The sequence below is a fragment of the Rhinocladiella mackenziei genome, assembly GCF_000835555.1.
Source record: "Rhinocladiella mackenziei CBS 650.93 unplaced genomic scaffold supercont1.9, whole genome shotgun sequence".
Taxonomy (NCBI): Eukaryota; Fungi; Ascomycota; class Eurotiomycetes; order Chaetothyriales; family Herpotrichiellaceae; genus Rhinocladiella; species Rhinocladiella mackenziei.
In genome coordinates this window covers 517,435-584,433 of record NW_013550596.1, presented here as the reverse complement: position 1 = coordinate 584,433, position 66,999 = coordinate 517,435, and the positions used below count along the sequence as shown (strand labels likewise).

General features: G+C 50.2%; 24 protein-coding genes across 24 annotated transcripts in view; 10 read left to right on the top strand and 14 right to left on the bottom strand.

Moving 5' to 3' along the window:
• Z518_10417 (uncharacterized protein) overlaps positions 1–1,268 on the bottom strand; it is a gene marked incomplete at both ends in the record, with an annotated part of 1,902 nt that extends 634 nt beyond the window's left edge. The window contains 6 exons of the mRNA XM_013411960.1: positions 1–137; positions 185–430; positions 487–617; positions 676–790; positions 848–1,089; positions 1,147–1,268. The exon at positions 1–137 is cut by the window's left edge and continues 167 nt beyond it. Coding sequence (XP_013267414.1) covers positions 1–137; positions 185–430; positions 487–617; positions 676–790; positions 848–1,089; positions 1,147–1,268 — 993 coding nt within the window. The remainder of the gene's footprint in view (positions 138–184; positions 431–486; positions 618–675; positions 791–847; positions 1,090–1,146) is intronic.
• Positions 1,269–2,680: 1,412 nt separating this feature from the next.
• On the top strand, positions 2,681–3,548 carry Z518_10416 (uncharacterized protein; the record flags this gene model as incomplete). Its single annotated transcript, XM_013411959.1, has 3 exons — positions 2,681–2,808; positions 2,870–3,212; positions 3,297–3,548. The coding sequence occupies 3 exons, from the start codon at positions 2,681–2,683 to the stop codon at positions 3,546–3,548; spliced, it is 723 nt and encodes a 240-aa protein (XP_013267413.1).
• Positions 3,549–4,430: 882 nt separating this feature from the next.
• Z518_10415 (uncharacterized protein) lies at positions 4,431–4,705 on the top strand (the record flags this gene model as incomplete). Its single annotated transcript, XM_013411958.1, has 3 exons — positions 4,431–4,515; positions 4,567–4,673; positions 4,700–4,705. 3 exons carry the CDS (start codon positions 4,431–4,433, stop codon positions 4,703–4,705), a joined length of 198 nt encoding a protein of 65 aa, XP_013267412.1.
• Positions 4,706–5,134: 429 nt separating this feature from the next.
• On the top strand, positions 5,135–5,406 carry Z518_10414 (uncharacterized protein; the record flags this gene model as incomplete). Its single annotated transcript, XM_013411957.1, has 2 exons — positions 5,135–5,211; positions 5,301–5,406. The coding sequence occupies 2 exons, from the start codon at positions 5,135–5,137 to the stop codon at positions 5,404–5,406; spliced, it is 183 nt and encodes a 60-aa protein (XP_013267411.1).
• A 659-nt stretch (positions 5,407–6,065) lies between these two features.
• Positions 6,066–6,971, top strand: Z518_10413 (uncharacterized protein; the record flags this gene model as incomplete). The annotated part of the gene is made up of 1 exon (XM_013411956.1): positions 6,066–6,971. One exon carries the CDS (start codon positions 6,066–6,068, stop codon positions 6,969–6,971), a length of 906 nt encoding a protein of 301 aa, XP_013267410.1.
• Positions 6,972–7,041: 70 nt separating this feature from the next.
• Z518_10412 (uncharacterized protein) lies at positions 7,042–8,753 on the bottom strand (the record flags this gene model as incomplete). Its single annotated transcript, XM_013411955.1, has 2 exons — positions 7,042–8,181; positions 8,610–8,753. 2 exons carry the CDS (start codon positions 8,751–8,753, stop codon positions 7,042–7,044), a joined length of 1,284 nt encoding a protein of 427 aa, XP_013267409.1.
• A 1,806-nt stretch (positions 8,754–10,559) lies between these two features.
• Positions 10,560–11,309, bottom strand: Z518_10411 (phosphoribosylglycinamide formyltransferase; the record flags this gene model as incomplete). Its single annotated transcript, XM_013411954.1, has 1 exon — positions 10,560–11,309. One exon carries the CDS (start codon positions 11,307–11,309, stop codon positions 10,560–10,562), a length of 750 nt encoding a protein of 249 aa, XP_013267408.1.
• Positions 11,310–12,100: 791 nt separating this feature from the next.
• Z518_10410 (uncharacterized protein) lies at positions 12,101–12,448 on the top strand (the record flags this gene model as incomplete). The annotated part of the gene is made up of 1 exon (XM_013411953.1): positions 12,101–12,448. The coding sequence occupies one exon, from the start codon at positions 12,101–12,103 to the stop codon at positions 12,446–12,448; it is 348 nt and encodes a 115-aa protein (XP_013267407.1).
• Positions 12,449–13,478: 1,030 nt separating this feature from the next.
• Z518_10409 (uncharacterized protein) lies at positions 13,479–17,525 on the bottom strand (the record flags this gene model as incomplete). The annotated part of the gene is made up of 3 exons (XM_013411952.1): positions 13,479–16,851; positions 16,885–17,116; positions 17,165–17,525. 3 exons carry the CDS (start codon positions 17,523–17,525, stop codon positions 13,479–13,481), a joined length of 3,966 nt encoding a protein of 1,321 aa, XP_013267406.1.
• Positions 17,526–18,611: 1,086 nt separating this feature from the next.
• Positions 18,612–20,968, bottom strand: Z518_10408 (uncharacterized protein; the record flags this gene model as incomplete). Its single annotated transcript, XM_013411951.1, has 2 exons — positions 18,612–19,106; positions 19,157–20,968. The coding sequence occupies 2 exons, from the start codon at positions 20,966–20,968 to the stop codon at positions 18,612–18,614; spliced, it is 2,307 nt and encodes a 768-aa protein (XP_013267405.1).
• Positions 20,969–23,121: 2,153 nt separating this feature from the next.
• Z518_10407 (uncharacterized protein) lies at positions 23,122–24,060 on the bottom strand (the record flags this gene model as incomplete). Its single annotated transcript, XM_013411950.1, has 1 exon — positions 23,122–24,060. The coding sequence occupies one exon, from the start codon at positions 24,058–24,060 to the stop codon at positions 23,122–23,124; it is 939 nt and encodes a 312-aa protein (XP_013267404.1).
• A 3,017-nt stretch (positions 24,061–27,077) lies between these two features.
• Z518_10406 (uncharacterized protein) lies at positions 27,078–30,176 on the top strand (the record flags this gene model as incomplete). The annotated part of the gene is made up of 1 exon (XM_013411949.1): positions 27,078–30,176. The coding sequence occupies one exon, from the start codon at positions 27,078–27,080 to the stop codon at positions 30,174–30,176; it is 3,099 nt and encodes a 1,032-aa protein (XP_013267403.1).
• A 5,381-nt stretch (positions 30,177–35,557) lies between these two features.
• Positions 35,558–37,961, bottom strand: Z518_10405 (uncharacterized protein; the record flags this gene model as incomplete). The annotated part of the gene is made up of 4 exons (XM_013411948.1): positions 35,558–36,876; positions 36,929–37,043; positions 37,112–37,461; positions 37,520–37,961. The coding sequence occupies 4 exons, from the start codon at positions 37,959–37,961 to the stop codon at positions 35,558–35,560; spliced, it is 2,226 nt and encodes a 741-aa protein (XP_013267402.1).
• Positions 37,962–39,397: 1,436 nt separating this feature from the next.
• Z518_10404 (uncharacterized protein) lies at positions 39,398–40,178 on the bottom strand (the record flags this gene model as incomplete). The annotated part of the gene is made up of 3 exons (XM_013411947.1): positions 39,398–39,832; positions 39,882–39,977; positions 40,029–40,178. The coding sequence occupies 3 exons, from the start codon at positions 40,176–40,178 to the stop codon at positions 39,398–39,400; spliced, it is 681 nt and encodes a 226-aa protein (XP_013267401.1).
• A 511-nt stretch (positions 40,179–40,689) lies between these two features.
• On the bottom strand, positions 40,690–41,359 carry Z518_10403 (uncharacterized protein; the record flags this gene model as incomplete). The annotated part of the gene is made up of 4 exons (XM_013411946.1): positions 40,690–41,036; positions 41,087–41,192; positions 41,238–41,292; positions 41,349–41,359. 4 exons carry the CDS (start codon positions 41,357–41,359, stop codon positions 40,690–40,692), a joined length of 519 nt encoding a protein of 172 aa, XP_013267400.1.
• A 425-nt stretch (positions 41,360–41,784) lies between these two features.
• Positions 41,785–42,687, top strand: Z518_10402 (40S ribosomal protein S2; the record flags this gene model as incomplete). The annotated part of the gene is made up of 2 exons (XM_013411945.1): positions 41,785–42,054; positions 42,172–42,687. The coding sequence occupies 2 exons, from the start codon at positions 41,785–41,787 to the stop codon at positions 42,685–42,687; spliced, it is 786 nt and encodes a 261-aa protein (XP_013267399.1).
• Positions 42,688–43,130: 443 nt separating this feature from the next.
• On the bottom strand, positions 43,131–43,616 carry Z518_10401 (uncharacterized protein; the record flags this gene model as incomplete). Its single annotated transcript, XM_013411944.1, has 1 exon — positions 43,131–43,616. One exon carries the CDS (start codon positions 43,614–43,616, stop codon positions 43,131–43,133), a length of 486 nt encoding a protein of 161 aa, XP_013267398.1.
• A 593-nt stretch (positions 43,617–44,209) lies between these two features.
• On the top strand, positions 44,210–45,259 carry Z518_10400 (uncharacterized protein; the record flags this gene model as incomplete). Its single annotated transcript, XM_013411943.1, has 1 exon — positions 44,210–45,259. The coding sequence occupies one exon, from the start codon at positions 44,210–44,212 to the stop codon at positions 45,257–45,259; it is 1,050 nt and encodes a 349-aa protein (XP_013267397.1).
• Positions 45,260–47,561: 2,302 nt separating this feature from the next.
• Z518_10399 (uncharacterized protein) lies at positions 47,562–49,685 on the top strand (the record flags this gene model as incomplete). Its single annotated transcript, XM_013411942.1, has 1 exon — positions 47,562–49,685. One exon carries the CDS (start codon positions 47,562–47,564, stop codon positions 49,683–49,685), a length of 2,124 nt encoding a protein of 707 aa, XP_013267396.1.
• Positions 49,686–51,650: 1,965 nt separating this feature from the next.
• Positions 51,651–53,364, top strand: Z518_10398 (uncharacterized protein; the record flags this gene model as incomplete). Its single annotated transcript, XM_013411941.1, has 3 exons — positions 51,651–52,360; positions 52,414–53,176; positions 53,230–53,364. 3 exons carry the CDS (start codon positions 51,651–51,653, stop codon positions 53,362–53,364), a joined length of 1,608 nt encoding a protein of 535 aa, XP_013267395.1.
• Positions 53,365–56,309: 2,945 nt separating this feature from the next.
• Z518_10397 (uncharacterized protein) lies at positions 56,310–57,146 on the bottom strand (the record flags this gene model as incomplete). Its single annotated transcript, XM_013411940.1, has 1 exon — positions 56,310–57,146. The coding sequence occupies one exon, from the start codon at positions 57,144–57,146 to the stop codon at positions 56,310–56,312; it is 837 nt and encodes a 278-aa protein (XP_013267394.1).
• Positions 57,147–58,843: 1,697 nt separating this feature from the next.
• On the bottom strand, positions 58,844–59,952 carry Z518_10396 (uncharacterized protein; the record flags this gene model as incomplete). The annotated part of the gene is made up of 4 exons (XM_013411939.1): positions 58,844–59,005; positions 59,059–59,146; positions 59,211–59,765; positions 59,834–59,952. The coding sequence occupies 4 exons, from the start codon at positions 59,950–59,952 to the stop codon at positions 58,844–58,846; spliced, it is 924 nt and encodes a 307-aa protein (XP_013267393.1).
• A 1,727-nt stretch (positions 59,953–61,679) lies between these two features.
• On the bottom strand, positions 61,680–62,992 carry Z518_10395 (uncharacterized protein; the record flags this gene model as incomplete). Its single annotated transcript, XM_013411938.1, has 2 exons — positions 61,680–62,818; positions 62,875–62,992. The coding sequence occupies 2 exons, from the start codon at positions 62,990–62,992 to the stop codon at positions 61,680–61,682; spliced, it is 1,257 nt and encodes a 418-aa protein (XP_013267392.1).
• Positions 62,993–63,633: 641 nt separating this feature from the next.
• On the bottom strand, positions 63,634–65,225 carry Z518_10394 (uncharacterized protein; the record flags this gene model as incomplete). The annotated part of the gene is made up of 2 exons (XM_013411937.1): positions 63,634–65,114; positions 65,162–65,225. 2 exons carry the CDS (start codon positions 65,223–65,225, stop codon positions 63,634–63,636), a joined length of 1,545 nt encoding a protein of 514 aa, XP_013267391.1.
• Positions 65,226–66,999: the final 1,774 nt, after the last annotated feature.

Below are 66,999 nucleotides of genomic sequence, written 5' to 3'. Positions count from 1 at the left end.
AACTCTTCCCATCCGATCAACCGTAAGCGCATTGATAGTATTGCCAATAACTGTGATGTTGGCCCAGATCCCGGTGAAAAGGAGCTGCTTAACAGTGCCGTAGCCGAGACCCGCATAGAGGACAGGGTTGTAAACGACTCATCGTTAGCATAGTATCAGAGAGGTACAGTCTCGTAGGACGTACTGGAAACAATCAAGGTGGCGGTCATTTGACTGGCAAACATAATGAAGAATCCGACTACGGTCCGTCGACGGTAGGATGGGACGGTCCACATTTGTGCCCATGTGACTTTGTTTCTCTCGTCTTCGTCGTGCTGCTCCCTGATTTGGAGATACTCTCTGTGGGCGAAAGTGTTGTCCGAGCCGTTCTTACCGTGGTGAAGTCTCGTCAGGACCCGCAACGCGTCATCGTGTCGATCTTGATTGATCACTGGCGACGTGAATTAGACTTGATCACGTATTACGATCCTATGGCGATATACGCACACCAACGAGGAGATTCAGGCACGAACCAAACGCCAGTGGCGAGGACCAACGTTGGCACACACTGAAGGGCTAGAGGAACTCGCCACTGCGATCCGCTAGCATTCACGAAGTAGAAGCCAAAGCCTATCCAACTGTATGATTCCGTCAATCCCCGCCTATATCGTCTCGTGGTGTCGGAATAGGACTTACTTACTCAAGATAGTGCCCAAAGAGATGAAAATGCCATGGAGGCCGACGATCAGCCCACGAACTTTGGGTGGAGACACCTCACTCTGGTAGAGAGGAACTGCGGCAAATAATGATCCTGTATAGCTTCAGTCCTATTCTCTGGACGGTAAATCAATGGCAACGGGTCACTAACCAATGCCGAGGCCTGCCAGCAGCCGAGCAACGATGAACATGCCAATGTGGATAGATCCAGCTTGTAGAGCGCCGCCCAGAACAGCCAAGGCAGCCGAGAGAAACACCGACTTTCGACGACCCAAGGCATCAGAAGTCTGTGATGATAGAAGAGATCCAATCAAGGCGCCAGCGATGTACACTCCATTGACAGCGCCAATAAGTTGAGTGGCGTTGGGAGCCGTATCGAGACTCATGTAACCACTAGCAAAAGAGGTCAGTCCGCCCCGTTGGGAAGTCCGTGCAAACTGAGATGCATACATGAATGACGGCTGGGCAAGAGTGGTTGCTGTGATGACTGTTGCGTAAGCACATGCAATTGAGCCTAGGGACAAGAACAGCGCAACCCAGGTACTGAACAAATTTCGGGAATGATCACCCATCTTGACGGCTGGCAGAGAAGGGAAAATCGAAGTGAAAGATATTCTGCGTCGATATAAACAAGGGCGCAAGATATATATGTCAGGACCTCCTGATCATGTTCATTGATGCGGGTCACCGCTGGTACACCAATCTCCTCTCATAATTGCGGAGTATTCGCACTGTCGAGCCGGGGTTTACGGAGAAATTGGTGTCAGTGCCCTGCTCCGCGGCGCCAGCACAAGTTTGGTCCTGTCATTCAGAACATAGGGTCGTGGCAAAGCCTAGATGCTCGATCATCTGACCAGTGGTAGGGAAGTGACCAGCTCGATTGTATTTTTGGAAATGGGAACGATGAGACTGAAGAAGCTATGGGAATTTATGGCAGGAAAGAACTCGTATAGACTTTGTTCGACACTACCGAGAGCTGTTCCAGTTCGCTGTCCGCACGTCTCTGACTGGACTGAGCGGCTGGTTCGTTTGTCCGAACTGGCTCGACAACTCCTTTTTCAGTACCTTTGACCGATGATATCGCCTGAAATGTGTCGAATAACCCGACAAGGTGCAAGCTCTTCAAGGAAGCAGGTGGTCCAACACAAGATAGCCCTGTGTCTCGCGCGGAACAGGCCTGAGAGTCAACTTGAAGCACCTGAACCGTTGGGATAGCCAGTAGGGTCCCATGGCCAGTGCCCGAGATGTCCGGACTGCCAACGGGCTTACCGGGCAAGCATGAAAAATTGTAGACCGTTCAAAGGGGATCCAAACAGGCCCGCTAGCTGTCTTCATCAATTCAAACTCGAAGACAAAAGAATAATGACAGACCATGGATCCATCCTCAACGTACCTTACCCTAGCTCTGACCACTCTTACTAGAATTGTCAGGAAAACATGGCTAAGTTTACGTGGTCATAGTAAAATATTCGTTCCATGCTGCCCGGTAAATCCGCTGCCAAAACATGTCGCCCGCGACACCACTCGGAGATCCCGGAGAGATCATGAAAATTGACAGGCATGAGAGGAATCGTTCCAGAAAGGCAAGTCGAAGCCAGGCGCTCTGAGATCCTCTTTATCGATCTTTGTATATGTTTTGCCCAATGCGTAAGTCTGCATTCGACTTTGGAAATGCTTGATTGCAAATGAGAGTATTCTGGTCACACAGGTCTGTTGGGCGGAAACTCCCACAGCAAACCTGAAATGCCATATTACACTAGGCCTGAATAAGACTCTCTAACGTGGAGCGTTAGGACCAGGAGGTCAAATTCATTTTCTGCCGAATCCAACATCCGATCCTCGGAGATTGCGCGACTGACACGCCAACAAATTGTAACCGTTAATATTTCCCACAGCTTCAGTGGCAAGGCCAGGTGCAGATTCAGATTCGGGATATTCATTACAAGCAGGAGCAGAATAATAGCATCCTATCCAAGATTGCAACATGGTTGACCTCCATTCCCTCCCTGCCGGCTCCAGGCCCGAACAAGCACATCGGAACAACGGGCCCGACAATCTCGCCCTAGAACGATACAAGTTACGAGAGTTAGCAGAGGGCTGGCCCCTTTATCGGTCTGTGTCTTGACAAAGTCTCCTCGTAATATTTTTCTGTCGCTAATCAGCAATTCTACAGAGATGCATGCGAATGGAAAAACCTGAAATCTATCTTCCACCCAGACGCTTATATCTACACGACCTGGACCGGGCGAACGCATCATTTAGACTTCATCGCCGCGTCGCAGGCAGGCATGGACAAAGGCGCTTTCATTATGCACCGCTGCCATGGGATCAGCACAGACATCAACGCCGAAGCTACACGGGCCGTCACCAAGATGAAGGCCACTATCACGCAGCGCTTCAGCATTGATGGATGTGAGGTCGACGCCGAGAGTGATTGTCGCTTCTGCTTTTTCTGGATGAAAATGCCCGAGTCCGGTGAGTGGCGCGCAAGGTATGTGAGGCATTGGTATGAGAAGGTAAGACCTAGATCTTCTCTATCTTGTCTCCGTTGTCGAGCCAGATCAAAGGCCTCGTCCGGGATAATAAGCGAGTCTGATTAGGATAAACTGATCCCCGTAAATCCGACCAAGGCGCCCGCCCTGGATGAAGCCAAGTTGAATGAATTTCCCAGCGGATACCGGTATCTAGCTTATTGTCAGGAGAAGACTATGGGTGTCAAGGTCCTCCGCGATATGCCTGGACATCGACGTGAGAGCGGCGTTGAAGGAGGAAGTAAGGCCTGTGGAGAGAAACACGATCTTCTCTACTGGCAGTGCAAGAAATGGGTGGAAGGCGAAGATGTCGATATCTGAATTATACCTTTTGAGACGAAAGTAGAAATGACAAGGGAATGACCCCACACAATACATTGACACAACTTATCTCCAAGTCTGCCGCGAAAATTTTTGCGGGACACAGGAAAATTCCCAGCCTCGTCAACATTTATGGGTGCTTGTGCGGGACGCTAAAGCCCCACAGTCAAGCCGTCAAACCCCACTAAAATACTGTATGCTCGACCCCCCAAAAATGGGGCGCCAATTCGTACCTCTTAGGAAAATGTCAGGGTATGCAAAGGGATTGGAATATGGCGGGGCCCCAGAGTCGATAGCCGTCTCTTGCCCGTCCTTTCGATGACCGCATGATATTGGGCGCACTCACGGACGAGAAAGTTTGAATTTGGGTTGTTATAAGGAGAGCCGGTACAGCCAAATAGGCAGATAGGCAGTCAAAAATTTCGATCGATTCATATTCGTTGTTGCGGTGGCAATTCAATTCTCAATATCTTCTCCGGGTCATCTGGGAACAAAGACACAATGCTCTTCTACTCTGTTCGAAGGCACTTTAACATCAGGCTAGCACTCAGCTGCCTCCTGATCATGATATCGATATTCAACTATGGCAAGGGTATTCGACCACGCAGGCCATGGAGCCGTTTGCAAAGCAATTCGGCGTGTTCAATCCGATGACCGGAAAATATTATCTGGAAACATACTGGTTGTCGTTGTTCAATAGTATCATGTTGGCGGGATATGTTGTTGGTAAAACTCCCGATTCCGCTTCCGTTTCCGTTTCCTCAAAGATATGAAATATTTGTCATTGCGAAAGCTGTGCCTGACCATTTTTTCCTGGGCGCAGGCATCTTTCTCGGAAGTGCCATTAGTGCTCGATTCGGGAGACGCATATGCATGTTCACCATGAGCTGTTATGCATTGGTCACAGCCACGATTGCCATTACCTCGAAGACGAAAGAACAGATTCTATGTGCACGAATCCTCAATTGTGAGTGATTCACAGAGTCTCTCACAGGATTGTAACTCATTCGTTTGCCAGATGTGTACATTGGCATGGAACTTTCGGTTATGCCCATTTTTCAATCTGAATTCGCTCCGGCCCAGGTCCGAGGATTCATTGTTGGGACCTACCAGTTCAGTTTGATCGTAAGTCAAAGTTTTCATTCGGTAAGAGTTGAAATCGGACTTTCTCGCATCCATGTGGTTATTATGAGTGGGATTTGGTTTATTCCAGAAGTCAGAAAACCCCTTGGTCCCTCCCTTCTCCATTCTTCCCTCTACCTGAGAAGCTAATCTTGATCTTACCATAGTCTCCTCGATGGCTCCTGATGCGCGGCCGACCGGACGTCGCCCACAAAAATCTAGCCCAGTTGAGAAAAAGGAGTATTGAACGAGGAGGAAATTTCCCACGAATCGAACACCCTCAAAGTCGGCCTGGAGCTGGGACAAGAGAAAGGGCGCTTTGTGGAACTCTGGCAGGGCGTCAATCTTAAACGCACCATGATCTCGGTCGGCGCCAACTTTTTCCATCAAGCAACAGGCCAGGCATTGCTCAACATTATGGCGCCATCTTTATCAAATCTTTGGGGACGGTGAATCCGTTCAATATGACTGCCATCAATGCCGCGTGCAACTTGGTGATGATCATGGTCTGTATTCATCTTGCAGATCGCATTGGGAGAAGGTAAGGCCCCACTGTATGTTGCATCGTTCGAGAGGCATCACTGATGAAGAAATTATAGACCTCTGATCATAACCGGTACCATTGGACAGAATTGCTGCCTTGTTCGCCATGGCAGCACTGGGGGTGGGCGAGACCATCTCTGAATCTCGAAAGCTCGGCATTTTCTTTTCGGATCGGTCTCCATTCTCGCGTTGATGTTTGCTTACTTCTGCATCCCCGAATGCAAAGGGAAATCCCTGGAACAAATAGATCTATTATTCCAGGAGAGAGTATCGGTGAGGAGGTTCGGGAGGTGGGATGCTGGAGAAAATCCGGACAGGGAACTGGAAAGTTGGACAGGAGACAAAAGCCCTGTCGAAGTCGTCGATGAGGATAAAATTCCCTTTTCTGACATGATGTTCATCACAATAAGCCCAAAGGCGGCGCAGTTGAGCTTTTAGTCTTGGCGGGTAAAATGGATATCGCATAGAAATGCGGGAACAATCCCCGCTCTCCCGCGATATCCCGCGAGACGAGGCTGGGATGTCGCCTGCGACGAGATCGAATGTGGGAGTCCTTGCGATGGCATTATATATATAAGGTGCTTAGGACTCCGACTTTGCCCAACGTCTGAAATACGTCCCACGGTATTCAAAAATGGAGAGAATTGACGTTCATGCCCATGCCATCCCTTCAGGATGGAGGAAATACTGCATGGAACACGGTTATGGTCGTCCAGATGGAATGCCATTTATTCCGGTATATATATCTCAAACAATCACAAATTGTTTCTGGCAGAAACTTGTCAAACAGGAAGCTGACCGGGAAGCCCACAGCCATGGACTGCCGAATCACATATAGAATTCATGAATAAGATGAACATCAGCAAATCTATTCTCAGCATTACTTCCCCAGGTACATACCTAGTTCCCAACGACACGGATCTCAACATCAAAATCACCACCGAGACCAATGACGAACTCGCAGCTATCTGCCAACAACATCCTGATCGATTTAAATTCTTTGCCTCACTACCTCTTCCCGGGCTTGACGAGTCCGTGGCAGAAATCGATCGAGCATTGGACCAAATCGGTGCCGTGGGATTTACAATCATGTCTAACTCGGCCGGCGTGTATCCTGGAGACAAGAAATTCAAGTCGGTCTGGGACAAATTGAATGAAAGAAACGCCATTGTCTTGTTGCATCCGACCTCGTGCCATCTTTGCGATGGGCATGGCCACGCAGAAAGCTCAAAGCCACCGTCCGCAAGACCCACTCCAGCAATTCTCGAACACAGTCCTATCCCTGGCTTTCCAAACCCTATGCTGGAATTCCCTTTCGAGACGACCAGGGCAATGGTATCGTTGATTCTCTCCGGCACACTTCAACGATGCTCCAATGTGAAAGTGATCATCCCACACGCCGGGGCCGTGATACCGCCTCTGATTGCGCGCTTCGCAACATTCTCAACTTTGATGGCGCGATTCCCTGGCTCGAGCGTGGTCGCAGTGTCCATCCCCGAAGTTAAAGCCATTCTCAACAGACAGTGTTTCTTTGATCTGGCGGGCATGCCGTTTCCTGATCAAATTGGAGGGTTGTTGGGAGTGGTGCCGAACAAAGAACGGATATTATTCGGGACCGATTTTCCCTATACCCCGCCGGATAGCTTGTTGGCTGCACAGAAGATGGTTGATGGAGCGATGATGGCGTTGTTTGGGGAAAATACAGGCAAGATTTTGATGACGAATATTGCACAGGTCATTCCAATCAGCAAGTTGTAAGAGACACGGCTGAATTGAAGAACAAAGAAAGAAGTATGCGAGGTTCTGACCATGGATGAATTTCAAAAATTCAACTGCCGATAGCAGCAGACTTCTTTGCGGCCCTGACATCAAAATCACCGCAAAAGCTCCACTTGACCGCTTCTTTCTTCTCCTGTTTCTTCCAATCGTTCAATTTCTTGGGATAGAAGTCCACGTTCCCAAGCAGCGCCGGGTCATGGGCAATACACACTAGGATATCTTCATTGGCGTCAAATTCTTCCATGGCCGAGACACTATGGTCGGCTTGCTCTGGGTGTTCATTCACTCCTGCGTTCGGTCCCAAGAAAGGCTCGGTGGCACTTTTCTTCGGATGTACGTATTCTTGAATCCACATTCCAGGACAAGGGGCGACTCCAAAACGTGATCCGGGCGCGGCTGGTACCTCTTTGGGGAGTGGGAGGTATTCTGTCGGTCTGAAGATGCCCGGGTAATGGGCACAGTCCCCTCCTATGAATACGAACGAGGGAATGGGTGTATTCGACACACGAGCTAACGCGCAAAGATGGCCAATGGTATGTCCCGGTGCTGATAGAATATAGAACGACCCGTCGCCAAATAAGTCGTGAGCGGGCAATTGACCAATCTTGAGAGTGAATGAAGCATCGTCCAGTTCGCGTATTGGGCGTCCTTGAAGCTCGGTCTCGAGAATACTGCTTTCTGGATTGGTGGGATATGCTGGAACGTATTCATTGGTGAAGCCCGGGCCGACGACCAGCTCTGTCGTTGAAGGGAATGCCGTTATGTCACCTCGATGGTCAAAATGGTGATGGGACCAAATCACAGTAGAAATTGATTGAGATGTGATCCCTAGATGTCCTGCATCTTCGTCGAGGGTCTCGTGGAGATTTGCCTCAATGGTAAATGGCATGTATTGCTTTACGAAACCGACGGTCTTGGGAGGAAGGGCGGTTTCCCAATCTTTTCGCATGCCCAAGTCAAACAAGACATGTTTATTACTGTTGCTGTTGCTGATGAGGAATGAATAAGATGGGAAGGTGAACATATCATAGCCTGGTAGAGCAGGAGTGAAGACAAGTGAAGCTGGAACCTTTCCATATGTAGTGGTGTCGATAAGGCGGACATCTACGCAGGATGATGAGGCTGGAATGTGCAGCTCAGGAGCCTTCTTAGGAGACACCAGATATACTTGGTCGCTCATGATGATGACCTGTGGTTTTGTAGAGGTCGTACCGGAAGAGGAGCCATCTCTAGGTTATGTATTCTCTTTCAGCCTAGAGTTCGCAGAGGCCCACGTATTCGGACTCCGGTGAGCCACAGAGGGTTAGAAGCAAACGTATGTCTTCGGATAGCTCCTAACATGAGGGGGCGTTGCTTACAGTAACACAGTCCTGGGCGGGCGGATATTCAGTTATCGGGGATCCGGTATATTCATTAAATTTAAAATCCATCCAAAGAAACATGCATTCCATTCTTCATCGGTGTTATTTCACCGCAATAGGCGAATCCCCTCCTTGCAACATCCACCAGGTTCCCATGTTTCAGTGTACTCGTTAGTGGCCGAGCGTTGATCAGATGAAGGAGAAACCGTGAGAATCATGTCGGAAGAGCTGTCTTCAGCGTCCAGCAAATGCTTACCCAATGCCATGGTGAGAGGGCAGACGGGAAGAGGATTCGTGTCTGGTCTAGTGCACGGGCACGAATGACCTCTTCCACGGGAAATAGATCCGAATTGATCTGTCTAGCCTTCGGTCGTTCTTGTGGAGTTTGTTGAGCTTTCATCGCAACGGATCCTGTTGCTCGATCAAAGTATTCAAATCCGGCCAAATCCACGAAGACGAACTTTCCCCCTAGATACGGATATGGGCTAGATACAAACACTTGGGCAACGACCTCCTCTGCCCTTGTCAGGTATGCTTCAGACTCTTTTTTCTTTCCCTCTGCTTCGTCAATGCGTACCTAGTTGGGCGGACAATCTGGATTTGGGATATATTTGCCGTCAGAAGTTTTGATCCAAGGACTTGGCCATTTCTTCCAGGTAGATGCCGGTGGCTCGCTTTCAAACTGGTACAAGCTCCAATTGCCGTTCGATGACAGCGTCACGCGCGTCAAGCAATGCTTTTGCTTACTGCCTCAAGTTCCATGAGTGCGGGAACTTTGCTCATGCACAGAAGACGACCCGGTCGCGCGGAGTTTGGGGCCAGCAAGTATGATGATCGTAGCCGTAACCGATGATTGTGTGTTTTTTTCCACTTCCAGAATGACCGTAGGCGAAGAAGTTGCAGATAAGCTCCCTTCAAGACCTAAGGCAAGGTAGCAGCTATAACGGCATCGTACACATCTGCATTTGCGGCCTCGGCTTCGAAAACGGTTGTGAAGGAATCAGCACTTTCCGGGTCTTGAGACGATTTGACGGTGGCTTTGAAGCAAGTGATATCGACGTATATGAATGGTCCTGTTGGAGCGAACTGCGTTCAATCTCCGCCCCAGCCGTTTCAGGACGGTCAATGGGTGCCATCGAACATGAACCTTGAGCTTGCGTCTTGGGGATTCTGAAGGGGCCATTGGGTCCCATCACAAGAAGTACATCTGGCGGCTACGACTGCTTTCAATCGATATCCGCAATGTTGACTGTGATGATGGAATGATTCTTCTGAAGAGAGACTACAAAGTAGAGATGAGGAGAGGGTCCCGAATAGGCAGACACTGCCAAAGAAAATCAAAACGAACAAATTCCAATACATGATGAAACGAGTCTCCTGCTTAGGCAGCCTTACCTGGGGTCGTACTCGGTACTAAAATGTTGATCTGCAACAAGCGACATTTTTATACAGCAACTGAGACCGGATAGTACACACTCTGTCCGAACAGTTCTGTGTTAGGAACAAGAGACAAAAGCCGCGGCCTCGAAGCTAGATAAGCAGGGAGTTCAATTGTCTCACCTTGTTCTATATCATATTTTGACCACCTTTGTGGTTGCTAGGGTCTCCGTTGTTGAAAGGATATTCAATTGTCCGAACATGTATTTCATCTCCTTTACAAAGGGAATCGAATAGAAGCTAAGTATTGTCATCAAGATACCGAAATTTTCCCTTGACCAAATGTCAGCCTTCCTCAGCCTTCCTTAGCCTTACCGGGATCCGTAAACTAAGCACACCCAGAATACCAGCAGGAGAGAAACAAAAGAAAGCCTATGTATATATCTTGATACGTCCCAATCTCCACCCCGAGGCCGTTGAGAATTCATCTCACCCATCAACCCCATTCCCTTTCATCAGAATCCGGCCGTTCAGTAACATTCATCTACCATTTGCTTTGCTTCGTTCTTATTTTCCTTCTTTTCATCCTCAAAGTCGAAGAAGACCAATCCTTGACCGCAAACAGACTGGAACATTGCTAGTCTTTTGGAATTCCAACTCTCCTTCCTCACGCCGTTCCCAAAAATCCAAAAACACCGCGCTCATTCAACGTACTGACTTTTTTTCTTTTTTTTTTTTTCCCCCCTTCCCTGTGGGAATATTTCTTCCCCCCCCCACAATTTTGCAACTTCAAATTTCCGTCGTCGAATTTAGTCCAAATGTTAAGGACTCAACTCTCTGATCGTCTCTTCTCCTCCAACTCCGCCAGGACTTTGCCTGTAGCCTCAACAATGAGTTTCCACTCGACTTGATGTATCCTTTCTTCGAGGTCTTCCTGAGTATCTTCTGATTTGATCTCTACTTCCTTTACCAAAACAGGTTGACCCATATCCACCTCGTCCACGACATAATGAACCATGACGCCCGTATTGGAGATCTCTCCGCGTTGGAACGCTTCATATGCACGTCCGATCGCGTCTGCGCCATTGAATTTTCCGGGCAATGCGGGATGTAGGTTTATGATGGGCACATTGGCCGAGGAGAGAGCATTGATGAAAGTCGGAGACAAGATATGCATCCAGCCTGCGCAAATGACCAGATCAGGACAAGGAATATGGGTGAGGATTTTCTGGGCTAGATCGGCGTCATAATGGCTCCGCGCAGCCCGAATGCCTTCCTCTGTGTCAGGATGCTTTTTCTTGTATGACATGAGGTTATGATATGTCACAGGAATGTGTGCATCCTGGGCGCGAGCCAGTCCATAGGCTTCACGACGATTGGATATGACATGATTGATCTCAGCATGGGGGAGAGTACGTCGGGGAGGGGGTTTGTTTTTGGACGGAGGTGCCTGGCCGCAGGCGTCGATAAGGGCTTGGAGGTTGGTTCCTGAGCCCGAGATGAGGACAGTGAGGTTGAAGGAGGAAGATGTACTATATGCCCGAGTTTTATCGGTGGGAATGGATTTGACGGAAGCCATGTCGACAAAGATAAGAGCATAGAAGGTCTTCGAATCAACAGGGAGGTTGATAGAAGAGGGGTAGAGAAGAGAAAATATGACAGGGTAAGGACTGATAGGAGAAGGAAAAAGTCGGCCAGGGGGAGCAAACGCAAGAGCTGGAATGAGTAACAGTGTGACTCAGGTATTTGTTATTACATGGTCCTGAAGAGCAGGAAAAGAAAAGTTGGGAGTCGTTACATCGACCTGAATTACATTCAATAAAGTCGCGGCGCCAGGACATGCAATTGACTCGAGAAGAGCAAATGGAATGATAGCTGCAGGAGGTCCTGCTAGGGAATCCGGAAAGGGAGCAGCCGCAGTTCCTCGAGCACTAGCCCCTCCAAAACTGTACGGAGGAGGTACCTGGCAAGCCCCTTGTCAGTGCCTGGCTGGTGCCTAAACCCAGGGTTGGTACCCAGTAGAAGCACATCTTGCTACCGAAGTACCTCTCATAGTGCCGTCTGTAGGTACATTAGACCCGCATATGCTATTGCTTCCGATAAAATGCCCAGGAGGTTGGTCACGGTGCTAAATCCTGTTCGGTTGCTTAGCATCTGCAAAAGCACAGCTGCCTTTATGGCTCGCCATGCAATAGCTAGCTGCTAGTAGTTCATCAGGTTACCACTATCACACCCAGAGCCGATCACAGTCACGTGCGTGACAACGCTCTCAGAAATTGCGTAGAGCTTCTCTTGTCTATGCACCAGATGAACTGAGGGCTTCGGGATGTGACTTGACGCAGCCCGGGCAACTCCAGGAACACAACAACAATGAAGCCTTTCCGAATATCCACACTGCTGCGCCCAACGCAACCCTTAACCTATACCGTTCCCTTCCGCAGTACCAGCCGAAGCCTCAACACCACCCCTCCCCTCCGCCAACCCAAATCCGCATCCAATACCTCCCCCGAGCAACCCGTGAACTTCTACAAAGTGTACGGCCGTGCCCTTTTTAAATCGCTGACGCTCGCCTTCCTCAGCTACCAGATCGCCTATTGGACATGGCTGACGCTTGAGACGGAAGACATCAAGGACCAGAAAAATCGGGAGATCAAATCTTTAGAGCGTGAAGTCAGATTACTGGATGAGAGTCGAAAAGCTCATCGGCCTGGTGAATGAGAGGCGATGGACCATGACATGGATGAAAAATATGGAAAGGACATACGGATGCCGGCGAAAATGAAAAGCGAGGCTCAAGTAGAAGCCTGAAAAGCACCTGGTCCCCGAGCACCGCGGTGCAACACGCTCCACCTGTGAGGGTCTTTACTCAAGTTGGGACCAGGATGTGAACTCGGGTACGCTTAAGAAAATTGATCATCGATTCATCATTTATATTTAATGCCTCAACGACCCATTTTACCAGTATGAACTGAGGGAATTGAAGAAAAGTGAAGACCAGGCATAAGGACCAGGAACTATTCTATATTTTCGAAGAGCAAACTATTTTCTTCGCTCACGCTGCCCGTTTTGCTCATTCCACGATCTTCCCTTCCACACCACCCTTCCTGATCTCAAAGCACAAGACCATACTATCCTCGCTAGGTTCTGGTCATATCATATTTCTTAACCCAAGATACACCTGACCAGCATCTCTCCTCGCACTCATCCTCTTCTCTACCTTCAGGACGCACGCTCTCGGCGTCTTCGGTGACTCCGATGATGACCTGACTTGGCTAGAGAAGTCGTGGAACTGGAGGAAGAGATATCCATACAGGGTTGGCGAGCTGTTGACTGCAGTGGGTGGTTCTTCAGACAGTCAGATTCGGGAAACGAGGAGAAAAAGCATGGCAGAGGGGGAGAGGGAGAGGGAAAGGAGAGACCGAGACCGAGATCGAGACCAACCCCTGAGGATTATTGAATAGATGAGGCTAGTTGCTGCGGAGTGGACTGGACCATACTGATGAATATGATTAAGCCGGGAGAAGCACAGGTTGAATTCGCATGGTTTTCCTTCCGGGACGTTAGGAAGGGGGACGACAAGGCTGATAGATACACGGTGTATCTTACATAGCTATCCGCATGACGCTGAATTGTCATAAGTACTTTCGTAACCGAATCGAGTTACTTTTTTATCATTTACCATTTCCTCAATTTTCATCATCACTGGTCCAGTGCGTAGTCGACGAGATCACCGAGAGAACTCTGAGATTCAATCCGGCAGAAGAGGCTTGTACCTAGCTAGCTCGCCCCTGCTGGCGCTGTCATCTTCATCCATCAGCCCTCCATTTGTTTTCGATACGGCATTACCGTTCGTATTCGTCCTAGGGGGCAAAGGAGGTCCGGCTTCAGGATCGAAGGTCTGCCTTAATAAGGTCGGCTGGGATGACACGCTACCTCCACTGCCGTCACGCAGTCTCTGATGAAGCTGCGAAACTCGTGACGGAGGCGGCGTTGGAGGTGGACCTTTGCCTATACCACCGGAGATCGACGCGGGTACAACGGAGTCGGACGCACTGACGAAGGAAGCAGTTGAGCTGGCTGTTCCTGTACGTTTGGGCAGTGGCGGGGGTACATCGTCAGGAGATGCTACGACATCACAGCGCGAAATACTCGCCGGGCGTGGGAGGGCCGGGCCAGGAAGAGGGCTGACTGGTGGGACATCCACTTGACGTGACGAAGTGCTAAGAGTTGATGGCTTCACTGGTTTTGGTGGTGGTTGCTTCTTTGTGGCTGTTGACGAAGAGCGGATAGGTAATGATGTCACACTTGTCGAACGAGCTTGAGATCGCGGTATCGGTGGTGTTGGTCGTCGCATGGATTTCATCTCCGTGGCAGCTTCGGGCCTCGTCTGCGTTGATGGCACGGCTCTGTCCCCTTCCCATGCGGGAGGAACCATCCGTCTCCGGCCTCTTGCAGGAGGCGGTTCAGGCTTCCTGCTCGGAGCTCCGCTGCCAGGTTTATTGTTGTCCATGATGGGAGGCCTCTCGACTTCCACCCAGTCGTCCTCCCCACCTTCTTTCCAGGGATTTCCTTGACGATTTTTCCTCAACATCATACCCTCCTTAGGAGGTCGGATGGTACTTCGAGCTCCCTTATTGCCATCCAACCACCATTTTCTCTTGTCGCTGCTTGCCGGGGGCAGACCTTCTTGGATGCTTTGATATCCCATGAGACTTTCAGTCTCCTCGTCGTCACTTCCAATATCCTCAAAATCCTCGGTTGAATCGCTTGCTTTGATTTTCATCTCCTTGGCTTTCTTCATGTATAGTTTCTTCGTCAAGGCGTCCTTCTTCTCCTCATCCACTACCCGAATTCCCATTTCAAATATCGCGTAAACAGGCCTGTGGTCGCTAAACCTCATGCTCATGACACTGTCATACTCCAGCTGCCTCATTTGAGTGCCAAATACCTCACTGCCGTCCACAATGTTACTTTGGTGATTGACCTTCCACAGTATTCGATCCGTCCAAGCCGGTATGCGTTGTTTGTCGCTTGAATCGAACTCGTCCTTGCCGATGTCGTATTTGTAAGTGGGAAGAAATTTCACACGTCCTTCTCGATAGTAGTTGAAACAATTTCCCACCACCATTTGGATGTTCAACTGATCATTCTCGTAGAGCTTTCCCAAAGCTTCTTCCCGGATCTTCTCTGGGCCAATGATTGCCTCGTTAATCAGAGCTTTGACCCTCTCGTAACCCAGGCCAATTCGGTAGTTGAAGTCTCCCGCCCAAACAACGATTTCATGGTCTTCAATGCTCCGATTTCGTTGAAATCTCAGTCCAGAGGTAATTGTATTGTAATCGCGATTTCGTTCTTCGTAGTTGGCGAACCCCGCAGCCAAATGTGCCGTAACGAAACAGACGGAAGTGCTTTCAATATCCATTCGGATGGCAACAGCACCTTTGTTTCCGGCAATACCACTCATACCAGTCTTCTTGACCGCCCCTTCAACATTTTTGATTCGGCCGAGAATGCTTGAACGAACGAAAACCATCAGCGCAGCTCCGACCAGTTGTCCGCTTCGGAGAAGAACATATTCGTCATCCTTTGTAGGTGGTGCGTCGGATTTCTCATTGCCAAAATATCCGTTGAGTGAATTTCTGACCGTCGTCTCCCATAACATTCGGCGATTCGGGTCTGTACTCATGATCTGTTGTGGGCTCAGTTCGACGAGCTCCTGGAATCCCACGACCACAATATCCAGGTCCACGCCGCGGATCTTCAGCCAAGGGCTTAGATCTTCTTGGGATCCCGAGGTCCTGCCGTTCAGGTTGTATGTGCCCATGCCAACCCGGATTTGATCTCTTGTTTCAAATTCAGCTCTTCGTCTCCCCACTTCCGCAACAACCCAGTCATTGACAGGATCAAATAGATCCACACCGTTCTGGCCAACCAGCCGGCCTAACAAAAGATCAACCGTATTCTGTCGATTTTTGTCTTCAAAGTGATTGACGTAAAGACGGGTGGCACTCTTCCTGGCATCGGCAATAGCGCCAGCGAGACTCATCTTGCCGTGTCGAGTAAAGGAGCTCTTCAGGGCTCCTGTGCCAGCATAAATTTTGGACAGCGCATCACCATTATCCGCCCAAAGGGCTGAATGGCGCATCCAGAAGTCGGAATTTCCTCGTTCGTCCCGATGTGACAAGAAGAGCTCGAGAGCCATTTGACTGAGAATTCCTTGTACGAGATTCGTTCTGTCGAGGCAGTCCAGACAATTGACGCGAAACACTCCGTTTTGCTGCATGATCACAATCGGTCTCCTTGAACGCAACCTCCTGCCGTGAATGACAGTTTCCTCTTCAATCTCTTCAGAGAGAAAATAGACGAACGATTCTGCGCTCGATTTCAGATATGGCCGGATGGCTTTCGCCCCTTCATAGCCGCTAGCTCCCTTGGTGCGTTCATGGAAGTCGAATTCTGTCTCGCGAAGTAAGTGGTGTTCTTCCATTTCGCCTTCCTCGTGACGGCGGAGGGGACTCCTGTTCACGTGGTACCGGTATCGCTCTGTGAGCTCAACCTCCCCCGGCTTGAACGCGCTGAGGAGATTGATGATGTGCACGGCTCCATACGTCCTTTCCAAGGTCGCAAAATGTTTATTAAAACTGGGCTGGGTAGCTTCCGGAGACCGTGTGATTTGAATTTTCTGTTGTCCAGGTATCAAACTGCTCGAACTTTCCCAGAAAATTGGTATGCTCCCACGGATCTGGGTATAAGAGAAACACAGGCCAATCGATGACCAGAACACAGTTTCCGTCTCGACGAAATTTGCAGTATTTCCATCGTCATCAATGCCGCGAGAATTGAAGCGTGTCCCCGCTCGTCTAGATGAAAGCCTAGAGATGACGGTCAAAGTGGTGGGTGGGCCCGGAGCACAACTCCGGATTGGCGACGTAGATGGAGGAATGGTCAGAGTTTTAACAAATCCTCGAATCGCAGAAGTGAGGAGGCGAGAGTGATCCAAGGCATTCCGCTCATGATCCGCCAGCCTACTGCGGAATTTGAGGAGAGGATCAATCATGTATGAGTTCCAGAGAAGACCTTCATCAAGGCCGGATATGTCCACAGCGGCATCGGCTTCGGCCCTGCGCCTTTTGTTAGTCTTCCGTCTCGCAGACCAGGAATCAACGAACCGGTCTTGGAGTCGACGAGTTAGGTCGAAATCGACGCTATAGTAAAAGTTTCCATTGCTGAGAAGTTTCCTTAATGCATGGAATGGATGCTCCGCGGTTGAGTCGACTTGATCATAGCCTCCACCATAATCAACATCATCCGAATAAAACATTTGACCAGGATACGGATTTGGGTAGGTGCCGTGAGTGTGATCGTAATCAACACGATTGAGACAGTCTGAAAATCAGTGAGGGAAGATTGGTCTTAGAAGGAGGAGTCTCTTACAGAATTCCACAGCATAAATCTTTTGAACTGTCTCACCCGGCCTCACTGTCGCTACCTCTTCTGAGCCCGTAATGACACAAACAAAGACATCATTGTTGAGAGTGATGAGGCCCAAAGTGCCCTTAGCAGTAGTCACGGAATGGAAATGAGTTAGGTCGATTGCTGACTTCTCGCCAAATTCAACCATGCATCGAGGAGTCACACCGGACCGATTCGCATTTGGCAAGGGCAAACTGGTCGAGCTTGATGACCGGCCATTATCTGGCTGAGTGTGAGAGTGTCGAAAGACAAGGACGTGCTTGTCGGTTGCTAATGCCAGAGTCCGGTGAGGATAGTCGCGGATCAAGACTCGGGTCGACATGGCGTCCAGAACTACCGGATGCAACGCAATCTGCGCTGCATTTCCAGGTCAAGACGCAGCATATGTCTCTGGAGTGTTCAAGTAATCATAGGTTGGTAAGTGGACAGATGATATTGACTTGACTGGAACCGGGGTCGCGTGCTGCAAGCCCAACTCTTCCCTCAGCCTCAGTTTGGTCTGCGATCGCGACTTCGGAATCCCAACAGCCGGAGCCTTGAGAGAAGCAAAATGAAAACGAAAAGAAAAAGCTCAGGATCGTGACCGTGAATAGGCTCTAGCTTGGGATTCGAATAAATATCTTTTTGCTGAGGATGAAGCGTCCAGCCGATCAGGTGACCTGCTTAGTGAGATCTCAACCGAGTGGAGGAAAACAAATATACCGTTGGGCAATCACTATTTGGGAAGGGCCTATTCAGAGAAGTTTGATGGATTTTGATACAAATTCCTCTTTTTATCCATTTCATTGCTACATCTCCTCGTTCTACCGAGGAAGCCGTAGCCTGGCCAACCATTTCACTGACCTGAATGTGGGTATCTCGCAAAGTCAAGCCGCAACAAACGCCCGGGCATGATATGATCCCAATGGCCTCGAAATTAAGTGACATTCACATTCCAAAGAATGTCATTGAAACATACGCTCACTCCCGTTGCAAGCTTTGTTTGTCATCAACATCGCTAATTCCCACATTGTTGTCGAAAACTCCCGCTAAATCCATCTTTTTTCAGGTTCGTAAAATCGTCACAACATATGAGAAAGATTCATCCGCTGCATCTCGTCCCCTTGAAGCATGAAAAACCAATCCCGAATGATTCGAGAGGATAAAGCCATGCCTCCTGAAAGTAGCCTATGCGAGAGGCTCCCCTTTGGTTCATGTCGTAAATCGCCGTCAATTGGTTCGTAGATGGGGAAGGAGATTCGAGAGAGAGAGAGACGTAACCGTTATCCAGGTGTCTGGTGCTGCAATGGATGAAAAAAGAACAAGGCCACCCAAGCTTCCACCTCTTTTTGTCACTTCTCCTCAAGCCCCAATAACCCATAATTCGCCAATCTATCCGACTCACATCGTCAACCTCCAGGAAGACCACTCACATAACGGCGCATGCACTCTGGTCAGTGGCGCCGTGCTGGGATCTAGCGGCTACATCAGGCTTTTTTTCACCTTTTAAAGACCGCCCAGACCGACTGGGGGCCCCTCCCAGCATCCACGACGCTAGCCCTCCAGGCTTTTTCTTTTTGGTGGTTCCTAAAGCAGAATTCGGGGTGAGATATGGAAAATAGACCCTCAGGGGAGATGGAGACACACCCTTTTTCTTCTCTTTGGGGTTGAGAATTTCGTCCAGATTCAAGATCGCATCGGGATCGACAATTTCAGAAGGCGCCGGAACCTCCTCCTCCTTCTTGGGCTCAGGAATTGGCCATAACATCATTGTTATCTGCATATCGGGCTCGATGGTGGACTCCCAGTACCCGGGCATGATGATCTCTTTGTCAGGCCCAATCAGATCATAGCGTCCATTCATAACGTGCTCCGCAAGGCCATCAATATGGGCAAAAGCCTGGTTGATCAGACTTTCCATGTCCTACGAAATGTCAGTTTCGGCGTTTCAGGAAAATGATCCGAGTTGCTTACCCTCCATCGACAGCATCGTTCCCACGGGAAATTATAGTTGCGTCCAATCGCGTCTTTGAACCTGACTGGAGGTTTTTTCTCGGGAGGCGCTGCGGCGGCCGCTTTCTTCTCTGCTTCTTCTGCCTCAGCCTTTGCCTTGGCCGCCGCCTCTTCGGCTTCTTTAAGCTTAGCCTCAGCTTCCTCTTTGACCTTTTTGGCCTCTTCTTGCGCAGCAGCGGCCGCATCGGCGGCTTCCTTTTCCGCTGCGGATTTAGCAGCTGCAGCGGCCTCGTCGGCGATCTTTTTCTCTGCGGCTGCTTTTTCTGCTTTGGCGGCAGCCTCTTCAGCAGCTGCTTTCAACGCTGCTTCGGCCGCCTCCTTGCGGATCTGCTGCTCCCTCGCGGCTTGCTCCGCAGCTTGCCGGACCTTTTCTTCATAGGCGCGGATCGCTTCTTGTCGGGCTTCCTCTCGAATTCTTTGCTCGGCTGCCATGCGTTCGGCAAGAGCGGCGGCATCAGCCCGAGCCTTAGCTTCTGCGGCCAATACTGCCTCCTCTCGAATTCGTCGCTCTTCGGCCGCTCGTGCGGCTGCGGCTTCGGCTTCAGCCCGGGCTTTCTCAGCCGCCTGGATCAGAGCCTGATCTCGAATTCGTTTTTCTTCTTCGGCCCGCAACGCATCTTGTCGAGCCTTTTCCTCTGCTTGACGAAGAGCTTGTTCCCGAATGCGACTTTCTTGTTCGGCCCGTTCTGCTTCAATCTTGGCTTTTTCAGCAGCCTGCGCTTCTTTGCTCAATTCGGCTTGAGCGCGTTCTTCTTTCATCAGGTCCGCAAAGCGTTTGAACATATCTTCCGGATCAGTCTTCTTTTCTGCTTCAAGTTTGTCGGCAGAGGCATTGGCAGAGCCCGGCTGTGGTGAAGGCGCCATGGGCATGCGGTAATCCACGAAAGGTAAAGGCATTTGCTGGGGATATTGCAGGTACTGTGGTGGATACTGTTGCCCACCGAATTGAGGGGCATATTGTGGTGTGAAATAGCCCCCTGGAGGTGGTGGACCACCATAGTTGACGATGGTAGGCGCCCCATATGGAGACGACGTATATGGCGAGCTCACTTGAGACGGAGCATGATGACTATAGCCTCCGGAAAACCCTGCGTATGGCATCGGTTGACCTCCCGCCACGTGGGGATAATGTGGTGGATAAGGCACGGCCATTGGCTGTGGTTGAAGAGGAATCACCTGATTTGAGGGTGGCACAGCGGGATATGCATATGATCCAGAAGAACTGCTGTGGGTGTACCCGTTGTGCCCATAGTAGGATTGAGGCCGAGGCATACCAGACCCCAAATCCCGCCTGGCAAGAAACTCCTCGGTTGAGTCACCGCTCTCGGTCGGGGATGTTTCCTGTAGTTCCCTGGGTCGACTGCGAGTTTGTTCACGGAGAGCTTGTCGACGGTGAGATGGCTGTCGCCGTGTAGAATTGGATCTCGAATCGTATTGTTGAGCCCTTTCACGAGGATCTACTCTTGACGCAGAGTCTGAGCCATCGCCTTCGGGAAGTTCGTTGGGAAAGACCACCTGGAAGTCACCAGGCAGGGATGAGGAACCACTCTGGCTCTGGGTTGGTTGAATGACAGAATATTGAGGGGAGATTTCAGCCGGAGAAACTTGGACACCGTTTTCGTGGAGCTCGTCGTCTTGAGAGGCTGGAGAGGGGGTTCGGGAAGGAGAGCGAACGTGAGTAATGTCGATGTGGGTGTGGCTATGACGGCTGGACGACCTAGGAAAAGGAGAGTCAGCATTGACAGAAGAATTGAGGTAGACGACGCACCCCATTAGAAACTGAGTGAGGTCAAGGAATTACCGCGTTCAACCTACCCCAGAGGGAGGCTGAACGAGATAGCCTTGGAAGGTTTGTTAGTTTCAAGGGATGCTAACCGGACCAACAAAAGGGCTGACTTGAGGCTGTAGGAACCGTCCAAATGGCCAGGTCCAGTGTATATGTGAAGCAAAGAGGCCCTTCAGATCAAATGGTGGTTGAGAGAAATTTGCTTCTGGCGTGAGGACCGCTCGCGAGTTGCGAAAGCGATGTTCCGAACAGGTGGATCCGCGGGGAAAGAAGGAAACGGCCAGAGGCAGAGACAGAGGTTGCATATGCGACAAGCCGAGTAGAGCAGGCCGGTGGCAACAACAATGAATCCGACGTATGTGGTAAGGAGGACAGCGGTTTGGTAACGAGGATGATTTGTCGACCCAGGCTGAGGTTTGAATAGGAGAAGAAATTTGTTGACAGTGGGAGGGAAGCGTGAAGCGGAGGAGGTGAGGTGAGTCGAACAACAAACTGACAACCGCCAGCGGTGGTGACAATCACGAGTGGAATGTCTTAGGCAAGAAACGGGGGGAAACCAAAATGCTGCCCAATGAAGCCCACCACTGGCGCTGCAAATAATAGCAGAGGGTGCAGTGCTGTGAAATGCTCCCGTGTTTGCGGCCAACAGGTGCAGGTATTGGAATGGCGGCAGGTGACTGCAGTGACTGCGGGCGGTGGAAACCCCCCTTCGCTCAAGATCCAAAGTCGGGGTCCAGGTCAAATCCAGCAGATTCAGGCTGCAAAATTCAAGGTGGGGCAGTTAGACCCCCGATGACAATAACAAGCGCGCTCAGCCTTCGGACTGTGTGCCCAACTCTGTCTCCTTGCACTCCTGCGACGATGATGAAAACGACAACGCTCCGTTGAGCAATACCCACAGGATCGACTCCGATGTGCTCTCAACCACCGCCTTGCAGCAATAAGAGATGTGTTCCAGGTGCAACCCTGAATGCCTATATCAATGCTTTTGTTTTGCCTGTTGGTTGGGAATCTCAATAAACTCTCTTTTTTCCCTTTTTGTCTATACTCGTCTCACAAATCTGGGTCAAGATCAAGCCTCTAGCACAGCGTTTAGAACATAAACGTCCGATGCCATCCAAGTGTCGATCTCGGGATTTGAAAACAACGCAAAAAGAGAGTAAAAAGAGTTGCAGCCACCCTCAACAGTTGAAAAGAGAAGAAGAAGCAAGATGTGTTGGCGACAGGAGATCGTCACCACAACAAACTCGCAGGGTCTTTTTGGCGTAACTCAGGTGACGCACTGTGACACAGAAATTCCTGCCCAGGATGCAGAGGATCTGTAAGGGGTTGGATCTAGTAAGCGCTTCTTGCGCGCTGCCTTTCTCTGGTTGTGATATACTCGGAAATTATGAGACATTGAGGGCTCCTTCAAGGCAAGGAGACTTGAAGTGCAATGGAAGATGGTCGCGTCGAGAACAGAAACAATTCCAGCCGGAGGAGATAAGATCTACATTGAGCTGTCGTCGAGGAGAAAATTTGTTTTGACCTCCTCGATTCGTATGCCATTCTCGATTCTATATAGCGGGAAACCCAGACAACTGCATCGTCCCAGTTGCCAGCCGGCTCCCCATTCTTCGTGACTCACGGCCACTAAATTAATCATCTCAAGCCGGCTTCACCCATGGTGAGGTGATGCTCCCAACAAAAACCTCGGATTCAACCACTGGATAATCGTCGGTGGGCTGGCCGCGTGGTTCGTAGTGCGGCACAAGGGCGAGGCTCCAAGGGCTCTAAAATAGAGACAACAATGAGCGAGACCCACACGTGATGAACCGACAGTGTAATTCGTTATGGGTTGGGTGCTGCGACAATTGAGGCACCCTCAGAAAATCTGCCACGTCGGTCGGTCTTCGACTGCTGCCCAACTTTTTGCCTCTTGTTACATCACGCTAGTGGAAAGGCCCGCATCTTACATGATCTCCTACGAACCATGATTTTCATCGTGGACGTCCGGCCCTCTGCAGGAACCTTTCGCATTGTCGGGCCTTCGATGAAGGAGAAAGGGTATGTTCGGACGTAGGTGGCGTTTTCGCTGTCTTCTTATTCGGAGAAAGCCTGCTGACCGGTTATCGTTGTGTTCGCTATCCTGGTAGCTGGTTCAATTTTCTGACTTGCTCAGTAGTTCCTGAGCAGCGAGGACTTCTGACTGGTCACCTCCAGGTGATCTTCGCGAGCTGCGTTCCTCGACGATGGCGTCCAGTTTCGATGTAGCCAACCGGTTTAACCTCTGCAACTTCTCGGGGGGGATGACCAAGTTACTGTTCCCTTTTGGCGTCATGCTCGTCTGTAGCAGCTTGTCCGTAGCGAGCCTGAGTCCATAGAATCCCCGAAGATAATCGTCGCATAGTTCAATGCTTCGGCTAAATCGTTGTACCGCCTGCGTCAGGTGCTTCTGGCCCTCAGTAGTCTCCGTGGATGATAGCCCAGCCATATATTCGAGCTCACCAAGTCTTGCATGAAGGTTCCATGCATTGGGAGTGATGATGATGGCCTCTTCCAGGCAGAAGATTGCCTGTGAACTGCACCCCTGAGAGTAGTATAGGTCACTCAGTTCACACCAGGCCTCCATGTCAGTAGGGAAAGAATCCACAAATTCCACCAGATCCGTGATAGCATCTTGATGCCTTCCCAGACTTTTGATCAGAGCAATTCGTCTTTTATGAATTGGAACATTCATGGGGTTGTCCATTAGGATCTTGTTGTAATCTTGTAATATTGTCTTCAATGCTGCTTCGTCCGTCGCCACAGCTTCCTGATACAACCCTTTCAAAGCCATGACTTTTTCATTTGTCGCTCCGAATCTTTCGCTTAGCTTTTTCACGCATAAGAAGGCGGACTTGTCGTCACCAGTGCGCAGGCACGCGTAGAGGAGCTGTTCGAGATCGTTCCATAGTTCAGTGGAGTCTGCATAATTGAACATCGACGCAGGAAAGGTCGTGCTAACAGAAGATGATTTCGCCAGTATCGAAGGAGCTCGCCGTGCTGCTTGGAGAGCCGTAGCCGGATTGGAAAGGTGTTGATTTAGAGTAAAGGACATGGTTTCCAACCGAGTTGACTCCTTTGAAGACGAGATATGTAGTAGAGAAGCCGAGGATTTGGGTTATTTGGGGGGTGAAGTTATGATCCTCAGCTTCGATAGACGAGTCAACAAGATAAATTGTTGCACAAGCGGTGGCACAGAGTCGAAGAATGAAATGGTCCCGATACACATAGGATTGGTCTTGGCGAGTTTGTCCTAAATCAACGGGCCGCGCTCACTTGCCGCCCGCCGCTTTTAATCACGGAACCTCAAATGATGGCAGCTGAAGGCTTCTTTGCCCTAAATTCCCGGTCTTTCGACATCAATCTTTACTGAATAGAGGATTCTCCTCTCGACTCTATTAATCGAAAAGAACTGCATCCAGCGGCGTCTTTCCTCCGAACGGGCCGACGGAGCCGTCGGAAAGTACCTACACCCTCAGCTACAATGTCTCGGACCTCTAAGGCTCGGACCGACCGACAATGGTCGAACTCGAAAGGTAAGGGCTGCAATATATCTTGTCGTTTCTTAAGTCCGATATTCTTGAGACGAGGTGTCATAGCACGCAGTGAAGTCTATAATGATGAGTGTCGTTATGAGAAGCCTCCGCCTGTGTCTCAAATTATTGCCATGTCCAAGAAGCTGCAAGAATTCTTTGTCTGCCCACAGGGGAACAGTTTCAAATGTGTATGACGAGGCTCCTGAAGCGACGTCAGAGCATTGGGACATATCAAAATACACCTCCTGCCGCTGATGCAATTGCTTCTTCTGGACTCGAACACCCACCCAAAAAATCCATACCGGGGACCCTACTATTGGATTTGAGTTTTGACGAGAATGGAAAGGTTGCCACCTGAGACTCTCCCTTGTTGGGCTGATGAGCTTGCCGCTTTGTTATTATGACCCAACATCAGTGGTTCATGTTCCTTCTGCACCGAACGCTCAGCCTAGCGCAAATCGACAATACGGAAGTCCCACATTCGAGGTAGAAATACGAACTATGCTAGCATCGAATGCGATGGAATCTAGAGCATGAGAAGACTTCGCATTGGGAAATGCGGCGCGTTAAACCGATATTCCTGAAGCAGCGTTTTCCAAGCTGCTCCGGTTACATTGGGCACGGATTGGCACAATGTTTATGTGGGTTTACAGGTCTGCTCACATGCATGGGTCTTTCTTCTATCATCAATTCGTATTGCTTGTGACTGTTTAGGCGATATGACGACCGGGGCCAGTATTGCTCACAGTTCCTCCTCACTGTTCTGTGCGCCTACCCAGCACGCTTCCAAGACGGCCGCATCGGAGAAATGTTGATATCTCGTGCCTGTCTTCCCCAGGGGACTGAGATCCAGAAGCCCAGTGCTATACTGACAGCACAAGCACTCCATCAGCTGACCGCACGAAACCTTGCTTTTGGTTCAATTTCTCAAGCCTGGCTTTACAGCGGAATGGCATTTAGAATGGTCAGCGATCTGGGCTACATCATAGATAGCAGTGTAAGTTATTAGATCTGGAACCTCTCACTACCGAAGGTTTGGAAATTTCGAAAATATCTCTTGTGGTCTTGTTACTTTCGGGACAGGTACCTGCCCCTCAACTTTGAAGTCTAGTTCAGCTAACACGAAATCTAACAGAACCATGAGCCTTCGGTAACGTTCACTGCTGATTCCAGGGAGTTGATAACTATACTGAACAAGACCCATGGGCCCCATACTATGGCCATTCCGGGAACTTGGAGTCCATTTCGGCAAATTAGTATCCAGCTATGAAATCACATGCCATCTCGTGCTTTGAGAATTCCTGCGAGCTCGCAGTGATCATCAATGGCACTGTGGTCCTAACTCTATCCTCGACGCGTCCCAACTAACATTGATCGCACATTAGGGACAATAGAAGCTCGAGTGGATGACTGACAAGCAAAATATCTTCCACACTTGACATATGACCCTGAAAATTTGCCAGAAGTCTGTCTCTTCCTAGAAGGAGGCCATACCACATGCCCAGCCGTACAACGGAGTCCCGACATAATCGACGGAGGCTCACGGAATCCGCAACTCAAACAGTCACAGTTATTCGACAACGATAATGATGAGACCCAACCACAACCACCCGCCGGCTTTTCCGCATCATGATCATCAGGCTGACGCAATGAGTGAAACTGGCTGTGGGACAATGGACTTGGATGCATTTTTCCTGGCTAGATTGCTTTCCAGAGAATTACGTTGATGCAGGCACTGGCGAGTGACACGAAGAAAGCGATCAAGCAAATTCGTACAATGCCGTAGGACTTACCGATTCTCAAAGTTGCCGGATTTAGAGCAATTCGCACGGGAGACCACCTGAATTGCACAGGCCACATTCAGATGGAGGGAGAAGAATGTCAGTGGAGATCATTTTTGTGCCGGGAATATCGTCCCGTGGGACGATGTCGGGTTTGTGCGACAGTGCATGAAATGGTGTGACAGGGATCAGGAACTGATTCAGCTGATCTTTCCCGATAACCCTCACAGGCTCTGGAAGTGCAGCAAATGCAGGGGCAAGCGAGACCGTGATGGATCAATTCTGTCCCCGAAAAAGGAGATGAGAGAACGGGTTCTCTTTCTCCGTGATATAGTGATACATCTCTATTAGGGCCTTATAAGTTGGCTAAGTAAAAGAGCCTTAGCTCTTTACCTCTACAGGTATAGCGATGCCATCTGGGTAGGGAGGGTTTACAGCGCTGCTTTAGAGCTCGCCGCGGATTAAACCGGTTCTTGGCATTTGGGTGATGCACATCCTTCGCCTCTTGACACCTCAAACCCACACCACCACTTCCACCGCCGTCCATCAAATCATTCCGGCCAGCGAAAAGAATGTTGAGAACAGGAGAGGGGAGCTTTGTTGTTGTATTCAATCGATAGATCGGACTTGACGTTCCCGTGATGAGGATTCCTTCAATCTATTCACTTTCGCGTACGAAATCATGACCGGCGGGATATGTAAGGTGGTATCAACAGCGGACCACGTATGACACCTCCCCTTCGAAGTTGTTCAACATGTTCGAGAAATCCCTTGTCGACCTCATTCGAGGCCTTCGTGGCCACAAAGGAAATGAAGCAGAATACATTCAAGGCGCTCTCAAAGAGTGCCGGAGTGAGATTCGATCGCAGGATCTTGACGTCAAGGCAACAGCACTCCTGAAACTGATATATCTGGAAATGTTTGGCTACGATATGACGTGGGCAGCTTTCAACGTCTTGGAAGTTATGGCCTCGGCCAAACAGATGCAGAAGCGAGTAGGCTATCTCGCCGCCGTCCAGAGCTTTCGACCGGAGACCGAGGTCCTCATGCTGGCTGAGAATTTGCTGAAGAAGGATCTCACCTCTCCTTCCATCCCTATTCTCTCTCTGCCTTTAGTGACTCTACCACACATTGTAACGCCTTCTCTGGCTCTGTCCATTCTCACGGACCTTCTTCCACGATTATCGCATTCCCAGCCCGCTGTGCGCAAAAAGACCATTGTCACACTTTACAGACTGGCTTTGGTATACCCGGAAACTTTGAGAGCGGCATGGCCAAAAATAAAAGAACGACTCTTAGACGAGCAAGAAGACGGCAGCGTCACGGCCGCCACTGTCAATGTTGTTTGCGAATTAGGATGGCGAAGACCACACGATTTTTTACCCCTGGCACCGAGGTTATTCGATCTCCTCCTGGCGCAAAAGAATAACTGGATGGGAATCAAAATCATCAAACTGTTTGCCGTTCTCACTCCTCTCGAACCAAGATTGGTCAAGAAACTCGTTCGCCCCCTCACGAAATTGATCCAGGAAACGACAGCAATGTCCTTGCTTTACGAGTGTATCAGTGGGATCATTCAAGGAGGCATCCTGGATGGAGCAGAAAGTGGAGTTGACGTTGAAGAAGTGGCCGATCTCTGCATTTCTAAACTAAGAGGCATGATTGTGTTGGATGGCGACCCAAATTTGAAATATGTTGCACTGCTAGCTTTCAACAAGATTGTCGGGTCTCATCCGACCCTTGTCTCTATGCAGCAAGACGTCATCATGGGCTGTCTAGACGACCCGGATATTTCAATCAAAATGCAAGCACTAGAGTTGGTGCCAGGCATGGTGAACAGCGGCAATTTACAAAGCGTCGTTGATCGACTTATCAAGCAACTTGCAAGTTCACCATCGGCCACCGACGTTGCCAATGGACATTTGGATGAAGGACAAACAGACATGGAGCAGAGACTGATACTGGATAAACGAGGATCAGAGAACGTACCACTGCCGGATGAGTATCGTCATGAAATGATTTCACGGATTCTGGACATGGGTTCACAAAATACCTACGCCCACATCACGGACTTCGAATGGTATCTCGAGATTCTCGTCCACCTGGTCCGGCACCTTCCCGCAGACAAGAACGTTCAGTCATTGAGAACCTCAACCGACGACAATACTTCCCTGGGGTCTCGAATCGGAGGTCAACTTCGTGACATTGCAGTTCGAGTCAAAGAGCTCCGTCCAGAAGCAATCAAAGCGGCTGAAACGCTTGTCCTATTGTCCAATCGCACAATCGCGTACCCCAAACATGGTTCTGGACAAGATCAAGTCATGAAATCAGCGGCATGGATATGCGGAGAGTTTGCCAATTTTCTATCCAATCCTTACGAAGTCCTCAACTCTTTAATTCACGAATCGTCAGAAAACTTTTCGCCGGCAACACTGGCAATATTCGTCCAAGCCATTCCGAAGATCATGGCCAACATTGCTATGACCGCCAACCGGGAATGGAATGTCTCAAGAGGGACCACGATGTCGCTTTTGCTTGCACGCACCACTGAATTCCTGGACCAACTGTCTTCTCACCCCAACCTTGACGTTCAAGAGAGAAGCGTGGAGTTCCTCGAGCTCCTGCGACTTGTTTCAGAAGCACTGTCCGCACAATCCCGCGATAGTATCCAGGCACCACTTCTTCTCACATCTGCCATGCCTTCGCTCTTCTCTGGGATCGAACTGAACCCCGTTTCATCGGCCGCGCAGAAGAAAGTCCCGGTACCTCCGGACTTGGACCTTGACGTTCCGATCAACCCTGATCTATCATCCATCCTGCAAGCCTCGCAGATGGCCGACGAGGATGAATCTGCCGATGGCGCCTTCCGCGCCTTCTACTATGATCGCGAACCTGTTCAGGCCATGTCGTCCTTGCAGCCTCACTCGGCCGCCGCCCTCCTCGGATCGCCTTCGGAACACGAACCGATGTCATATCAATCCGTCCCCGAGTCTCCAGATACTCGGGCAAGACGTAAAGCTGAACGACTAGCCCGACACAAGGACGACCCATTTTATATTGCGCCTTCTGGAGAATCAAGCCCTCGTCTCCACGACGTTATCAGCAAATCAAATGGAGATGACGAATTGGATGTCGATTCCATCCCGATTATTGACCTCCAGATTGACCAGGTGCGAACGACAGCGGCAAACACAGGATTAGAGGAATTTCAGCACGACCACCAACGCCCGGCAAGAAAGAAGAGGCCAATGCGGAAGTTTGTGGTCGCCGCAGATGAAACTCTCGACCTGGGTGCGGACGGGACACTCTTTTCGCGGTCTTTGTCACAGTCAGCATCCAACTCAACCTCTCTATCTACCACCCCGGTGACCAATCGACCTCGCTCGCTCAGCCCCCATCCAAAATCCCGTACCCAAGCTCCGACTCGGCCAACACGAAGCCTCCTCACCGTTGACTCGTCAAATCTCAAAAATCTCAGCCTCGAAGGAGCGGGGGAAATCGAATCAGAGATTCTCCGACGCGAAGCAGAGGAATTGGAGATGGCCATCGCCCTTCGCGAGGTGGAGAAAAAGAGACTTGAAATGCAACGAGAGGCTGAACGAGAGAGGACGGTGATGGGCGAAGGGGTTGATGTGGAAGGGACCGTGGTCCGAAAGAAGCAGAAGAAGAAGCAGATACGGGCCCAAGTCGGGGATGCGAATGCAGCACCTCAAATTGAAAGTGAAGATCGCGGCGACGAAGAGGTTGTCAAGAAGAAAAGGAAAAAGAAGAAGAAGGCGAAGGCCGTGGAAAGAGTGGAGGCTGGAGAAGGGAATGGACATGGAATGGCGGAAAAGGATTTGGCAATTGAATAAGCAGGTCGAACACAGGCCTGCACGAGGTCGGCATGGAGCATTTCCGCATGGGAACATGAGATCGGCGCAAATGATGATCAATGATGAAGTGCAGACAGACGAAAGTACAACGGGCGCCCAAAGGGCCGGTGGGGTAGTCCTCGAGTTCAGCCTCAACAGACATCCCAACATCGAAATGCATGTCCTTTTATCTTCGTATGTGTTGATGCCCAAGCCTGCAGGGCACGCAATGTCAGGCCAGAAGAACAGACAGAAGATCGCACTTGTGCACTTGCACATTTCCTCCTCTTCTGGTACCAAGGAATCTCGTGGTGTAAGGAACCTATCGCATAGTATGTGGTAGTCACGTGGCAGGTCTTGCCACCCAGGTACCAGGTACCCAGGCACTTACGAACAACTTTAGCACCAGAAGAAGCAACGTCTGACATCACCGCTTGGAAGGAAAATTTCGGGCATGCGGGGGGCAGAGGGCCAGGCAGTCATGTGCCCTAGCGCCACGCCTCATCGTGCGCCACCAGCCAACTCCAAGTAACGACACGAAGCACGGAGCACGCATAATTCCAATAAGGCTCGCTTGTTTGCCCTGCTAGGCTCACTCGGAACCGTACTGTAAGTTTAGGGCGGACTCAACCTCAAAAGTTGGCCGCACTGGGCATCTTTTGAGGCTAGAATCCTTCGCTCCACACATGCCCAACTAACGGAAGTGTTGAGGCTCGACACCCACTCCGATGCAGCATCGCCAGTGCTCTTAGCCCATATCTCTTTGATTCAAAGCCTGAGTCCAACCAGCTGGTGGCTGAAACCGAAACCGCCCATCCAGTCCACGAGCACGAGCACCGATGCGTCAGTGTCAGTTCAGGTAGATGACTCGTATTCTTGCTCGAGGAGTTCGTCAGCATCCAGCACCACTTCCGCTTCCGCCTTGAGTCCATATTTTTGCCGCATCTATCCACGCCGAACCAGCCTTATCCGTGGGAGCAGGAACTTTGTAACCGTCAAATCTTCAGCGGGAAGACGTACGTCATGTCTGGACTCTTGGTGAAGAGCGTCTGGATCGCAAACTACAATCTGACTCCTCGGGCCTGTCCACCCGAAAGGCATCTCCAGAGTCAAATTTAACTAGGGGCCATTCTATCCCTTATCGGGTACAATCACCAAAATGAATCTTCACACCTGACCTGGAACGAAAAAACCCCCTGGAAATAGAGATCCATAAAGCTGCTTGGCCAAAAAGTCACATTCCATCTATGGATCCCATGGCCTGGTTTTGCACTGGCGGAACAGGTCACCTGGGTGCTAATGTTTCGAGCGAGGTTCGCTTGGTATAGTACGCAGAATGATGCGTGCCCCATTTAACCCAGAAAGCCCCGGTCGATAACCCTGGAGAACAAAGGCAGCACCGGATTGCAAAGTTCCATCCCGAGTTCCGTCCCGCAATGAAATCTTCCATTTGCAATATTCTACTTTCCTCTTTTACCATGATAAACAGAATCATCCGAGCCACCCAAACCACGTAGCCACAATTGTTGATCTATTCGTTCTCACTTCGCACTCGGCCCCTAGCGTGAGAGATGAGTTGAACGTTCCATTTTCCTGTTCCCCGACCACGTCATGCTGTGCATCTCTGAAGCCGTCCTCTCCATTTCGACCGGTTCATGTGTCGTATCCTTCGACTTCTGTGATCAGTGTGCCTATCCTATGGGGAAACAAGGTCCCATCTCCATTTAAGTTCCCATTCATAGATAGGCCCGTAAGTTATGACAATTACATTCATGGATACAGGCACCAGCGACCAGAAAGATCGCGTAGGTACGTAGGCAGTCTCGATTCACCTTCTCACCCTCGACAGAGTATCGGCCGCGGATTTCCTGGGCTTCCTCCTTGTCCATTGCCCTCGTCACCTGCGCGACGCAACTTATCACGTGGGGCACCTGATTTCGCGCCTCTGGCTAAGGCACCTCTTAGTTTCTCCGACTTCACAAACCATCCCTCCTCAATTCGCCAATAAAAGGCATCAAATGACGTACACACTGGCCAGCAGAGGGGAAAAGTGCACCATCCCACCTCAAACCTAGGCTCCACGGTCACATAGGGCGAGTTGATCTGTACAAGCGAGTAAGAAGTGGGATGGAAGTGTGAGAGGTGTGTCCTAGATTCAAAAATCTCAGATACTCAGGGGAGCGGCAAGAGGTCATCCCTCCATCCATATGCCCACAAGGTATACCCTGGTCTTTGTCCTCGCCCACCCACTGGGCTCATTGTCCATCGTCCCCCCTACAGTAACGGTCAGTCCTGACAGCCCCTCCTTCTCAATCGTGATACTCCTAAATTTACCAGCCGGGAGAAGAATACCACCATCCCTTGGGCCGGTTGATTGAACGGAATAAGTCCCATGCATATCATTCCTTCGACAACTCACTCTAGTTCCTCCATCATCTGACCACTCCTCTCCAATTGCCAGTCAGCCATGAAACGAAAATCTACCACGGATCTGTCTTCCACCACTTCCGTCTCCCAGGGTCAAGACTAGGGTCAGGAACGCGACCGACCGGCGACCCGATCTGACGCCCTTTGCGGTTTCATTGGGGCCATTTTCCGATATTTTTTGGGAATGATTCGAGTTGCATCGGGGCCCTTTTCGAGTGATTCGGAGACGTAATTATGCCCTAATGCGCGTCATTTCTGAGCTAAACGGTCCCCCCCTTCACACTACTTTTCCTCTGTTACCCATCTGCTTTCCTTGTCCATTATCAGTGACGATTCCGTGGAGGGCTTCTTGGTCGTTTGGGTGCAATTTCTTTTGTCCAAGTCAGCCCCCAGGGTCGCAGAGGTCGCCAAACTCTGCACTGAGCTTAAAACTTTGGGCTCCAAATGCGCGATTCCGGCCAGCCAAGTGCCCCCACCGCCCACCTCTAGGGCCAGCGTCAAGCCTACAATTCCTAACCTTCTAGCGCCTTTCTGGAAGGTTGCGCAAAACCCACCCACCCATCGCTGGGGTGCCCACAAAATGATTAGGGCCGGGGAGGACCCTCAGGCTGCCTTGCGACCTGGGCGAGCCTCTAAGTCTGCCTAGCAGCACGCATGAGTAAAAATTACCGGTTGCCTTTTTTACCCCCCCCCCCTAATTCCCCCATCTCGGCAGGCTGTGCTGACTGATTGCGTCTTGGAAGCACCAGCTCTTTCGTCCAATGTTTGTTGCTGATCGGTGTTGACTCAGAACGTGTTGGATTCTTCTCGTGTCTTCTCGTTTCGTCAATTTCGTTTCCTGAAATTTTCAGCCTTTTCAGCCTTTCGGTTTGCTGGACAACACACATACGCTGGTCAAAGCATGGCGCAGCAGGTCCTCCCTGATCCAATTTTCATAGCCCGTTTGATCGCTCAGCTGTGCAGCAAAGTCCCCCTTGTTTTCCCGGCTCCCTTTGGAATTTCTGCCCCCATTCCTCCATTGGGCCCTTTGGGGTTTCCACCATTTTCACCACCGCCATTTTCCCTTTTGACTCATCCAATCGATTCTAGCACTTTAACGCGAGTTTTTGGGGTCGTCTGGCGTAATATTTTTGGTCTCCTTTCTCATGGTTTCGGCCTCTTCTAACTGTATTTTGTTTTATGACCATCACCCGCAAGCCTTCTTTGTATCCGGCCGGAGTTTGACCGTCCTATCAGGTCCTCTGTCTTCAACGTGAACTCCTCTTGATGAAGCAGAAGACCGGCCTCAAGCTGATTAGGTCTTTTCAGCCACCGTCCCCTGTTTGCCTGATTCGACCGAAAAAGTGTTTGTGGCGGAGAGGTCCTTTTCAACTGTTCACAGCCCACCGACAGGTTTACTTGTACCGTTGAAGAACCCGGATCTTCTGCTTCTCCAGTCATCTTGTCGCTTCACTTCCCAACGTTTTAGGTCTCGTAGAATTCATCCCGGTCCAAGATACTCACGTGCAAGGTTGTTGCCTTGAGGAGAGGGAGCCTTTTGGTCATCGCCACATGGTCCCGCCTTCCCAGGGATTCCCCAAACGAGAGCTTCAAGTTGTCGCCTTTCTCTGAGACAGAGGAACTTTCCGTGACAGGTATTTTTCCCCATACCCATCCTTCATGATTCGTCCCAGAGATTACCGAGCTTGAAACTCGCCTTCTTGCCTCACTTCATCCCAATAAGACCGCAAAGTGTGGCGTTGCTTGCCGCCGTTGCTGCTCCCTGTCCTTTGACTTCTCGGACTCCACCCACCTTCAATCGTCGTTCCATACTGTCATATTTTCATAAAGGTTCCATAGAGTCCTTATCCGTCATCCTTCATTCTTCTCTCAAACAGCCCAAGGTGCCTCTTCAGTCACCAGTATAAAACAAAACATCATCTCCTCTCCGACACACGAACAATCATGGTTGCCTTTCAATCCGCCAAACACAACACTACCACCGCCTCAACGTGCCATCGCACTTCGACCTTGATGGCGACCTCAAAACAGACAATGTTATTGACCAGCCGGCCGCCACGGCCAACGCCTCCACCACCACCTCGTCCACAAGGACGTAAGTTAAACACCTTCTTGTTGTATGCCCACCAACAATAACTAACGAATGAATAGCATGGCACCGCGGGGGCCGATGACGATGATGGCGGAAGAACAGAAGAAGGAGAAAGGGATAGAGAAGAGGGGTATGTTTTTGTCCAGACGGAGAAAAAGGAATATTTGTTTACTGACGTTGATTTTCTTCAGGGGGGGATTTTCGTGCCCTTTGGCAATTGTCAAAGTGGTTCCCCATCAGGCAACTTAGGCGACTTGGGCGACTTTTCACCACCTGTATCACCACATCAACAGCGAGTTTCTTATTGTATCAGGATTTCTGGATAGATGGGCCACCTGTGAATTTCCCATTGATTTGCACAACACTGTATCAGCATACAATAGACGATAGAGTTTTTTATGACCAAGGTGGCGGTCCTTAGGATTAGGTTCAGGAATCAATTGGGACTTCTTTCAACATTAGCAAACGAGCAAAGGGACAGACAGCACTTTTATCTTTTATACGTCCTTCACGAGCAAATGAAGGACGATCACATTACTATACTACTTATCTACTATTATCTCTCACGCACAGGCGCTTGGGTTGGGCATGAATGCAGCACCAAGATCAAGGAACCGGGCATTCCATTTTTACCAATCAAATATTGACACAACACCAAAACGTCTTCTCGTCTTTTCATTCCACAGAACTCCCGAACCAGTCGGTTGTCGACCTGGCCAAGAAAAAAGGTTTTATCTCAAGAATATCGATTCCCCCCGATCACGCAAAACGTGCGGGGTATTCTTGTCGTCATCACGCAAGTTCGCATCCTGAATTCGGAATTTCGTACTTCGAGTTGTACGTCCCAGATTATCGTCGTGTCCTATCTATCACGTTCCACATTTTGAAACAACTTCCAACAAAGTCTCCTGACATTCATGTATCGGAAAGTCTGCAAGTCTAACAGGCTCACATCACACTCTTCGGGCCGGGTCGGTCTTTCGTCAGCTGCAGGAAAAACAACTTGGTTATCAGCTGCTGAGTTGTTCAAAAACTTTTGGTTGACAGAGGCAGACGCGTGAAGTTGATGGTAAGAATATTGTGGTAGTTGCTTACCATAGTCCTCCTCGATCTCCCGGCGAAGACGACCTACCAGGTCGAATTTCCGGGCGTGAAGCTCAAAGTCCGAAGACGACTCGGCGTTTCGCTGCTCTTCGACAGCGCCGGTAGGTTTGGAGGATGAGGAAGACGAGGAAGAGGCAGTCGGCTTTCGGCTCAACGTATATTTGTGAAACGACACCAAGTACTCGCCGATGGCTTCTTCCATCTCTTGAATCCTCCTGTCTGCTTGGTCGGACGTGTATTCCATGCCTGTCTCGTTAGATGGGGAATCCGCCAGGAGGCGCAACGCCAATTGCGCTCTGCCCAGGAACATCATAAGGATAAATGCCATGCACAAGGCGAGATCGGTGCGTGCAGTCGTCAGTTTCTGGCTGACGGCCATTTTGAAGAGCATGTCGTGCAGGGTCTCAGTGAGTTTCTTGGCGGCGTCGACGGCGAGCGGGAGCACCGTGGCTTTGAGGAAGCGATTGATAGTTTCGGGCACCACTGTGACGTCGCGGTGCGCTCCTGGAGGACGGCGCGATTCAAGGTTTGCTTCGAGTTGAGGGATAGCATGGGGGGGGACCGTGAATTTGTTGAGCAGCAAATATTCGAACCAGAGGAGGCTTAACGAGGTCTTGAGGACGGCGTGCTCGTCGATGTCCTTTCGGTAATATTTCCCGATCAAGCCGAGGATGGTTGTTTGGAAATCCTCTTCCTTTTCCTGGTAGTATTCCATTGTCCAGTTTTCGAAACGGGTGGGATCATCTAGCACTTGTTCGAAGAGCTGTTTGAGTTGTTGCCGGAGAAGATTGACTTGGCGAGGCAGATCGCCGTCCTTGACGAACATGATGATCGGGGGGCTCCAGGTTCGGTGTTTGCCGTAGGATTTGACGCCATTGGCGTTCTCGATGGCACGGTATGCGTGGCGGATTTCCGGGGCGAGGTCAAGGGGGTAAAATTCTTTGACCATAACATATAGGGGTAGCCCAATGTTCATGTCCAAGGGAATCTTGAAGTTGGGTCGATCTGACATGGTAAAAGATGAGTTGGAGAGGTATTGGAACAGCTTGTCTTGTTGGAGGCGATAGGTCAATTCATCTGTAATTATCAGCAAAAAATGGCACGATAGGTGGGAGATGACAAGTCTGACCCGGGAAGAGGATTGATTTACATCCATCCCAGTTGAAATGGGCACGGATACAGTTCTTGGGGAATTTCCGTCGGTCTTTGGTCGAGCATGTTTGGCAGGGAACATTGAGGTCACACTTTTGATGGGTGACATGTCAGCCGATCGGTCGCGAGATAAAGCAACAAACATCCCCTTGATCTTTACCTTTTCCCTCATGATTGTGCAACGAAGGCATGCTCCCATCCGTCGAACATCACTAGCTTGTTGTCTTGCGGTTTGGGACAGAGGCCCTGTTCTTCCACCTCCTCTTTCACGGCTGATTGGTGATGATGATGATGGATGCACATCCATGTCCATGGCAGAGGGAGGAGTGGTGACCGTATTGGAGGAAAGATCTTCGTGTCGAAACGGATACGGATTCCATGGTTCGTTACTGCACGGGTATCTTTGATAACTGCTCGGTGATGGACCCCTTTGAGAAATAAATTGAGGGATTCGAAGATATCGTTGCGTTTCAACGTAGGGGGCACGGACATCGATGCCAACGACATCCTCTGCATTAATGTGTTAGTAAGTATCATCTTTCTCTTCTCGATTTCAGTCCTATCCAACCTGTCATCTGATGATCCGGGTCTGTCGTATATTCAGAAGTAAAGTTTGGTGGTTGCCAGGACCTCCCATTCACACGATCTGTATGGCGGACGGGGCGATATATCGAGACAGTTGAACTCGTTGGAGTATCAGCCTCCGGAGACAGATTTCGAGCATGTCCCAAACCAGCGGTATAGCTGCTGGCAGCAGCGCTCTCGGGAGAGAGTGTTGACCGGTTACTTACGGGACTGAGAGCATCTGTTGTCTGTTCGAACCAATGTTGGGCTGGAGGGATGGCCAAATGTGGTAACCAATCCTGTCGATGAACACCGTGGAGATACGGTACCTGGGACGGTAGAGGGTACTGAGGCTGAGAAGAGGATAGCCCACGCTGATTGGGAGCTACGTTTCGAAGAGGGAATTTGCCTTGAAGGTGGCCACTCTCACGAGGGCGCCGCCCCATTCCGCCAAATGAGAATGAGGCTGAGGCTGAGCAGCGACCAGTCAGGTCGATCCCCAGTCAATCCAGTCGATTTCTGGGTCAAATTCCCCCCAGTCGTCGCCCGAAGGCAGAAAGTTGCCTGAAATGCAGATAATCAAATTACCAGCCCTAAGAGGGCGATGTGGACAGGGAAACGAAATGGTAGAAAGAAAAGGAGGGGGGGTAGGGCAACAAGGCGTCCCGAGAAAGGGTTTATGAACACGATTCAGGAGCCGCAAGCCGCAAGTTCCCATGGAGAGATTGGGCACATGCGACTAGAAAAAAGCAAGGAGGACGACGCATCGGCTGTGCTCGCTTCACAGTGCCGGATGCCATTGGAAGATTGTACAATGCATCAATCACCTGGGCGGGGAGGGGGGTGGTTCAAGATGAGGTAACGTGTTCGTCCGTTGAAAGCGAGTCATGATCTCTAACAGTTGTTGAATTCTAGAGAACAGCTGAGCATCGACTTGCGGGCGATGAGCATAGTATGGGTGAGCATCCCAATCGGGTTTCAGGAAGCGAAGGAACTTGCATGAGGACTAAGTCGACGGCTTGATATGCAGCCTCATTCACCGGTCAGGATATCTACCACCCAAATTGCGTGCTGACCACCCCTAGCCCGAGAAGCGTAAAGGTCTAAAATGTTAGACTGGTTGTTTTCTCTGCCGATGGTGGCCGACGAACAAACACGGTTCGGTGGCAGCCGGCCTAGTCAAGTGGGCCAAGTGGTGCCATCGTGGACTGTTCGCATGCAGCGACGTCCTTCCATGATGCCGGATGGTTGTTAGATGGGATGTCTGCCGACGAACTGGGTGTACGGCAAACTGGAAGACAGATACGATTGGTCTTCAAGAATGACAGTGTCGACGTTCAAGAGACACGGGCAGCCGAATACAGGGCCATCATCCAGGTGACGAGAAAGAAGAGAAAGAGACAGCTACAGGAATCGGCAAGTCTTAAGTAGACATTGGAATCGTTGACTTTTAATCGCCACTCAACGAACGGGCATGCGCGCCGAAACATTATTGGTTCGACCAAAAGAGTCAACCGTATGTCCACCAGGTCGAACCACATATTTATACGAGAACTTATCCAGCTCAAGAGTCCCTGTTCCAGGGTCGATGCCTCCAAGGCCATCGCCGGATTGGTCGACGTCGTCGGCTATGGGAACCAGTAACAGTGGGGAAAGAACGATTGAATATCAGAATCATGTTCCTGGTGGACTCTCCTCCAGTTGTCCGACCTCGCTATGCTAGTCATCAATAAAGTGCCGGGTATCCCTTTCTCATGCGAGACTGCTTTTCATCCCCATGATAAACGCCATTCAAACCCGTTCCAGCCCAGTGCAACGCCAGTAGCAATAAACAGGGCATGAGTCGAACCCTTCCGCACGCAATAACTACCTCTGACCTTTCTCAAACAGCATATTTGGCCTTCGCTCTGGTGCTGCCGGCATGTGCTGCATCGGTGTGACCCGAGAATTCAAGTACGTCATTTGGACCAATCTGAAGGACGTCCTTGAATCGTTGGCCAATCTTCATCAATGTGTCCCTTCCACCGCCCTTTCCAGTGGTGCGAGTCCACAATCCAATTCGGTAGAAACTCTTTCTGACATTCACGACCACGCCCATGATCTCGTTGTCTCCCTCATCTTCAAGAGTCTCCCCGATGGCCGCCAATTGAGTGTGAAGCCAGAGTTCATCAATATTGATCATCTTTTTTTCCTTGAATTGATATGACCATTTGCCGCCATGTTTGTTCTGAGGATCTTCCCATTCGGGACGAACTCCTTTCTTGAATAGATGGTAGTCTGATTTGAGGCTGAGGTCGGAGCAGGCAGTAATGTTGTTCTGCAAACAGTTAGATCCTGTGCAACGGTCACTTTCATCAAAGCCTTACATAGATTCCCCAGAATTCCTCGACAGTATCAAAGGTAATCACCTCCTTGAGGAGGTCGTTCCAGTTGTCGCCTTTGGATGACGGCGGCTTGGTGAACTTGTCGTCCAATTAGTCACAATTGTATTCCGATCATTGGACGGTACCCACCCAAAGACTCCAGGTATTCAGCAAAGGATGCTTGACGTTGAAATTGTTCACATCATGGAAGACGGTCTTGATTTCATCAGATGAAGAGGGGGCGGCGTTCTCGTTGGAGATAGGGCCATGGACCGGCTGAGCGATCTCGACTTCCGCCATGATGGAAAGGAAAGTGATGAAACCGGATTAAACCCGTGGAAGTTTGTGTACGTTGAAATCAGAAGAGAAAGAATTGGCGGTTTAAGGTGGGCGGTTGTGGCAAAGAAAAGAAATCGCCGCGCTCCTTATGACAAACGCGATATTGCGCTAAAGCTGATGGTCAAAAACGGATTGCCGCTCAGTAGATCAATTCCGTGTATTCAAACACGAAAATACAGGCACAATATATCGGCAGCATGGAGTTTGGAAGGTGGAAAGATTGTCGAAATTCGATTTTTGAGATGCCAAAAACAGTTTAGCTTCGAGAGACCACCAAAGCCCGCGGCTTCTTTTCGGCAGGGCAAAACTTATTCAATTATTCGACTCTGCACCGGCGAATCCATAAAGATGCATTGAAAATTACTTGAGTTGCTTCAAAAATGAGATGATGAAGGGTCTATGCCGTTTCCTCTATTGCTACCTCCCGTCTCACCCAGGCATATTTATGCAGTAGACATGCGGTGGTGCACCCTTACTTGGAGCTGTTCAAGTAACTCAAGAAACAATTCCAGCCCAAGCTGACAACATTCACGACCAGTACTCGATGCTCCAATGGTACCAACTTAAAGTTCACAGCCTGAACCGCCGGCCACAGGACCCAATTGGCCTTGAGACCTGACATATAACTATTTTCAAGCTTTTCCTGGGGATCACTGCCCTCCATTATCGACATACTGGAAAGAAAGAGGAACAAATGTGCTGATACAAATACAGTTTGATCGGCCAACACTCGGGCTGCAATGGTTGCGTTATGTGATTGAAGGTTGATGTTTTTCTGCAGAAACGAGTACCATTTGGTGGCTGCCGGTCCAAAAACGCCTGTCCAAAGTCAGCATCTGCTTTCAATATCCTGTGTCGGTTCAACTTACACCCGCCATACAAGACCATTCGTCCCGTTCGTGCGACATCGTGGTTTCTCAAACCTTTCCGTTCGACAGCTTGCTGCGCCAGTGTATCACCCGCACCGAAGAGGACCTGATCAGGTCAATATGTGCTGGGAGACGAAGAGGAAAGACATACCGCTGTAGTGACAACTTGTGTCAGGAGTGGCCGCTTTGCCAGCTTGGCTTGATACCTAAATGAATAAGCTCGCGTTATCATATAAAAAAGGTTGACCCAGTCCATACGTACCAGTTCAACATTTTGCCTTTCCTGCTCCTTGTGAATTACCCAGACTCTTCTGTTAGTCTATGGAGGGCGACATAGTAATGTACAGTCCACTTGAATTTCTCCCCCCAAAATGCCTTTGAAGCCGACAGAGGTTACCGATGACGAGAAAAACCAGGGATATCTCAATTCGTTACTGCGCCATCAGAGAGACGGCTCGAATACCTGTTCCTGATAGGCGGCCGCCAGCAAAACCCCTCGCTAAACCTTCTCCTTCCGAGCTGCGCTGGAAATTTCCCTATCAGTCTTAGCGTTAGGGCACATTATTCGCAAGTCTTGGCAGAGATTTCGCTCAAACTAGAAGCGCAGGCTGCGCTGTCGCTGGGATATTGAGCATTACCAATTCGCAAACCAGGAAGCGCACCTTATCAATTCAATTTCAGGACCAAAGACCAACAATATGGCTGACGCTCCTCGTGGACGTGGAGGATTTGGCGATCGAGGTCGTGGAGATCGAGGCCGGGGAGATCGTGGTCGAGGACGACGAGGACCTCGACGTGGTGGTGCGAAGTCTGAGGAGAAGGAATGGCAACCGGTTACCAAGTTGGGACGACTCGTCAAGGCTGGCAAGATCCAGAGCATGGAACAAATCTATCTGCACTCTCTGCCCATCAAGGAATACCAGATTGTCGACTGGTTTTTACCCAAGCTCAAGGATGAGGTGATGAAAGTGAGAAAAAATAAAAAAAATCCCCCCTTCCCCTCCTCCCCGGGGTGACATTGATACGGATCTCTTGGGGAACAGAAGATATTTGAAGAGCTAGAGACTAATATACTAAACTCCCAGATCAAGCCTGTCCAGAAGCAAACTCGCGCCGGTCAACGGACCCGATTCAAGGCTATCGTGGTCATCGGCGACAGCGAAGGCCACGTCGGTCTCGGCATCAAGACATCCAAAGAAGTGGCCACGGCCATCCGCGCCGCCATCATCATCGCCAAACTCTCCGTCCTTCCCATCCGACGAGGCTATTGGGGTACCAACCTTGGTGAACCACACTCCTTGCCTACCAAGGAGTCCGGCAAATGCGGTTCCGTCACGGTGCGATTGATCCCTGCCCCTCGAGGAACTGGTCTTGTCGCGTCCCCCGCTGTCAAGAGATTGTTACAGTTGGCTGGTGTGCAAGACGCATACACTGCGTCTTCCGGGAGCACGAAGACGTTGGAGAACACATTGAAGGCAACTTTCGTGGCGGTCAGCAACTCGTACGGTTTCTTGACACCCAACCTATGGAAGGAGACCAAACTCATCAGAAGTCCTTTGGAGGAATATGGTGACGTGTTGAGAGAAGGCAAGCGATACTAGACAGAGAGACGACTTGATAGAAATGGGGACTAGTCAAAGTTGCATTTCTCAGCAAGTGAGGAAAAAAATCAAACAAAACTGTTGTGGCAAGGCGTATGGACGAAAACGATAACGTCTGTTGGTTGAGAGAATTCCATGATTCAAATCGGCCTTGACCATTCTATTTTTCTCTTTCCCCCCCATTACATTCTCTCCATATGCTCATTTGTAACGTGATGATGACCTGGTACCGTTGTACATCTGGGAAACCAGTGTGAAAGCATCTAGCGCCAATGATCCGAAGCCATCGGGCGTATATTTTCATGTAAATACAGCTGAGCTGTCTTCTTCTGACAAAGGACAGAGCCCTCTCAGACCGATTGCATCCATGCTTGGTCGAGCATTGAGCCCCAGCCCGCGCGATATCCCATTGACCCCAGCTCTTGACGATATCAGAACGACGTCTAGTCCTCTATAGCCATCTCCTCCATTGCTTTAACGGCATTCGCCAACTCCCGTATCCTCTGTCCAACCCGACTTTGAATCTCCTTACCCACTTCGGGATCACTCTCCTTGACGGCCTTCTCAAAGGCCTCCTGCAGCATCTTCAATGCATCCTGTGCCGCCTGCCGATCATCAGCGGCATATACCGTTTTCTTCTCGGTTTCTTCGGCCGCGATTTCAAACTCGTCCTTCGCCGTGGCGTACAGGTCGTTCAGATTCTCCATCAGTGCGTCCGCAGTGGGTGACTGGGCTCTGGGCGACAAAGATGTGTGGAAGGAAGCGATTTGTCGCGAGGGACCCCACCGTCGTGCATCGAGTGGTATTAATGAGCTCGTGATGGATCGAGGACTAATGGCGGCGTGGCGAAGGGGAATTATTCGTCGTGAACGGGGCGAGGCTGAGGTTGCCGTCCTTTGAAGAAGCCGGGCGGGCCCTCTCGATATCATTGTTCGTCTATGCATGGATTGGTGGTTGAGGAGACAATGGTACAAGGTGCTGTGGGATAGCAATGGAAGCGGATACTTTCATGAGGAACTTGAATTCATCGAGTGGAACCGAACTCGACGCACGCGAAAGACGCCCGTCTGCCCATTGAGGAAATTTGCGAGTTTATGCATGATAAATCCGGGGTAGCCTCAGGCACCTGATTAGGCTAGCTTACGGTTCTGTTCCCTCGACACGGATGTCCATACATGTACTTGCTCTGAATACGCAGTGGCTTTGAGTTTCTGATTCCTAGCTTTCAAGACTGCAGCGACGAACTAATTAATATACACGGAGACTCTATTATAATAACTATATTTGCTTGTATGTCACCGGGTAGCTGCGTACCTAACAACAATCATTCGACAAGACAAACACCAGTGGTAAAACCTTTGACGTCAGCAACGGAATTGTCGCGCCCTCGTTCTCATAATGATACAAATAGGTCGACTTTTGACACTCTCGTCTCCAAAAGCATCAGATATGCTCGGGAGGAAATACTGACTCACTGCAAGACACTTTTTACTCTTCTGGCAGAACAGACAACCCTTCACCAATGACTTCAAACGCTGAACCAGGACGTCCGAATCCCAGCACGGTTACTGAACATCTCGCGGGCACCGCTCAATCATGGCATGGGAAGATCACGCCGGATGGACCATTCCCTCCACAACGGGGTCGATATCACATGTACATCGGATTGTTCTGCCCTTTTGCGCATCGAGCGAACCTCGTGCGACATCTAAAAGGACTAACGGAACTGATTGACATTTCCGTGGTGAAGCCCTACCCCAAGGGTGACGAGCGAGGGTGGCCAGGCTGGCAGTTCCCCCGCTCAGATGACGAATATCCCGGGGCAACGGTGGATCACCTCTTCGGCAGCAAGTGCCTGCATGAAATCTATTTCAAGGCTGATCCACAATATAAAGGGCGGTACAGCGTACCGGTGCTGTGGGATCGCCAGACTGAGACGATCGTAAATAACGAGAGCGCCGAGATAATGCGAATTCTGCAAACAGGGTTCAATACAATACTACCCGAGGCGTATGCACAGGTGACATTGTATCCGGAGCATTTGAGACAGAAGATTGATGAAGTGAGTACCTGGATGCAAAGGGATTTGAACACGGGGGTATACAAGGCGGGATTCGCGGGCTCCCAGGAAACATATGACAAGAACGTGTTACCTGTCTTCGGCGCATTGAATAAACTGGAGAAGATGGTGGCAGAGAACGGCGGTCCATATATTCTGGGTCAGGAGCTCACCGAGCTAGATATCAGAGCGTACGCGACGCTGATCCGTTTCGACACCGTGTATGTGCAGCACTTCAAGTGCAATCTGGGCACGATTCGGCACGATTATCCTCAGCTCAACAATTGGTTGAAGAATTTGTACTGGAACGTCAACAGATTCAGGGAGACAACCGACTTCCGGCACATCAAGGAGAACTATACCAAGAGCCACTATGACATTAACCCCAAGGCTATCACGCCGAGAGGGCCTTATCCGGATATTGAGGAAGGATATGAGGCCGATTTGGGTAAGGTGAAGATTGGAGGTATCACGATGCCAGAGGTGGTGGAGTGGGAAAAGCAACTGCCGTGAACTCTGAACAGACGAGACGAGACGGACCTTTCTGGGCGCCCTGATTCTTCACCGACTCGAGTTGAAGTTGGCCGGCTGGACCGATCCATGAGAAGGGGGAAGTGTCGACAGTGTTGCAGTAGCAGACGCCATTCGTGACTTGGTTATTCCTTACTTGCATACGGAATACAACCGAGTCCATCGTGCTCCGCGAAAGAATCTGGCGGTCAAGCTTGTTGCGAATCGCTTTGGAATAATAATTTCTGTTGAAATATCAAGGTGGTCGAGGGAGTATTTGAGATGTTTTCTCCCAAGCAACCTCGCCAAAGGAGAGGAAATGAAATGAAATGAAGCGACCCATTCAGCTAGACAGATGCGATATGAACTTGACCAGTAATGAATCGAAGATGAAAGGACGGAAGTGAGCAATCAGGGGTGTGGAGGACTAAGCGCAGGTACAACGTTAAGTCAGCTAGATGTGCACCTTGCCAGATGCAGGCGCGCGCCGCTTAGTGTTGTACGCAATAAGGACTGGTGGAATTTTAGCATGTGCGTAGTGTGATTTGCTGTTTTAGGGCATCTTTTAGTTGAAGTGGATAGCCTGGAACCTCACGAGCCTGGTTGGTACGTTCTCTCTTTGCTGGAGTGCCCGCAACAGAAGTATCAGAGTATCAGAGATTTTCAGTCTACTAGCAGGCTAAGAGACCACTCTTACTCCGAACATCGTCTCAGCTATCTTTTCTTCCCTTCAGTCAATTCTCTGGAAAATTCTCCCAAGTGGAAATTATGGAGACTGAATTTCGTCTCGTCTGGAGAAAATTGTCCCCAACTCAGGATCCAGGCTGGACTGGGCAGCGCCATTGCTAGACCAATTAGGTGATTGAGGCCTGGTAAATCTACCCCTTGTTGGCCCCGGCTGCTTTTCTCATTTTCACACAGGGCCAATCCCATCTGGGCGGCAACGAACGCAGTCAAATCAGCCTCCTTTTTTCCCTTCTGAAATCCGAGTCCCTGGCCAGTCCCCATGTCCAATGTGGCTTCCCGTGGCTGCGATCTAGTCCGCATCCGGATCTAGTCCGATCACCGGGGCTGGCCCTCGAATTGACGACGCGCATTACCTTCTCGCCTTCTCCTCGACCAACCCTTTGTCACAGGACCATCGTCGTGTGCTCGCAATCCAACCTCTCATTATAACCTGGAAATGAAGTGGAAAAATTTCATCTCGTTGCCGAACACCTGAAACAACAGGGCAACACGGCAATGGCGCAACTGTCTTCATGGTTTGTCCGAGGCACTTCGCACATTTACCTCCTTCAAGGATTGTCTCCCGAGACTGACCGATGTCAATCTACGGAACATCAGTCTGTCAATGGGCATGTGCTCCCTTATCATTCCCAGCAAATCTTACTGGCCTGATAGAATCATGCCCCCTGTTCAATATCGCGGCTAATGAGCTTGACAAGCCCTTGATCGACGCCGGTCCTCAATCACCGCAATTCAAACAAACCCCACCTGAGGCCTAGCCTCGAACCCGTTCAAAGCCTCATCTCTTACCCCGGCCAAACATTTTGCTCCCGTCTGCGAATGCATATCCATTTGCAGATTATCTCCGGCGCCTACCAGACTTTGTCTCGGTTGCTGCCAATGGCTCGGTCATTTCGTCTGTTCAACTGCACTTTAACATGCCCTTGTCTTGCTGACCAAGTTTTCCTATCTGCTTCTAGCCCTGTGACCGCTTTGTCGTTAACGAAGTCATGTCCTGTCACATTCATATCGATTAAAGTCTAGCTACAGGACCTGCCAACTTTATCTTCCAACCACGGACCCCAATCACGGTCTCAACAGGGACTTCGTATGGCGACTCGATTTTAGATGTCTTTGCTAGAATACCAAGGTTGTGAAAGAAGGAATATTGATTACCCGAAGGGATTTGGGAAGGGAGGATGGATCTTCCGGCCAGGAATGCAAGCATACCTGTCATCAAATGCCCGGGCTGTGGCGAGGATGTTGGGATGGCCGCCATGGCCGACCATCAATGTGCATCCTCGATGCCAGGTATTTGGCGAATCACCATTTTGGCGGAACATCGCGACAAACTGACATAAACAGTTTCGAACCTGCCTTCCCCTCTCCCTCGAACAGATTCAGCCAATAACCTGAGGAATATACGATCGCAACGTCCGCTCTTGCCCAAAATTGACGCTGCCGCGGCCTGTAGGTTGACAGGTATTCTATCTGATAAAGTCGACATTGACAAGCCATTTTAGTCCGACCACCTGTTTTCCATGGTGAACTCACACCTGCTAGCAGTGGACATAGCTCTATGGTATCTCCCGTGAGCGCCACGATCGGACCCAAGTCTCCATGGCCGGCCGTTCGCAAGGGATCAGGACCTGGGCCTCGCCGACCACCGTCTCCAGAACTCACCAATCTTGACTGCGCCTTTCCTCCATTCCCAATGCCTTCGAGAGCACCGACCACGAAACGACGAGAGAGAGCTGCCACCCAACGAAGTGACACCAAAAGGTCTAGATCTCGGGATGCCCAAAGGCCTCCGCGACCAGATGGTAGGCCCTTTCCATTTACAAGAGCAGGATCATCGAATAATTTGGCCCAAATGCCGCACGAAAAACATCAAAGTCACAAGCAGTCTCGACCGTCAACCCCTGCCAGCAGCGAAGGGCAATCATCGGTCAAGAACAGTGACAGCCGTCAACCGAGTATCGACAAATCGGCCCAGGCTCAAGCAGCCCCTGAAAGCCAATCGTCAATTCCACTGCCCAAAACAGACGAATCTGCAGGTGATAATGTTCCTTCCTCCCAAATCTTGAGGACACGCACCGAGCCTGTCCTCCACAAAGACATTCCAATCGATCACAGCCTTCGCGCGTTTAATTTTGGCGACACTGAAGCCAACAGATTTAAACCACCTAATACCAATGACTCAATGCGGAGTCATTCGCCGAATATCGACGACCGGCCCAGAGCAGAAACTGAGCCAGCTTATAAGTCGAAAAGACCTCCCCCGATTGCCAGTGATCGGCAAGTTTCTCCGTTAACCAAGATGAGATCGCCAACGACACCACAGCCTTCCTCGGCCGGCGTGCTGTCTAAGGGTTTGGGAAGATTCTTTGGCCGACATCGATCACAATCAGCTAGTTCTCGACGTGAGGTTGTGCGACAGGCTTTGAGTGATGAACCTGACGTCTTCGAAAATCAATTTGCGGGCCAAAGCATTCTCAGTCCCGACAGTGACCGTTCATTCCTCACAGCAGAACCTTCTCCAATCTTGACATCGCCCTGGAGGTCGCCTGATCCATTACCAAGTCATGAAGAATCGCTGAAAGCTCTCGAAGGACTAACACCAGCCCCTCCTGCTGCTCCAGTGGTGGTTATTGAACCCACTATCGAGGAGGAAGAGGAAGCTTCCAAGCCCGTCCCTGTGTCCCAGCCAGAAATCGTGACGCAACCGGAACCTCCTGCCCCAGCCGAAGAAGCCATGCCCGAACGTCCAATCACTCAACCTCGCGAAGCTCTTCGACGGGCATCAATTGACTCGACTTCCTCTTATGGCTCGGTGGGCTTCTCTGAGCACACGGCCAGCTCCAGATCTAGTTCTCCTCAAACGGATTCTCTGGCTAGCAAATCTGGGGGTTCACATCTGGACGTGAAGCCGTCTGATGTCGAAGTCCCCGCACCATTGAGACCCCGACTCCCTGCGTTGTCACCTGACTCGCCAACGGATCCTCTCTTCCAGCAAGGGCGTTTATCGCCCATTCCGGACACCATCCCCCGACCAAAAGACTTGTCTGGACCTCTTCTTCATCCGGTGCCGAACGAACCCCACGCGGGTTCGATACCAGTGCAAGAAACCGAACCAGCCACGTCAAGCACCAAGACCAAAACGGCCACGCCGAACAAGGGTGTCTGTCGTGGCTGTTCTCGAGTCATTCTTGCGGCACAGAAGTCTGTTTCGAGTGCGGATGGTCGGCTGACCGGCCGGTATCACAAGGAATGCTTTGTATGTCGCACCTGCAAGGCCACATTTCCCACCGCCGAATTCTACGTGCATAGTGACCAACCATATTGCGCGTACCATTACCACGAACTGGAGAATTCTCTATGTGCTACGTGCGGAAAGGGGATCGAAGGGCTGTATATGGAAACCGCCAACGTAGCGGGCCGGGGCAAGGAGAAGCATCACCCGGAATGTTTGAAATGCACCACTTGCAAGGTTCGACTTGACCACGACTACTTTGAATTGTCCGGACAAGTGTACTGCGAACGAGATGCGTTTCGACAAGCCAACTTACCGAAATCTCGCGACAATGCCCCCAGTCGACCCAGTCCACTGATCCGAGAGTATATCAGCAGTGGTGATCCAGGGTTGGTGAAGGGCAGGAATTTCCCGGAACGAAGAACCACTAGCCTAGTGAACATGACATAAATTTACGACAAGCGAGGAGATATAATGGATAAGGAGACATGTTTGTGGAGCCCGTGGGTAGAACTGGGGCTAGGGGCCAGTGGGGATTGGGGACGAATTTTTCCAGTGTGCACGACGAAGCGAACATTGGGATTTTGGACTTGAAGAACGATCTTAGTTGGACTTTTTCCCCCTCTTTTGACACCAACACTGACGCATGTACAAAAGGGAGAAAGTCGACGACTTGGCGAGGTCATGTGCAGGATCAACAGAACTCGCCACAGGGTGGAATGAACGCATTTCATATACATACACGTAGTGTATATTACTAAACTGGGCCCGCAAAAGCACGTTCTATGTTGGTCTGTCCGATAGGCCATCGGGCCAATCAGGACATCTTATCCTCTCCGGACTGAGACCGGCGGTTGATGTGCTGGCTATCCTGGTGGCCAGTTGCTACACGGCATGCACATGGGACATCCGGGGTCTTAAATGGTTTCATCTGTCAAGCGAGCAGCCGGATTCGATGGACAACTGCCGAGAGAAGGGAGTAGTGACCATCGGAAAAAAAGATTCCACTTTCTAAAGGCTTAGTTCGACTGTTGCGACCAGGGGGACGAAATGCGACGAGAACTAAGAACGTCGTGAGACTTTTTGCATGCCACGGAAGTTGAAAATTGGACCGAACGCACGTCGCGTGACCGTCGGTTTAACCAGAGATTAGTGGACGTTGGGAGAGTGGGAGATTGGTCGCCTAGGCTCAGCCGGATATAAAGACTAGATTCGGAGGGATACGGATGCGCACATTGGGACGGGGAAAATGGGGATGCAGACTACCATTTCTGCATGTCAAAATGCAGACTAGATGCACATGCGAAGACCATGGGATGAAGGCGGTCCAGGCTGATGGGACGGGTGAAATGCTGACGGTTTGTGATGACGAGGTGGCTGAGATGGAAACGACGGTACTTACTATCTTGGATCGAATGAACGAGATACTCTGACGATGGTAGAGAAGACAAACGGGATATCAACTGATTTGATAGATCTTAATATAGGAAACCAAATACAAACATGAACGGCAAAGCGGCGGACAGGCAGCAAAACGAAAGGAGGGGCATGATCTGTTATCGATTGTGATTGTGGGCTTTTTCCTCGCACCTCGAACCTCGTATCAAATTCCATTATCTGCATTAGTAGTGTCTTTCTATCTAGTATCTGCTACTTGTGGGTGCTGAGCCTTTCCCATTAGTCAGAGCCTGGTGACCTCCCACGCTTTCTGTCTGGCGGCCCTCGGCTGGTACATTGGCACAAGTACAATAATCTTCCACTCCCCCAACTTTCTCTCCTACCTTTTCTTCCTTCTCAACCACAATTCTCGTTGAATATCTGACCGTAAAGCAATCCAGATCACCGCCCGGCTGTGATCTTTTCCCCAAGCTTCCATCAACCCAGCAGGATCGCTTCCGAGTGGTCCGCTAAACCGCCAAGACGTTTTCAAATCTTTTGCCCTCGTCAGTACCACCCACCAACACCTCCAATTTATGTCTCTCCTTCCCATTCCCCCCTGTCACTCTACCAGACCAGTACTGGTACCTGCATACCACCCCTGGACAATGGACACAGCTGCATATCTGTCTGGCTTGTCCCTGGCGTCATCGCTCCCACGCACCATTTCGATCGACATGCCGTCGACCGACTTCGGTGATTGACTCTTTTACACCACCATCGCCTGAGCTTTCTGATATTGCTGGTCCTATTTTCAACTCTTGTTCATTCTTCCAGACCGCTCTCAGTATGATCGCTAACATATCCATCTCTTCAGGTCGCACCACCCGTTCAACGGTAACCGACGCTCTTCCCCTCCTGGAGGAGCATCGGATTCACCCAAAACTCGATAAATCAAGCATATATTAGAACCGCGTTCACTTCGCCGCGAGAGAGAGAAGGGGGGGCAGAGATTTCAGCCAATCTTCTCCAGTCAATATGGCACCTCACGCGGAAGTAGGCGTCGGTACCGTGAACGGGTATAGCGCTCACGAGGCTCAACCATCGACCAAGGGTCTCTTCACTGTCAACTCGCCCAACGTAACTTACACTGACGACCATATCAAGAGTAAATACGTTTATCGCACCACCGCCGTCACCAAGACTGCCGATGGCAAATACACGGCGTCTCCTCAGGAAACCACTTACGACTTCCAAGTCGACCGCAAGATCCCCAAGGTCGGCATGATGTTGGTGGGATGGGGCGGTAACAATGGCTCCACCGTCACTGCCGGAATCATTGCCAATCGTCGTGGCTTGGTTTGGGATACTCGTGAAGGACCTCGGGCTGCCAATTACTATGGCTCGGTCGTCATGGGCTCCACCATCAAACTCGGAACTGATACCGAAAGTGGTGAGGAGATCAACATTCCTTTCCATGACGTCTTGCCCATGGTTCATCCCAATGATTTGGTTATTGGTGGTTGGGATATCAGCAGCATGAACATTGCTGCTGCCATGGATCGTGCTCAAGTTCTCGAACCCACTTTGAAAGCCATGGTGTACAAAGAAATGGCTCTCATGAAGCCCTTGCCCAGTATCTACTACCCCGACTTTATTGCTGCCAACCAGGAGGATCGTGCCGATAATGTCCTGCCGGGTAACAAGGCATGCATGGCTCATGTGGAACAGATCCGAACCGACATAAGGTACGCCCATCCTGTATCACCGATCTCTTGTCGAGTAACGCTCACCGATGCAGAAACTTCAAGGCTCAGAACCACCTTGACAAGGTCATTGTTCTCTGGACTGCCAATACTGAACGTTATGCCGACATCATCCCTGGCGTCAACGACACTGCTGAAAACCTATTGAAGGCTATCGAGGAGGGACACGAAGAAGTTTCTCCTTCCACCGTCTTTTCCGTCGCCTGTATTCTCGAGAACGCTCCGTTCATCAATGGTTCTCCCCAGAACACCTTTGTCCCTGGCGCTATCAAACTTGCCGAGAAGCATCATGCGTTCATTGGTGGTGATGATTTCAAGTCGGGTCAAACCAAGATGAAGTCTGCATTGGTTGATTTCCTCATCAACGCAGGTATCAAGTTGACCTCGATTGCCAGCTACAACCACCTTGGCAACAATGACGGAAAGAATTTGAGTTCCCAGAAGCAATTCCGTTCCAAGGAGATTTCCAAGTCTAATGTTGTCGACGACATGGTGGCGGCTAACACCGTCCTGTACAAGAAGGGCGAGCACCCGGACCACACTGTCGTCATCAAATACATGCCGGCTGTCGGTGACAACAAGCGTGCCTTGGATGAATACTATGCCGAGATCTTCATGGGCGGTCATCAGACCATCAGCATCTTCAATGTGTGCGAGGACTCATTGCTCGCTTCGCCACTGATCATTGACCTGGTCCTCGTTGCTGAAATGATGACTCGAATTCAGTGGAAGGCCGAGGCTGCTGGTGAATACAAGGGCTTCCACAGTGTCCTCAGCATTCTCAGCTACATGTTGAAGGTAAGGAGTCGTCGGTAATGGCTCTCAGTCATATGGCTAACGCGATCTCTCAGGCACCCCTCACCCCTCCTGGCACTCCAGTGGTCAATGCCCTCGCCAAACAACGTGGTGCTCTGACCAACATCTTCCGTGCATGTGTCGGCCTTCAACCTGAATCTGACATGACGCTCGAGCATAAGTTGTTCTAAACGCGTTCGGGCAAATGGCAAGAAGAGCAGGTCTCGGAGACCTTTCGGAATTAAATTGCGATGGGTGGCTAGACTGCTTTTCTTACATTGCGAACGGCGAACAGGTCATGCAACGGCGAACCAACCTCATCATCCTCCTAGATTGCACAAATTGCTCTTGAGTTTTTGTTTTTCCTTAGTGTGTGAAGGCCGACCGTGGTCACTCTTTTGATACGACTAGTATATCCGCAGCAACATCGATATATTGCTCTGATACTGCTCTGAGGATTGATTTCTTGCTCATTCTGTCCAAGCTCCACTGTATTGTGACATATCTGGCTGATATTGCAGGCCTATGAAATGATCTACTGCCGTTATATCGACCTTGTCGCTTCCCACCAATATTTCTTGGCGATCTGGGTGACGTTTATCTCTCCGTTTCATCGACTTTGTCAACAACCACACTTGAGAATATGGCCCAATCATCCTCTCCACTTCGACCCAACCGGCTGCCAGATGTCGAGACGCCATCATCCTCAAGCAGGACATCACTCAATCAATATCCTATCCATAGCATCTCCAGCTGACACCTGAACCTCTTCGAGCCTGTTTCACTGGCCTCCTCGTCAACCTGCAAAGTCGCACCCTGAATCCCAACGGCTGTACAAGATCACTCTGAAGGACGATACACGGAAAATAATGATACACACGTCTGCTATGTTGAAAAATATTGAAGACGATTAACCAATGCTCAGGCCAATCTATGGTCTCTCGATACTGAATACAAACTCATGTTGAACAACAGAGTCATCGTCTGGACGATACATATTGCTCTCCCAGTTTGACTTCATCTCCATCATCCATTTGGACATCCACAGCCTCTTCTGTCCCGACAAATCTATTTCCTGAAAGAGATGTGGGCTGCAGCATCATTTTGATTCCCTCACAGGGTAGTCAGATGAACTTGAAAATCGCTTCCGACATTAATCTTGATGACATTGCATCTCTGGACGACTTATCAACGACAGGGCAGGGAGAAAAGACGTACAGTTGCTAGAATATGTACGAGGTACGTGTTCAAAATTGTTGGAAGATACCTTGTCCAAAACATCTTCTATCGTTCAACGATTGTCAAGTCCAGGACATTGTCCCTCATTTGTCATAGCATTATAGGGAGGAGCCTCCCACTGACTTCATCATACCAGGGCATATTCATTCCCACATTCAAGAACATCCTAGCTGTCACCTCAGCGCCGTCGATCCTTCCCTCCTAACCACTCCTGTCAAACTCATCCTCAAAGACCCTCTTTACGAAAGTGCAACTACATTCAGGTCTTATCGAACCATCCTTCTCATCACACGCTCACGATTTGTTGGGCGCCAGTTTATGGGCCTCTCTCACAGATCGAGAATTATCGTCGATCCAAACGACTTGACCGCTAAAGGGCTGAGAAAGTACTTTAAAGACAGAGTCTTCCATGTAACCGCAACAAGCATGCCGAGTGGTACGAGTCCCTCGACCGGTACTCCTCACTTCCATTCGGCTCGTCGGACCTTTCCGCCACGTAGCTCTGTTTTGCATGCCTTGTTACAGTATGGAGAAGCAACGTTTTCCAATCTTCCGTAGACGATGTGCACAGGGAAACTGGCGCAATTGCGCCTCAACCATGAAATACTAGCCAGATTCAGTGACGAGGCTGGCGGATTGTGTCGCTCATCTACGACAAATACCATGAGTTCAACTGACGGGTTGAATAGAGGTCAAGTCAGAACCAAAGACAATTTGACGTCGTCAATGCCACCCTTCCCCTTCATCACCGACAGAGAATATGAGTCTTCCTGCTCGGTTGCCACCCTTTTTATGGCGTCGAAGCCGTCCATCCTCCCTCGACCCCGGTCTCGCAAAACCGAAAAATATTTACGAGAGATCGAGCAGAAGCTTCTGTGGTCGAGAATCGTGCTTCAATTATATGGGAATAGGGATGCCAACATTGACGAGATATCAGTCACTAGCACACCCAGGGAGGAGGGCGTGTCAGGTGACGGGGGAGTTGTACTCTTGGATGTGAGATGGAGTGATCTTACCTCTTATGTTTCTTTCAGCCAACGAGATCAAAAGCGGATCAACTCGTGTGTCAAGGCGGTCAAAGCTACACCAGAAGTATGTGGATGTTGATGTAGCGGTGTGAAGATTGATGTGGACGTGGATTATTGATGATATCGACGTGAGCTGGATCAGAAGTACATATGACTTGTTCTGTATTGTGTGGAACTGCTTACCAGAGACTTTGCGGAATAGACTTGATGACTTTCTCCAGACGTTCAAATCCCAGCCACATGTGAAAATAGAGCCAGTGGTATAGGAATACATTGAACGTAATTATTGCCTGATCGGTCTCTTCGTCATGGCTACCATCCTCGTCAAATACTGGGTTTTTCGTACTGAGAGCCCAATCGAAAGTCTGTTTCTTCTAATTCTTTTGCCTCCTTGTCCATCCAGGACAAATCTGGATATCTTCTGGTTATCCAATTTCCACCCCGAGAGATTACATACCACCATACGTGGTATCTTTCAAGCCGCTTAAATATCCGTTCCTCGCGCTTGATTTCAATTCTTGCAGTTCGTCTGATTTCACATTTTGCAGGTGTTTCCATCTCAGTCGATCTGATGACACTTCCCCGGTTATCTCATATCGCTCTTCTGTAGATCTGACCGATTCTTTCGTTGTTTCGTGTCATGTGGACGTGGTGGCATGCTTGAATGCTGTTCGGCGTTGTATCGCCTTAGCGCCCGTTTCTTTTCCATGCGCTTCGTACGTAACGGGGCATACTTCAAGCACTTCCCGTCACGATCCTCGTCTCTGACATCGAGATTAATACCTCAATTCCTCTTTCTTTCTTTCTTTTTTGGGTTTCTCTTCTTTTGACATGGCAAACATACCCAATCATCGACTGTCGTCAGTATTTCAAAACCCGCCCTTGGCAAGCCCATACAAGACACCCACACCAGCCTTGACCCCGTCGACGATATGAACCTCCTTGCCTGCGTCGGGGCCGAGTTCTTCTCCACACGCAGAACGCACCGCCTCCTCGAGCCCGACCATACCTGCACAGCCGAGACAGATTGCCTTGACCTTGGATCCTGAACCCTCCACTGGGGCACCACGTCCGAGCAGCCGTTTCGTTGCATCCATCATTTTTTCCCTCACTTCCTCTGTGGGTAGATCATGTAATTCGCTCGCATTGAGTCCTGTTGTTTCGCAGCCGTGGAATCGCCCAGCTGGACTCGCACCCACGCTCACACCTGGAGAAGGAATCCCTAAAAACGACTCCACCGCACTCGGCAGCGCCTCTTCCCAAACTTTCCCCGTGGAAACGATCCCAAACCCATCCTCCTTCTCGGTCAGGAGTGAGAGGCAACTTAAAATGCTTGCTTCGAAGATACCTGTGACATGTTTCCGTGCGCTTTGACACTGGGTGCCACTCGTCGCGGACCCAGTCAGAGCTGCGCATTCGCGTTTCAGGAGAGGCACGAGAGGGTGTTCGCTGTAGCAGGCGACGAGGAAGGCGTCGTGGTGGGCCAGCAGGGGAATGAGGGCCGGGAGGCAGATTTCCGCACTCGTTGCGGCATCGGAGGGCGAGTTGATGCTCGGGATCCCTGGGGAAGGGGAGGTGAAGTAGGTGTATTCCGCTGATGGGTAGCCTAGGGCGTCAACGACGGGTTTCAGTGCGTCGGTCATGTGTGTCGATGCGTTGGGGTTGATTATTAAGATGCGTACGGGGTGGGAGTGTTCATTTGCCATCTTGGTAGCTGCGAATTTGCGAGACCGGTACTAGGAATTCGGAATAATTTGCGAAAGATAGGGTTAAATGAATGAAACTTGCACTCCGTTGAATGTCTGGTATGATGGATGCTCTGGACAGATCGGAGGCGATTCAAAGTACAAGAGGGAATAAAGGAGTGTATAAGTGTCTGTTTGGATGTCGGATGTAGAACCGTTTCAATGAAGATATTTGTTTGTCTACGGGAGAGAGGGGTTACGATGTGATCGTTATCTCTTATCACGATAAGTTCATATCGGCGGTGGCAGGGGATTCAGCCCAGTATTCTTTAGATCATTTTCTTTTTATCTAAACCGTTCAAGGAGGTCCGTGGCCAGCAAAGGTCAAACCTTGGACCCGGAGTCTTGGGCCCCATCTTCCCTTTGCCCACAACTTGGAAAAACTAGCCCGCCACAACGAGTGGAGGTGGTGGTCACGGATATCGTGGAGGTAGCATTTCGCGTCCCGTTGGCCTAGGTATGTGAGACGGGGTTTGCGGTGGGTTAAATCCAAGGAGTGCGAGATTATCAAGTACGGAAGACATGTCTTCTTGTGGCAGAATCCGTTTCTTCCGATGAATTCTTGATGCGGATCGGTATGCCTCGTCTCCTATGTCATGCAATATCTTCTAGGAGAAGAAATACCCAAGTCAAACTTCAGAAAGACCGACATTTCTAACACATTCCTTTCAACAGTAACCAGGACGACGGCCTTCATATCTGCAGCGATATACGTGACACTTTCACAAACCATCACACTAGTCGGTCCGGTGTATCCGCGTTTCCCATCCGCAACGTTCTATAACATTCTCATCCCCCGGGACATAATCTCACTCACACTCCAGATTGCCAGGGGGATCATTTCGTCCACGACGATCAGCTAGAACATGGCTGGCGTGGAATCACGCTCGCGGGTTTGGGGATTCCCAGTTTTGGCGCTGACTGTCTTCATTAGCCTCGCCATCGACTATGCCATGAGATGTTGACGAATCCGACTTCAAAAAGACGGACAGGAGAAACAAGGAGGAGAAATGGGTGGGGATCCGTTTCTGTCCCTTCAATCCAAGGGTTATCCTTTTCATTTTCCTTGCTCTTTTCGATAATTCGTGTCCTGGTCCGCTGTGTGTATCGGATCGGTGAATTGAATGAAGGCAATGAGGGTGATTTATTCCATGAGCAGGGACTGCTGATTGGACTGGAAGAGTGTAAATATGCCTCCCCCCTTCCCAGGTTCATCCCTCTTACATTTCCAGTGGAGTTCTCATCGGTGTGAACAAACTGACAGATCATCGGGGAACAGAATCATTACAATAGCCATGTTTGGCTCTGAATGTAACTCACCCTAACCCTGTATTTGGAAGAACTATGGCTTCAAAGCTAGACGCGTCGGGCGCCGATCTCTGTTGCACGGAGGGAGATGTCGAGTCGGAGGACGGGTTCAAAGTCTGACAGCGGCCAGTTCACGGAGCATATTGCTGAAAGACCTGTAAGTGGCTATGAACCAGGTGGATATTTAGTGAGGATGGCCGCGAGATCCGGAACTGGTTATCATTATCACCCTCATATAGAATTGGAAAAGAGCAACTGCAGTTCGTCAATCTTCGAATGTCGCTGCCACTAACCGGAGCCTGATTTACCTCGATTCTTATAATCGATTCGGAACATATTTCCAGTTCTTTTCAGGCTAGTTTTTCACCCGTATCTTCTAATTGTTCTGAAGATTTTGTAACAGGGTCAGCCGAAGGCGGTGCATTGAAAAGCTTCTTTCCCCCAGTAATTAAATCTCGTATCGTGGCGGCAGAGACGAGAAGCCAGAGCAGGAAAACACAGATCGACGTCATCTATAAGCGTTTATTAGTCGCTTGTGACTCTCTTTTCCGAATAAAATTCATACGGATCCAATAACCCTGAAGAATCTCGATGGGATTTCTATTGCAAGGACATTACTCGATAGAGCGAATGTACCGATTGGAAACGTAAATCTATCATGGCACTGTCAGTTTGAACTCTCAGCGAAGGATATCGTGTGTTGGGTATGTGATTTACCCCCACCAGCCCATATTGAAAGGAAAATATTTGCAATGATAAATCGCTGCGACAGCCAGGAATAACCACAGCAAAGTAAATCCCCACATGGCCAGAGACAAGAGTACGCCTAGATTATAGGCCAGATCGCCGGCGAGTGGATGGACGGTTTTAGTCTGCGGAAATACTTCCATCGCGACCTGGCCTAGCTTCATGATGGCAAAGCTACCCATGTTCAAGGGACCCAGGGGGATGAAACAGCTGACGATGACTTCTCGGGGTGGGAGTTTGTGGATGGCTAGACGCTGGAAGTAGAGGATGAGGATGAACATGGACGACGGCACGCCGAGGCCCCAGAGGACATAGCCGATGATGACGGTGGCGAGGGCTTGTTGGGGATTAGGGATGGAGCCCGAGATGACACCAGCGGTGGCGGAGGCGACGACGGGAGCGATTACGGGGAATAGGAGGAGTGCTGTTATTGCCGAGAGCGGTGTCTTTTCTGTCTTTTTGATGAGGAGGAACGGGAGATATAGAGCGCAGAGTAAGGAGAGGATTGCGTCTGCCATCCAGAGTCTGCGAGGTTCGGTTAGCTTAACTGTGGTGATGGTCTCTCGTGGTAGTGGTAGGGTCCTCATACTCACCCCCAAGCCGTATAGGCTACCCATTCTCCCCAGGCTGGGACACAGACGAAGACTATCATGTTGACGATTGTGGATAGACTCTGCGTGACAGTCAGCAGGATGTCACATGCGAGAGACATGGTGGATCCTCGCCATCGGTAGAGCACCAAAATAGAAGACTTGAGTTGGTCTCTCAGACTCGATTTTCAACGTATTCGGCCACAAGATACACCGCAAAAGCGATATCAGGATGAAAAACACAAACAATCCCACATTGAGGGCGAAGACGATAACCGATAACCAGTATAGCCATCCTGCGTTGTACGGGAACTGATTTAGGAGTGCTGCAACCATTCCCGTTCCCATAGTCACCGTGAACCATCTGCAAGGGACAACTCAGTGTGGCAGGATCATAGATTGTGAAAGGACTTACGACGGGGTAAAATACTTGACAAACTTCCTCCAACCGAACTCGACGCCAGTGTGCTGATGATGAGAATCTGAGACTGCCATCTGTTTGCCATACTCGTATGAGCCAGAGTCTCGCGCAGGTGAGCCTGAGTCCGAAGGCCCAACGCTCCCCAGAGATGGATTCCAGAGACTGATATTGCCATCGTGGCCATTGCCTTCGGTTACACTCTTTGTGAGCGCCGTGGCACAAGGGTCTCGGGTCAAGGCTGAAGTTCAGTCATGGCTCTGCAGTCTTGCGCGCGGGGAATGGGACAACTTTGAGTAAATATGTGTCAGAGAATGCCTGTTGTGACGCCCGAAGCCCGGGGTGGAGGAAAATCAAGTGAATCTGATAGATACTTCTCCGCGGTATCTGGAAGCAGCTTTGTTTTGTTGAACAGAGGACATCATGTCACAAGGAGGCTTTTTGACCCATTCGGAGAAGGTTGGATGTTGGTGATAGACTATGAGGAATCCACGGTCAGCAAAGGCTGTCTGTCCAGGACGATGGATATATGTTCAAGAGTATCAGAAAAAGAGATAGGGATGATTCCGACTCGAACCCAGGATGGCAACCGGAGAATGAGCGATGAATATCCACTTTGAGGCTGCTGACTGAATCCAATCACAGTTTTTGATTACAATTTAGTTAGCTGCGGCATTTGAAGGCGCTTGATCGACTGAAATTTCGGACCACGACCAAGACGGGGAAAGCCAAGTATCCAATAAGATCCATGTTCATTTGTTGCTCAATACACAGTAACTCAATGAGCGGATGTGGCCGACACAAAGAATTTGTCCTGGCCGTGTTTGGTATTTAAATCTTGTCTCCGTTGCCTCGCCGGCTTCGCTCGGCCCTGTCCAGCCTTCAAACGGCCTTTTGAAGGGGTTTCCAGCGCTTTTTTTAAGCACCGTTTTCTTGTGCCAATCGAGATAAAGCCAACGCTCTCTCGCCAAAAGAATGAAACTTTGCCCAAGGCAAGAATATGGGTTGAAATCCATTGGATCTGTTCCCCATCTGCAGTGAAACAAAAGAAACGAAGTCATTCTCAACTCCCTCCCCCCCTTATCTGCACACTTCCCAACATCCTTTCCGTAGCATATTATGCGTCTTCCCTCACCCAGACATCCTCTCACGGAAAATTGCCAAACGATCATCCAGGTCCTCAAATGAAGACGACAGACGCCCGCAGAATTGAAGTTCAGTGTCATGGATCTGGTATGTTGGTGTGTGACCGTGTCTGCTCGAAAATTCGAATTTCTTCTGTCAAACTCTTGATGACTTTCGCCCGGAATGCAAGTCCCTCAAGTTTTCGAAGTGCTTTGTCATAGATGACATTGGCTTGTGCCGGTAAATGGTTGTTGCGCCAGTCACTGTCGCAAATGTTGGGGGAATCTGCGACAGATCCAACCGTGTTCATGGTACGAACAATCGACCTCTTCCGCGGGTCGATCCACGCTCAAACCCGCGGCCATACCCACGAGAATAGTTTGTTCCTCTGCCACTTCCTTGGCCATAATTACCACGATATCCGGAATGGCGACTGCTGTTGAACTGGTTGTGGGTGGGGTTGCCGGTGTTGACGAGTGGAGTGCTACCACGGCCAAAACTTCCACGATCGAATGAATCTGGGTCAATCTCCTCAACGGGAATCTGTGGTCTTGGTTGCGCCGGTTGAGCGGGTGTGCTGAAGGAAGTCCGAGGAGATCGCGTACGTCCACCTTTGGTACGCACGTTTCCGGCGCCAGAGCCTCGTGGCCCCCTGGTCGCACCTCGGCTTCGTGGCTTGAAGACGACTTCTTCTTCGTCACTGTCAACCTCGTCGTAACTGAACAATGTCTTGGGTTCTGAGCGTGGAGGTTTCTTCACCGACTCCTTCTTGGAATTCTCCGGTGCTTTGGCCTCTGTTTCTTCCAATCCAAGAGCACTTCTCAGCTGGTGGATGTTCTTAGTAGGGATACCAAAGTCGCGCGCGAGATGCATTGTATCAGCCGAGTTGGTCAGGAAGACAACGTTACCATCGTGGGGGGACTTTTTCTCATGCATGTACCACACCACGGGATTGAGCAGGTCCTTCAGCGATGGTGGAACAGGTGTTTGGTCCTGGCGATTCATAGTGGCCGACTTGACTTCAGGGCTGGTCTTGGAACTCTGTGGTCCAGAAGAAGAGGGTGAAAGAGGTGGTGTAGACGTGGGCGACATTGTAGCCGGATCCTTGGCAAAGTTGAGTTTGTCAAGCAACATTTGTGAAAGTGTGCCGCCGGACGCAGCAGTTCCCTTTAATGTGACTTCGGCGTCCTTCTCTTGTTTGTTGTCCATAGTAGAGATTGAAACGTGTTCCTCGTTGATACCGGCCGTCTTCACATTCATATTGAGGTAGTGCGCCTCCACCTCGGGCCACGTTGCGTATTGGTCATCTGGGCCCTGCAACACGACGGGATCGTATCGTAGATCGCCTCGTGAAGAAGTGCTGCGGTCCAGGAATTTGACCGCTTTGCGCGCGTTCTGGCCGATTTGCGACGAATCTTTCTTGAGGACATTGAGGCGATTAAGAGCTAGGCTGGTTAACAAAAGGTTCTTTTGTCATTTGTCCCATCAAGGGTGAGCATACTGTAGAGAGGCACCACCAGAATAATGAGACCTTGCGACACCCAGGCTTCAATCTCTGCGATGTTTCTGGTCAAGGCTGTGTCGTCTACCAGACAACGGATAACATTGGGTTTCGACATTTTTCGTCGGGATCGGGTTCGGTTCGGTTCAAGATAGCGTGTGATTGCGGTGAAATCAGCGATTCATCCGCGCGAGGGGTGGAAGCCGCAACAGCTGGGCGTTTCGACTGTAGATGTCAGTGACATGTCAACGACCATTTCTCAGACCAACAGCAGTGAAAGACGGGTGTGGAACGTTGAAGCAGGGAATGCAATAGAGGCGCAGTACCCGGGATATTTGTGGCGGCAGACAAAGTGTAATGATAGGTGGGCATCTTCGCTAGGAATAGATGACGGCCGAGTGCTGGTCGTAGGCGACTTCATAGGTGTACGGCGACATCGACAGTGTGGGAGAGACTCTTCGATCAGTACCAAAAGTCCACAAGAGTAATGGGGTCCGAATGAGTTGAGTATGTTGTGCGGTGGTGTGCGGTGGGAATGGCATGGAGAATCCAAAGGTGGGAGGTTGGTCAGACGCCCCTCGGACCCTCGCTGAGTCTCAGCCAATTGCGGGCGGCTACAAAGACACAGTTCAAGGACCACTAGCCAGGCGTCCACGGCAACCCTGTCCACAATCTCCTACTTGCACCCCTATTACAAGTATTTTGGCGGGGTCAGTATGCGTGGCATCAATTAAATTCTATTCCCGTCGACAGAGTCAATCAAAACACCGTCAGACAGCTGACAGTATCATTCTTCAGCACCTCAAACAGCATTCCGGGGAACCCAAACAACTCGGTATTGCTCATCCCGCCTACCGCTTCTGATGTGCCGTTGTCGTCGGCCTTCTCCCGAGTTGGACTCTCCTCTAGATCCCCCAGTAATTCAATCGAGCTGTCAGGACTCTCTCCCCATCCCCGGTTCAGGACCATTCCCCGCTGCATTTGTTTCTCCTCTTCCTCATCCTTGTATGTCTCATGCCACACCCTTTTCAGCGCGGAAGATATCTCAGAGAACGCCATTTCTGAAGTTAAGCTTGGCCCCCGATTGTCTCCACCAGTTCGTATCACCCATCTGCTTCGTCGATGTCGGTTGAAAGAGAAGGATCCCGGAACATTGGCGTGCAATATCATTTTGGTCGCCACGAGCTGGGCGCTTGATGATCCTGATGGTTCGTTCACCGAAGAACCGGGGAACGGAGGTGACCTGGTAGCTGGCGACGACACCAGCACGTCGAATCCATGATGGAAGTAATTGTAAAAGCACTCATCACTGGACTCATTCGTCCGGTCTTCATCACACTCGGGTTCCATATCCGAATCTTCCGTGTAGCTTTGAATGGATGATTGATCAATATCTGAAGCCTGAGGGTCCAGCCCTGGAGATATGCTGGGTCGGCGTCGATTGGCAGGATGACCTGTGGCATGAATGGAAATTCGCCTGTCATGCTTCCGATAGATTGCATCGGGGGGTCCCAATTCGGCCACGAGATCTTGAGGCGTGGTTTCGCTCAGGATAATGGTCAACGGCGGGGAGTTTCTCCGAATCAGTTCGAGCCTCCCTCCTCCAAACACTCTGACCTCCTCGATTTCATCTGGAACTGTCTCGGTAGATTTGCCAACCAGTAATGGGAATCGAGGATAAGTGGGAGGTCTTGTGTACAGATCAGAGCGCGCGTCCGTCCATGAAGATCCCGAGAAGATGGCCATCGAGATGGCTGGGCCGGTGGCGGAGGAAGACAATACGGAAACGAAATCCACCTTGTCCGACCAAGACTTGTGCTTGACGGGAAATGTGAAGGCGAGGCCCGGATAGGAAAGAACATAGGTCCCATGGGACATGCCTGTCTCAGGGGGAATGTATTCTCCCGCGTATGTCGGTCCAAACAGTCGGCTGTAGACGTGTCGAAAAGTCGGACCACTGGGAGAGGTTTCATCTTGGGTGCTCTCTTCCGAACTCTTAGTTCGACGAACAAGATCTGTATTCTTGTAGACAAAAGAGCTCAGGGAAAAGTCCAGAACTTCAATCAGCCGCAATCTTTGATCGGGGCCATCGAATCGAAGGCGGAGTCCATTGGAAGGAAGGCCTACGATGACAGGTTTCGTGATGGGTTCCGACGCAGAGTACGATAGTTCGAGTTTAGGGTAAGTCTGTCGAGATGCTTTGAGTCTCGAAATGACACTATGAAGTGAGAATCCAAGGGCTTTCCAAGTCAGAGGATTCAAAGAAAACGATGGTTAGGGAGCATACTGATCCAGCCAATACCCCTTTCTGGCTGAATTTGGAGCGCAGTTTTCGAAGTCGACTCGGCCATGACGAATTAGGATGGCGAACCGAAGAGGAAGAGTGTGCTATAGCTCAATGACGAGATTCAGGCCATTGAGCGACGTGAACATTTCGGTCCAACGCAAATTGCAGGGAAATTTCCCGCCGAATTTGGCGGTTACTGCCGCCGCTTTTAGAGGCGTTTTTCCCTCGATGCCAAGAACGCTAACCTGGTCCGCCATCCCAGATTGACTTCCTAGCATCTTTAACAGTCACCTTCAGAAACCGCCAGGGAACCTAAAAGAAGGGGGTACCTTCGACTGCACCACCTCGAACATAGCGCCTCGACGACAGGAAGGGAGGGCCCTTCGAATTTCCTTATAATGCTCCCTAGAGAGACGGACTGTCACGAAAATCATCTTGAACCTCGTCCCATCTCTCATCTCCCTTTATACACAGGGTGGCAAGTCAATCCACCATTTCAACCAATTGATTGAATTGATTGAGTTGCCTGGCGACTTTAAGTGGGTCTGAAGGGAATTTATTTAGACAACGTGGTCTTATTCCCACTATGTCTAACGCGAAGCATTAGGACCACTCGGCAACATTAACTTTTAGTGAAATTTCCTCTACGCCTACTAATATGGACTCTATAAGGCAGGCGATCCACATATACGCAAACAAAAAAATATTAAGAAAATAAAAGGCCCCTCCTATAGTCCATCTCTGATGAACTTATAGATGGGGCGCCGCAGCCAGTGAAAGCTTCAGCCACACAAGTTTAACTGCAGAAGAGTTTGAATCAGTGACCTCCCAACGGTATAAACAAGACGACATCATCAACAATCACTGGCTGGAGCATTACGTTTACCCATCTAGGGTACCTAGACTCAATGGAGCTAGGCCGGACAACCCTCTTACCTTACCTATGATCGAACACTAGTAAGGCCCCTCAATTCGACTGCAACTCGAGTGATTTACCACTCGGTTACGTCCTTGATAGGTCAACCACGATTTGGTGTCAATTTTGAAGCGGTTTTTGGCGGAATAAAATATAAATCTGAATTTTTTTCATTTTGGAATCGCCTGGTTAGGGCTTGGCGTTGCGTGGCGACGCCAAGATCGACGTGCTGGCCTCCCTCGCCGCACCGTCATCGGATCCAATCCATGGACCACGTGGCCGGGGGGTCGATAGATGTCGACATCTACGCAGTCTGTGGACCACCCATCCCCGGATTAAATATTTTCCGAGAAAGTACCCATCGGATTAAACATTTTTCCGGGCCACCACTCATCGGATCCAGTCTGTGGACCAAGTGGCCCTCAGAGGGGGCACCCTATTCGATATCCTCGACGTCGAGATGATCCATGAATTGGATCCGGTGGGCCGTGGTACTCCATCGGATCCAATTCGTGGACCACCCAGAGAAGCTCTACTGATCACACTCGAGATGCTTCGTAACCGAGCGTGAACGGACAAGCCTCGACATCGAGATGATCTATGGATTGGATCCGACGGGCCGTGGTATTTCATCGGATCCAGTCTGTGGACAACCTAGACGAGCTCTTACTGATCACGCTCGAAATGGTTCGTAACCGAGCGTTAACGAACGAGTCTCGATGTCGACATGATTCATGAATCCGACCCCATGATATACCACCGCCATCGGATCCAATCCGTGAAAGTTCGGGGTCAAGGATACAATCAATGTATTCTAGCTAACATCAAGTTCTAGATCACAAGACGTAGCACGAAGGGAGTCAAGATGGGATGCTACGCAGGAAGTGCTGAAGAACCCATGATTATGTAATCCTTGGCATGT